Source organism: Panthera pardus, unplaced genomic scaffold (assembly GCF_024362965.1).
Source record: "Panthera pardus isolate Hobbes unplaced genomic scaffold, ASM2436296v1 HiC_scaffold_6, whole genome shotgun sequence".
In the NCBI taxonomy this organism is placed as follows: Eukaryota; Metazoa; Chordata; class Mammalia; order Carnivora; family Felidae; genus Panthera; species Panthera pardus.
Window position 1 is genome coordinate 1,132,698 of NW_026526991.1, and position 70,020 is coordinate 1,202,717.

Consider the following 70,020-nt stretch of genomic DNA (forward strand, 5'->3'; position numbering starts at 1 on the left):
AGAGCGTGAGCAGGGGAGGGGCAGAGAGAGAGGGAGACACAGAATCCCAGGCAGGCTCCAGGCTCCGAGCTGTCAGCACAGAGTCCGACGCGGGGCTCGAACTCACAACAATGAGATCATGACCTGAGCCAAAGTCCGATGCTTAACTGACAGAGCCACCCAGGCGCCCCAGGTGTCCTTCTAAGAAGAGAAGAGAAACCTAAGCTGTCCCTCCTTCTCCCTCTCCCTCCCTCCCTCTCTCTCTCCCTCTCCACCTGTCTCTGCCCTCAATCTGCCACATGAAGGCTGAGGGGATTTATGCAGAGGACCAACCACAGAATTAGGAACCCAAAGCCCATCTGTGCCTTTACTACTGTGGAGTCAAGAGAGAACACAGGAGTTCTGACATAAAGTACACACCACATCCTTACCTCCATTCTTTCAACAGGCTTGTGGAGAGCAACACCTGGGCCCAGATGTGGGGACATGGGAACGCAGAGGTGACTCAGAGAGGGCTCACCCTGAGTCCTCAGAGAGCCCGCCCCTCCCCAGGAGCCGGCTTCTGTCTTGCACTCTCCACCCAATCTGTTCCAACCCCCTCCGGTGTCCTCCTTCCTCTTTCCCTTTGCAATAACTCTGCCCAATGGGGCTGGTCTCCTTCTGAGGGAGGCTGTGCCCAGGGGAGAGGCTTCAGAGGAAAGGCGAGTCTGACCCGAGGCAGTGCAACCACCTGAGGGCTCCCCTGAGAACAAAGCAGGAAGGAGGTGGGGCTTCTGAAGAGGCAGCCTGGGAGGTCACTGTCACACTGGGGCTTTCCCAAACCAAGGCTGGAGAGAGGAATGGAGCCCTGGCGCCCCAGCCCAAGGTACCCCTGCTCTCTGCTCGCTCTGTCCTGCTGGGCCCCCTTCTGCAGCCCCTCCTTCTGGCGGCCCTGTAGCGCCAAACTCTGGGAACCAGAGATTGGTTGGAAATGCAGGTCTCTGTCCTTGGCCTCCTCCTCCCCGGGATCCCCCTTCCCTTCTCTCCTTCTCTGGGCTCCTTCTCTGCAGGACCCACTCCCAACTGGATCCTCACCCTGTTCCCGGGATGCTCCCGTGATTGCTTCTGAACGCACCCCTCCCGCCTCCCCCACCCAGCCCTGTGCCCCCCCAGGCCAGTCTCTTGGTCTGAAAGTCTGTTGGGCATGTCTGGCCCTGCCTGTGCCGGGTGATGCCCACTTTCAGAGGCTTCCGGAAGTTCCTGTGCTCTGTTAAACGCTTTGAATCTAACCACAGGGTGGTCAAAGCAGTTGGTGGATTTCCTTTCAAGCACTTGAATCGATTTTCTCTCATATTTATGATGTGGTTTGAAGTGTAGGGGTTCGGGACCCCCCAAGGAAGAATTCTTAAAACATCTCTGGTGCAAAAAAAAAAAAGGTGGTTTTATTAAAGCACGGGGACAGGACTCGTGGGCAGGAAGAGCTGCACTTGGGTTGCTAAGAGTGAATGATAAGGGAGTTAGGGACAACGTAAGACTCTAAGGCATTTTGGAAACAAGGTTTTCAGGATCTTGAGGGGCTAGCTGCTGTTAGGACAAGGTCATTTATTACTGTTCAGTAAAAACAAAGTCAGGAGGGGTGCCTGGGTGGTTCAGTCGGTTAAGCATCCGACTTCGGCTCAGGTCATGATCTGGTAGTTCTTGGGTTCCAGCCCCACATCGGGCTCTGTGCTGGCGGCTCGGAGCCTGGAGCCTGCTTCAGATTCTGTGTCTCCTGCTCTCTCTGCCCCTCTCCCACTCACATTCCGTCTCTCAAAAATAATTAAATTTTAAAAATTAAAAAAAAAAGAATTGAACTGAAGTCTTCACAGAGCTGTTCTTTTGGGATAGAGAAGTTTCTCTTTCTCTTTGTTATTTTTCTAATGGGTTGGGGGTAGGGCGGGCAGGAAAACATGAGTGCGTGTGCTACTGGAAGGAGCAGGGCCCAGGGGGCCCTAGAGGTGGGGTCCCTGTCCCTACTGTCCCTGGAGGCACGTCCCCCTTCCAGCCTGGAAAAGCAGCAGCACTGCGTAGGGCCCAGGAGGGCTGGAGGGAGCCACCGTGCCCAGGGCAGGCCACCCACCAGGGACAACTCCAGAGGGCACTTTCTGCATTTTCTGTTTTCTCTCCTTTACCCCCAGAAACCCAATGGACAGGATAGATCCTAAGACCTTCCATTTCCAGTTTCCAAACCTGCGCTACGCTTCTGGGCGGAAACTCTGTTATCTCTGCTTCCAAGTGGAGAGAGACTACTTCTATTATAATGACAGCGACTGGGGAGTTTTTCGGAACAAGGTACGCACCCCCCCCCCTCCCCGGACCCTATCAGGCAGGAGCAGAGTCAGGGGGCAGTGAGGAGAAGAATGTTATAAGTAAGATGCCAGATGGGGGTTCTTAGTGGTGGATGCTCCTTCCCACGACGTTGTCCTAAGTCATGGACCCAATGAGCTCCCTGCTTGACCCTCTGGGAACCTGATACAGGATGGCATTTGACCCATCCGATGAGCCTCGTTCAGAGAGTCTGCTGGCATTCCGGCCATCTTCAAATCTTGTCCTGGACCTTGGCCTCTGGCAGTCTTGGATGAAAGAGCATCTTTCGAAAGTCAGGGCCTGTTGGACACCATTGCCTTCTCTGCCCTGGTAATGGCTCCGTTGGTAGAGCCGTCCCCTGGCCACACGGCTGACTCCTCCGTTCCCAGGCCCTCTGATCTCTCAGAGGACAGCCCACACCCCTCGTCCTGCCTACCCCTGGCCTGCTCCCAGCCACAGCCTAGATGTCCCTGGAAGGAGGTCATGGCACCAGTGACCAGCATCAGCAGTTGCTACAGCCAAGCCACCACCCTGCAGCCCTGTCCCCTAACCACTGCCACTCCTGAGACAGGTCCCACCATACCCCTGCCCTCTCCCCTCCCCTGATACTGCAGACTTTGCAGAGCCTGTTTCCAGGAGAGAACCATGATGGGCTGGGTCGGGGGTATGCTTCAGCAGTACTAACAGGTGAAAGGTCGTTTCACCGGTTCTAGTACCCGGTGTTCAAAGAGCTGAAGGCAATTTATGAAATTAGTATTGATAATGTATTAGGCAATATATCTAAGAGATTCTTTCAAATTGTAATGAATATAAAAGTTCTTCATGAGGTCATTTACTTTCTTCTTTTTTACTATGTTGTTGGAACGGGATGTGTATTTACCCTTGCTCCCCCCCCCCCCCTCAGTTCACACCAGCCAGGTAAAGTGGTCTGAAGATGTGTGTGGCTAGTGGTTCCCCTGTTGGGCAGCATGGCTGCCGAGGTGCCATCACCCAGGAAGCCAGCCTAGACCCCAAAGGACATGGTTCAGGGCAGGATGGATGGATGGATGGATGGTTGGATGGATGGAAGGATGGATGGTTGGATAGTTGGATGGATGGATGGGTGGATGGATGGTTGGATGTATGGATGGTTGGATGGATGGATGGATGGATGGATGACTAGATGGATGGATGGAAGGATGGATGGATAGATGGTTGGTTCAATGGATGGATGGATGGTTGGATGGATGGATGGATGGATGGATGGATGGATAGATGGTTGGTTGAATGAATGGATGGATGGTTGGATGGTTGGATGGATGGATGGATAGATCGATGGTTGGATGGTTGGTTGAATGGATGGATGGAAGGATGGATGGTTGGATGGTTGGATGGATCGATGGATTGATGGTTGGTTGGTTGGATGGTTGGATGGATGGATGGATGGATGGATGGTTGGATGGTTGGATGGATCGATGGATGGATGGATGGATGGTTGGATGGTTGGATGGTTGGATGGATGGATGGATGGTTGGATGATTGGATGGTTGGATGGATGGATGGATGGATGGATGGTTGGATGGTTGGATGGATCGATGGATGGATGGATGGATGGTTGGATGGTTGGATGGTTGGATGGATGGATGGATGGTTGGATGATTGGATGGTTGGATGGATGGATGGATGGATGGTTGGATGATTGGATGGATGGACGGAGGGATGGATGGACAGATAGTTAGACTGATGGACAAATGGATGGATGGACGGTTGGACAGATGGACAGATGGTTAGATGGTTGGATGGATGGACAGATGGTTGGATTGTTGGATGGATGGTTGGATGGATAGCTGGATGGCTGGGCGGTTGGATGGACAGATGGACGGATGGACGGATGGACAGATGGACGGATGGATGGATGGATGTTTGGACTGATGGACGGATGGTTGGATGGTTGGATGGATGGATGGATGCATGGTTGGATGGACAGATGGACAGATGGATGGATGGATGGATGGATGGATGGATGGTTGCATGGATGGTTGGATGGTTGGATGGATGGATTGATGGATGGATGGTTGGATGGATGGATAGATGGATGGAAGGAGAATAGATGTTAGAATTGATGCATGGTGGATAACTATGGGAAGGAATGACTCAGTAAAAAAAGACAGGGCAGGGAGAGATGGAAAGGAGTGATAAATCAATGAACGACATACCCCTGAGGCTCCTGCCCCTTTACCCTTCCTTCCACGGCACCCAGTCCTGCCACACTGTCTGCTCTGTCAGCCAAGAGTGTCCCCTTCTCTTCTCTACTTCTCCCAGGTCCATCCCCGGGCTCCATGCCATGCAGAACAGAGCTTCCTCTTTTGGTTCCGTGACCAGTATCCATGCCGTGATGAATATTACAATGTCACCTGGTTCTTATCCTGGAGCCCCTGCCCCACCTGTGCAGAGGAGGTGGTCGAGTTCCTGGAGGAGTACAGGAACTTGACGCTGAGCATCTTCACCTCCCGCCTCTACTACTTCTGGCACCCAAATTACCAGCAGGGGCTTCGCAAGCTATGGGACGCAGGGGTCCAGCTGGACATCATGTCCTGTGATGGTGAGAGCAGAGGGGAGCTGGGGACCCAGACTGTGGGAGAGAGTAGTACCGAGACAGGGGTGGGGGAGGATCTAGAATGTCCCCAGGGCGAGTGAGTGGGAGGAAACTGAGGCAAGACTGGTGGCACTTGGCAGGGAAGAGACTAGGCCCTGAGGAGGGGGGCACAAAGGGTCAGAGGGCAAGACCTCCCAGGGCCCACATGACTGCTCTCTTCCCTCTTTATCTCAGAGTTTGAATACTGTTGGGACAACTTTGTGTACCACAAGGGAAAGCGCTTCCAGAGATGGAATCTGTTAAAAGATTATGGTTTCCTGGCTGCAGAGCTTCAGGAAATCCTTAGGTAAGTGCATGCTCAGCCTCCTGTGCCGCTGCTGTTCTTTGAGTCTCCCACCACCGCACCTCCCTCCCCAGTGCCTCAGGTCTCCACCCCCTCTGCCCCACCCCTGCTTCCTCCTGCGCATCCTCCCTCCTCCCTCAAGGCCTCCTTCTCCCCCATGAGGGAGCCCCCAGCCTGGTTCCTCCCATCTCACCACATTCACCTTCTTGTTAATAAACTGAATGCAAACGAGCTTGAGTATGTCTAGCTGTGAAAATTGGAAGATGTGAGTAACATCCTTACCGGGGATGTGACTTATCAGAGAACCAGGGTCCTTGAGGACAGTGACCGCATTCCTCTGCTAGGGCTTCCAGAACAAAACCCCACAGACTGAGGGACCTCACGGCAGGTGTTTGTTTCCTCACAGCGTGGACACTGGAAGCCCGAGATCAAGGTGTCCCTGGGTCAGGCTCCTCCTAGGGCCTCTCTCCTTGGCCAGCAGAGGGCCACCTTCTTGCTCCGCCCTCCCATGGTCTGTCCTCTGTGCTCACTGTGGGGAGCCCCTGGTGCCCCTCTGTGTGTCCCAGTTTCCCCTTCTCATAACAACATCAGGCAGATTGGATCAGGCCCATCCTAAGGGCCTCCTTTTAACAACCATCTCTTTAAAGCCTGTGCCTCAAATGTAGTCACATTCTGAGGCACCAGGGGTTGGGACTTTAGCACTTGGATTTGGGGGACACACGGTTCAGCCTCTTGGAGCTAAGAGGGTGGGAAAAAGCAGGATCCTTGTTCTGTGTACCTGTCTCCTGGGTTCTGCCTGACCTGCCACCTCCCCGCCCCGTCTCACCTGCTTCCATTCCAGCCCTTGCTGCCCTGGACCCCCCACCGCCTGTCACCGGGTCACCGCCACACTCATCCTGGCTCCCTTGTCCCTTCTCCCCTTTCCCACATGGCTGCCAGAGGGAAAGTTCTGGACAGGTTGCAGCCTGGGGATGAGGACAGAGAGTGAGCAAGAAATTAGTTATTAAGTAAACTTTTAAATAAGTGTGTTTTATTTTTTTTAACATAGGATTGGGAATGGGAGGACTTTTCCATAAAGCAGAATAAAAAGTGGTAGGTGGCCGAGAGTCAAGCTGGGGACACAGGGAAACAAGCAGAAGCATTCGAGACAATAAAGCAGAAACAGAAACAGAAACAGAAACAGAGGGAACACCTGGTCCTTCGACCGCCGAGCTGACTACCGCGTGAACTTTGGAAAGTCAGTGGCGGCGCCCCACGGGGTGGCCTGGACCAGGGCACGGTGAAAAGGAGAAGAGATCAGCCTGAGATGCTGGGATTCTGGGCAGACAAAAGCCAGGAAGGAAGAGCAGAAGGGCAGGTGTGCGGTTGGTCACATCCAGAAAATCACTGTGGAGAGCGTCTTGGGTCCCACACGGACCCGTTGTTTCTTCCTCTGACCTTGGCCCATTAGGTGTGCATAGCGGTGGCCCCCGACACCTGTCTCTTCACTCCCCTCCCCGTCTGCACTGCTGCCTGGGGCGGAGGGCACGGTGCAGAAGAGTTCTGGCTGTTCAGTCAGTCTGTCCCGCTGCTCTCCCTGTCCACGCGTCCTCCAAGCTGGGAGGCACCGAGGGGGACACCCGGGGACCACACGCCTCTCCCCTGTCCCGGTCATGCAAACGGGCCCCCGTGGCCAGCTCACAATATCTGCTCCCTCTGGAGAAAACAACAAGGCAGGAGGCCCATCTTAGAGATCCGCAGGGGCCTCCGGGAGGTCTCCTCCAAGAGTCACTGTCGTGCTCTGGCACACCCCTCTTCTCTGCCCATCTCCGAGGGCTAGCGGGGGTTCTCCAGGCCAGAGCTGCAGGAGTGCTGTCACGAGGGAAAGGCGAGAAGGGCTTTGAGCCTTGCTGCCCACCCTTAGTGCTTCTCGGGCCAGAGGCCGCGTAGCTGTCAACTTGAGCCACACCTGAGTGTGCACATCCGATCACTCTCTTGGAAGGGCCCGGCTCATTCTGGAATCTTCCATTGGCTGGAAACTCTGGACACTGAAACAGATGGGAGGGGATGCCATTCCCTCCAACTCTTGCCCACGCTCTTGTTACCCTCCCCCGTTGGGGCCATCCCAGGGCCGGTGGGCAGAATGAGGTGGTGTGGGGGCACCAGCCGGAAGAAGCTCTTTGGGGACTTGCATGCGCGTGCGGTCTGGCCTGGGGTGACAGGTGTCTGCTCCAAGGCCTCCTCTTCCTGTCTAGGAGTCAACTTTCCCGGTTGCTCTTTGTTTCTCCATCTGGGGTCCTGGTGGACACGTGACGAGGCAAGCACACAGCTCGCAGGATGCCCGCTTCAAGCCCAGATCCTGATCCCTGACCTGGGAGGCCTTGTAGAGGCAGCAAGGGCCCTCCCCTTGTGCCCCCACCCACTCCTATCCATGGAATAATGAGGAAGCAGGAGGAGCCAGGCCAGGCCCCCTGGAAGGCATTCCAGCTCGGCCATTGCTTTGCTGAGTGGCTCCAGAGAGTACCTTAGCCTCTCTGTGCTGGGACCTCATCTAAGATGGGAGGGCAGTGATCGGCCCGTCCCAAAGCTCTTGGGGGCTGTGGTAGAGGATGTGCTCAACACACCTGCCTTCTCCTGGAATGCGGATGAAGATCTGCAGGGCTGAGCCCTGGCCCTCCCTTTCCAGACACCCAGCGTCCTGCTGGGGGCCTGAATGGCTCCTAAGGGTCACACAGTGGTGGACAGGAGAGGGCTCATCCCACTCAGAGAGCCCGCCCCTCCCCAGCCACCGGCTTCTGTCCTGCTCTCCCCAGCCAGTGTCTGTCCCAACCCCCTCTGGCAAAGTACTTTCTCTTTCCCTTTTCCATAACCTGGGTCCTGCTGCCCAATGGGGCCCATCTCCTTCTGAGGGAGGCTGTGCCCAGGGCGGGGGGAAGGCCTTGGGAGAGGTGGCTCTGAGCCTGAGGAAGTGCAACCATCTGAGGGCCCTCCCACCCTTGGGGCAAAAGCAGGAAGGAGGTGGGGCTTCTGAAGAGGCAGCCTGGGAGGTCACTGTCACACTGGGGCTTTCCCAAACCAAGGCTGGAGAGAGGAATGGAGCCCTGGCGCCCCAGCCCAAGGTACCCCTGCTCTCTGCTCGCTCTGTCCTGCTGGGCCCCCTTCTGCAGCCCCTCCTTCTGGCGGCCCTGCAGTGTTTGCCTCTGTCCTTGGCCTCCTCCTCCCCGCGGTCCCCCTTCCCTTCTCTCCCTCTCTGGGCTCCTTCTCTGCAGGACCCACTCCCAACTGGATCCTCACCCTGTTCCCGGGATGCTCCCGTGATTGCTTCTGAACGCACCCCTCCCGCCTCCCCCACCACCCAGCCCTGTGCCCCCCCCCCCCAGCCTCTGGGTCTGAAAGTCTGTTGGGCATGTCTGGCCCTGCCTGTGCCGGGTGATGCCCACTTTCAGAGGCTTCCGGAAGTTCCTGTGCTCTGTTAAACGCTTTGAATCTAACCACAGGGTGGTCAAAGCAGTTGGTGGATTTCCTTTCAAGCACTTGAATCGATTTTCTCTCATATTTATGATGTGGTTTGAAGTGTAGGGGTTTGGAGTCGATGGCCGAGAAAACTCTTGAGACGTCTTGGGTGCAAAAACAGTGGTTTTATTATTTTTTTAATTTGTTTTCAGTAAAAAAAATTTTTTTAAATGTTTATTTATTTTTTGAGAGACAGAGACAGAAAGTGAACGGGGGAGGAGCAGAGAGTGAGCCACAGAATCTGAAGCAGGCTCCAGGCTCTGAGCTGTTAACACAGAGCCTTATGCAGGGCTCGAACCCATGGGCTGCGAGATCATAACCTGAGCCGAAGTCGGATGCTTAACTGAGTGAGCGATCCAGGTGCCCCCAAAAAGGTGGTTTTATTAAAGCATGGGGACAGGACTCATGGGCAGGAAGAGCCACACTGGGGTTCTGAAGAGTGAATGATTATATACATACAGGTTGGGAGGGGGTTAGGGACAGCATAAGTCTCTAAGTTATTTTGGAAACAAGGTTTCCAGGACTTTGAGGGTCTAGCTGCTGTTAGGACAAGGTCATTTATTACTGTTCAGTAAAACTCAGTCATGAGACCCTTCACATGTATATCGGTCGGCCATATGTCTGGAGGATGATTGCCAACATACGTCTTGGGGGGTAGAGATAAAGGAGGTTCCCCAAGGAATTTGTATATGTTAAAGTAGACTTAGCAGGTCCTAGGGGTTGGGATAATGTTTAGCTAAGATTCCCTTTGGCCTTTAGCAAAGTGTCATCATCGAGGCAGCTGAGCTCCTAGAGGAAGGTCACTCTGCCTGTGCGAAGGACTTCTAAATGGGCCATGGGCAGTAGGAAATTGAAATTTTTTCTTCTGCCTTTGTTTCCCACATCATTTACAATACAATAAGCACAGTGTGAGGATAGCTCTCAGAGGCAAGAAGAGAAGTCATCTATTGCAAAGCTCTCTCCACCACAGACAAGTACAGTAAAACCTTGGTTTGTGAGCATAATTTGTTCCAGGAACGTGCTTGTAATCCAAAGCACTTGTATGGCAAAGCGAATTTCCCCATAAGAAATGATGGAAACTCAGGGCGCCTAGGTGGCTCAGTCGGTTGAGCGTCCAACTTTGGCTCAGGTCATGATCTCGCAGTTTGTGGGTTCGGGCCCTGCGTCGGGCTCTGTGCTGATGGCTCAGAGCCTGGAGCCTGCTTTGGATTCTGTGTCTCACTCTCTCTCTGCCCCTCCCCTGCTCACGCTCTGTCTCTCTCTGTCTCAAAAATAAATAAACCATTTTAAAAATTTTGTTTAAAAAAGAAATGATGGAAACTCAGATGATTCATTCCACAACCCCAAATATTCATATAAAAATGATTACAAAGCTGTAATAGAATACAAAATAATAAGGAGAATACAAAAGAAAAAGAAAAAGAAACAAATTAACCTGCACTTACCTTTGAAAAGCTTCGTGGCTGGAGCGAGGGAGACAAGAAAGAGGAGGGTTATTGGTAGAACAACTTTCACTATTACTAATGGATGTTGACTATAGTACAGTATTAATAAACTCTTGTCATAGACTGTATTTAATGCAACTGGCGATAAGGCAGCAGAGGAAAGGGTCTATATCCGCAGGCAGCCTCACCTGGAATGAAGCAAAGCATTCCTAAGCTTACTCTTGTCTGGAAAAGCAAAGGACTGTCCATAGGAACTTTGAAGAGACAAAAAACACATTAGTGCCAGTTGTGGGCACCTTCCAACGTTCTGAAAAATCACCGATTTCTGCCAAACACACCTGCCTGAGACCGAGCATCCGAGCATGGGAGATGATCACCCACCATCCTGCAGCCAGAGAGAGAGAGACAGAGACAGAGACAGAGACAGAGAGACAGAGAGAAGAACCATTGGCTCAGTTGTGATCATGTGACCTTTGGCATCGCGAACTACTCATATTGAAAGACATCACTCCTTTATCAAGTTAAACTTGATGAAAAATGTTTGCTCGTCTCGCAGAACACTTGCAGAACAGGTTACTCGCCATCCAAGGTTTTAGTGTAAATGCAGACTGTTCTCAACCTTACCCACAACCTAGGGGAGAGAGCTTCATGCTTCACGTTTGTAACTACCACCGGCATGCATCCGGAAGGAAGATGCCTTGGCTGGAAGGAATGTGCCTATTTAAAAGGAAGTAGAAAAAAAGACACATTTAAGACCGCATATGCTGCTGCGGCAGCCATGTAAGGTCCCTGCTGGAAATAACCTGTCTGGACAGGTGCCCCAGCTCCATCACTTACTAGCCGTGGACTTGGCTAGGCTGCTTCACCTGCCAGAGCCCCTGCTCCTGTCCCTCTAAAGTGTGGGTGTGACTCCCCCAGGATCTGGGAAGGAGTCGGTGAGTTCAGATATTTGAGGCACTTAGCACAGTAGCCTGAGCCTCCGAATTTAAGCATTAACCTGATACTTAAAAAGAAAAAACAAACAGGTGGAAAATCAGGAATGAATTGAACTGAGGTCTTCAAAAAGCTGTTCTTTTGGGATAGAGAAGTTTCTCTTTCTCTTTGTTATTTTTCTAATGGGTTGGGGGTAGGGCGGGCAGGAAAACATGAGTGCGTGTGCTACTGGAAGGAGCAGGGCCCAGGGGGCCCTAGAGGTGGGGTCCCTGTCCCTACTGTCCCTGGAGGCACGTCCCCCTTCCAGCCTGGAAAAGCAGCAGCACTGCGTAGGGCCCAGGAGGGCTGGAGGGAGCCACCGTGCCCAGGGCAGGCCACCCACCAGGGACAACTCCAGAGGGCACTTTCTGCATTTTCTGTTTTCTCTCCTTTACCCCCAGAAACCCAATGGACAGGATAGATCCTAAGACCTTCCATTTCCAGTTTCCAAACCTGCGCTACGCTTCTGGGCGGAAACTCTGTTATCTCTGCTTCCAAGTGGAGAGAGACTACTTCTATTATAATGACAGCGACTGGGGAGTTTTTCGGAACAAGGTACGCACCCCCCCCCCCTCCCCGGACCCTATCAGGCAGGAGCAGAGTCAGGGGGCAGTGAGGAGAAGAATGTTATAAGTAAGATGCCAGATGGGGGTTCTTAGTGGTGGGTGCTCCTTCCCACGACGTTGTCCTAAGTCATGGACCCAATGAGCTCCCTGCTTGACCCTCTGGGAACCTGATACAGGATGGCATTTGACCCATCCGATGAGCCTCGTTCAGAGAGTCTGCTGGCATTCCGGCCATCTTCAAATCTTGTCCTGGACCTTGGCCTCTGGCAGTCTTGGATGAAAGAGCATCTTTCGAAAGTCAGGGCCTGTTGGACACCATTGCCTTCTCTGCCCTGGTAATGGCTCCGTTGGTAGAGCCGTCCCCTGGCCACACGGCTGACTCCTCCGTTCCCAGGCCCTCTGATCTCTCAGAGGACAGCCCACACCCCTCGTCCTGCCTACCCCTGGCCTGCTCCCAGCCACAGCCTAGATGTCCCTGGAAGGAGGTCATGGCACCAGTGACCAGCATCAGCAGTTGCTACAGCCAAGCCACCACGCTGCAGCCCTGTCCCCTAACCACTGCCACTCCTGAGACAGGTCCCACCATACCCCTGCCCTCTCCCCTCCCCTGATACTGCAGACTTTGCAGAGCCTGTTTCCAGGAGAGAACCATGATGGGCTGGGTCGGGGGTATGCTTCAGCAGTACTAACAGGTGAAAGGTCGTTTCACCTGTTCTAGTACCCGGTGTTCAAAGAGCTGAAGGCAATTTATGAAATTAGTATTGATAATGTATTAGGCAATATATCTAAGAGATTCTTTCAAATTGCAATGAATATAAAAGTTCTTCATGAGGTCGTTTACATTCTTCTTTTTTACTACGTTGTTGAAATGAGATGTGTATTTACACTTGCCCCCCATCTCAGTTCACACGAGCCACAGGTCAAGTGGTCTGAAGATGTGTGCAGCTAGCGGTTCCCCTGTGGGACAGCATGGCTGTGTGACGCTCTCCAGGTGCCATCACCCAGGGAACCAGCCTAGAGCCAAAAGGGCCTGGCTGAGGGCAGAATGGATGGATGGATGGATGGATGGATGGATGGTTGGATGGATGGATGGTTGGATGGATGGATGGTTGGATGGATGGTTGGATGGATGGATGGATGGATGGTTGGATGGTTGGATGGATGGATGGTTGGATGGTTGGATGGATGGATGGTTGGATGGTTGGATGGATGGATGGATGGGTGTTGGATGGATGGATGGATGGTTGGATGGATGGATGGATGGATGTTTGATGGTTGGATGGATGGATGGTTGGATGGATGGATAGATGGATGGATGGATAGATGGATGGATGGATGGTTGATTGGATGGATGGTTGGATGGATGGATGGTTGGATGGTTGGATCGATGGATAAATGGATGGAAGGAGAATAGATGTTAGAATTGATGCATGGTGGATAACTATGGGAAGGGATGGCTCAAAAAAAAAAGACAGGGCAGGGAGAGATGGAAAGCAGTGATAAATCAATGAACGACATACCCCTGAGGCTCCTGCCCCTTTACTCCTCCTCCCACGGCACCCAGTCCTGCCACTCTGTCTGCTCTGTCAGCCAAGAGTGTTCCCTTCTCTTCTCTACTTCTCCCAGGTCCATCCCTGGGCTCCATGCCATGCAGAACAGTGCTTCCTCTCTTGGTTCCGTGACCAGTATCCGTACCGTGATGAGGATTACAATGTCACCTGGTTCTTATCCTGGAGCCCCTGCCCCACCTGTGCAGAGGAGGTGGTCGAGTTCCTGGAGGAGTACAGGAACTTGACGCTGAGCATCTTCACCTCCCGCCTCTACTACTTCTGGCACCCAAGTTACCAGGAGGGGCTTTGCAAGCTATGGGACGCAGGGGTCCAGCTGGACATCATGTCCTGTGATGGTGAGAGCAGAGGGGAGCTGGGGACCCAGACTGTGGGAGAGAATAGTACTGAGACAGGGGTGGGGGAGGATCTAGAATGTCCCCAGGGCGAGTGAGTGGGAGGAAACTGAGGCAAGACTGGTGGCACTTGGCAGGGAAGAGACTAGGCCCTGAGGAGGGGGGCACAGAAGGGTCAGGAGGAGAAGACCTCCCAGGGCCCACATGACTGCTCTCTTCCCTCTTTATCTCAGAGTTTGAATACTGTTGGGACAACTTTGTGTACCACAAGAGAAAGCGCTTCCAGAGATGGAATCTGTTAAAAGATTATGATTTCCTGGCTGCAAAGCTTCAAGAAATCCTTAGGTGAGGGCGTCCTCAGCCCCCCTGCAGCTGCTGTTCCTTGCGTTTCACACCACCGCACCTCCCTCCCCAGCGCCTCAGGTCCCCGCCCCTCCCCACCCCCACTTCCTCCTGCGCATCCTCCCTCCTCCCTCAAGGCCTCCTTCTCCCCCATGAGGGAGCCCCCAGCCTGGTTCCTCCCATCTCACCACATTCACCTTCTTGTTAATAAACTGAATGCAAACGAGCTTGAGTATGTCTAGCTGTGAAAATTGGAAGATGTGAGTAACATCCTTACCGGGGATGTGACTTATCAGAGAACCAGGGTCCTTGAGGACAGTGACCGCATTCCTCTGCTAGGGCTTCCAGAACAAAACCCCACAGACTGAGGGACCTCACGGCAGGTGTTTGTTTCCTCACAGCGTGGACACTGGAAGCCCGAGATCAAGGTGTCCCTGGGTCAGGCTCCTCCTAGGGCCTCTCTCCTTGGCCAGCAGAGGGCCACCTTCTTGCTCCGCCCTCCCATGGTCTGTCCTCTGTGCTCACTGTGGGGAGCCCCTGGTGCCCCTCTGTGTGTCCCAGTTTCCCCTTCTCATAACAACATCAGGCAGATTGGATCAGGCCCATCCTAAGGGCCTCCTTTTAACAACCATCTCTTTAAAGCCTGTGCCTCAAATGTAGTCACATTCTGAGGCACCAGGGGTTGGGACTTTAGCACTTGGATTTGGGGGACACACGGTTCAGCCTCTTGGAGCTAAGAGGGTGGGAAAAAGCAGGATCCTTGTTCTGTGTACCTGTCTCCTGGGTTCTGCCTGACCTGCCACCTCCCCGCCCCGTCTCACCTGCTTCCATTCCAGCCCTTGCTGCCCTGGACCCCCCACCGCCTGTCACCGGGTCACCGCCACACTCATCCTGGCTCCCTTGTCCCTTCTCCCCTTTCCCACATGGCTGCCAGAGGGAAAGTTCTGGACAGGTTGCAGCCTGGGGATGAGGACAGAGAGTGAGCAAGAAATTAGTTATTAAGTAAACTTTTAAATAAGTGTGTTTTATTTTTTTTAACATAGGATTGGGAATGGGAGGACTTTTCCATAAAGCAGAATAAAAAGTGGTAGGTGGCCAAGAGTCAAGCTGGGGACACAGGGAAACAAGCAGAAGCATTAGAGACAATAAAGCAGAAACAGAAACAGAAACAGAAACAGAGGGAACACCTGGTCCTTCGACCGCCGAGCTGACTACCGCGTGAACTTTGGAAAGTCAGTGGCGGCGCCCCACGGGGTGGCCTGGACCAGGGCACGGTGAAAAGGAGAAGAGATCAGCCTGAGATGCTGGGATTCTGGGCAGACAAAAGCCAGGAAGGAAGAGCAGAAGGGCAGGTGTGCGGTTGGTCACATCCAGAAAATCACTGTGGAGAGCGTCTTGGGTCCCACACGGACCCGTTGTTTCTTCCTCTGACCTTGGCCCATTAGGTGTGCATAGCGGTGGCCCCCGACACCTGTCTCTTCACTCCCCTCCCTGTCTGCACTGCTGCCTGGGGCGGAGGGCACGGTGCAGAAGAGTTCTGGCTGTTCAGTCAGTCTGTCCCGCTGCTCTCCCTGTCCACCCGTCCTCCAAGCTGGGAGGCACCGAGGGGGACACCCGGGGACCACACGCCTCTCCCCTGTCCCGGTCATGCAAACGGGCCCCCGTGGCCAGCTCACAATATCTGCTCCCTCTGGAGAAAAGAACAAGGCAGGAGGCCCATCTTAGAGATCCGCAGGGGCCTCCGGGAGGTCTCCTCCAAGAGTCACTGTCGTGCTCTGGCACACCCCCCTTCTCTGCCCATCTCCGAGGGCTAGCGGGGGTTCTCCAGGCCAGAGCTGCAGGAGTGCTGTCACGAGGGAAAGGCGAGAAGGGCTTTGAGCCTTGCTGCCCACCCTTAGTGCTTCTCGGGCCAGAGGCCGCGTAGCTGTCAACTTGAGCCACACCTGAGTGTGCACATCCGATCACTCTCTTGGAAGGGCCCGGCTCATTCTGGAATCTTCCATTGGCTGGAAACTCTGGACACTGAAACAGATGGGAGGGGATGCCATTCCCTCCAACTCTTGCCCACGCTCTTGTTACCCTCCCCCGTTGGGGCCATCCCAGGGCCAGTGGGCAGAATGAGGTGGTGTGGGGGCACCAGCCGGAAGAAGCTCTTTGGGGACTCGCATGCGCGTGCGGTCTGGTCTGGGGTGACAGGTGTCTGCTCCAAGGCCTCCTCTTCCTGTCTAGGAGTCAACTTTCCCGGTTGCTCTTTGTTTCTCCATCTGGGGTCCTGGTGGACACGTGACGAGGCAAGCACACAGCTCGCAGGATGCCCGCTTCAAGCCCAGATCCCTGATCCCTGACCTGGGAGGCCTTGTAGAGGCAGCAAGGGCCCTCCCCTTGTGCCCCCACCCACTCCTATCCATGGAATAATGAGGAAGCAGGAGGAGCCAGGCCAGGCCCCCTGGAAGGCATTCCAGCTCGGCCATTGCTTTGCTGAGTGGCTCCAGAGAGTACCTTAGCCTCTCTGTGCTGGGACCTCATCTAAGATGGGAGGGCAGTGATCGGCCCGTCCCAAAGCTCTTGGGGGCTGTGGTAGAGGATGTGCTCAACACACCTGCCTTCTCCTGGAATGCGGATGAAGATCTGCAGGGCTGAGCCCTGGCCCTCCCTTTCCAGACACCCAGCGTCCTGCTGGGGGCCTGAATGGCTCCTAAGGGTCACACAGTGGTGGACAGGAGAGGGCTCATCCCACTCAGAGAGCCCGCCCCTCCCCAGCCACCGGCTTCTGTCCTGCTCTCCCCAGCCAGTGTCTGTCCCAACCCCCTCTGGCAAAGTACTTTCTCTTTCCCTTTTCCATAACCTGGGTCCTGCTGCCCAATGGGGCCCATCTCCTTCTGAGGGAGGCTGTGCCCAGGGCGGGGGGAAGGCCTTGGGAGAGGTGGCTCTGAGCCTGAGGAAGTGCAACCATCTGAGGGCCCTCCCACCCTTGGGGCAAAAGCAGGAAGGAGGTGGGGCTTCTGAGGAGGCAGCCTGGGAGGTCACTGTCACACTGGGGCTCTCCTAAAGCAAAGCCGGTGAGAGGAATGGAGCCCTGGTGCCCCAGATAAAGGCAGGACTGCGACAAATCAGCTGAGAAGGGACAGCTGCTCAGGGCCCATCAGGGGCAGGTAAGTCAGGAGCAAAGAAGGGGGGTGGGAGCCCAGAGAAGCAACACCAACCTGGGGCCTTCCATCCCTGCCTGTAAGGCAGGAAGGGGCTGGGTCCACCCTCAGACTAATCTGGGAGGACCCTCACAGATGAGGGGCTTTCCCAAGGCCAAGGGCAGCCTTGTGAGAGAGAACTGGTGCTGGAGAGCCCAAAGCCTAAGGCAGGATGGGACAAGCCTGCCCCCGAGTCTGGCACTCGACGGCAGGAAGCAGGTCCCACTGCTGGCTTTCCTCTCTGCCCTCGTCCTGCCCCAGCCCTCGGTCCTCTCCTTCTCTGACACCTCATCCGCAGGGTCTGCTCCTGCCTCTGGTCTGTGGGCACCGCCAGGGCCGATGTCCCACCACTACCACCCCCCTCCCCGCCTCCAGCAGCCCCTCTGCCTCCCATCCTATGGGGGTGGCCATGGGTCTCTCTAAAGTGCTTTGTTTAGGCTTCGTTACAGACTTTCCATTCAAGGATGATTGAGACAATTGTTGGAGTCAGCTATAAAAGCTTATTCATACATTTTATTCTAAAGACTTGCACAATTTGGCCAAGAATCCTCTCGTGTCTGTAACCACCCTGAGCAAGAGTTCATCTGCCGGATGCTCAGGAAACCAGTGAGACACTGACACTGGGCTTCTGCAGGGAAGAGAGGCTCGCTAAGAGTGTGGCGTCACCCAGGACAACAGGGGGCGCATGTTCCAGAGTCCTGAACTCCCCTAGGGTCTGCAAGCGCTTACGGGCAAAAATTAAGGGTCAGGGGTCCAGGGCCGTGGGTTCTTCTGATTGATCGGGGGTTAGGTAAACGTCAAGACTGATTAGCTTGGCTTTCTGGCACCCACCGGTCTGGTTTCATCCAGATTGCGGTCCAGGTCTGAGGACCATCTCGGCAACGTGCATCAGCGATGCTGTCTTTGTTGGCAGAAGCAGCCCAACGCCTCCTGACCGTGACGACCTTGCAGGCTATTTCACTGTTGTTCCCTGGGTAGCATTCATCATCTTAAGCAAAGCACAGTCTTAAGTTTCCTCTCGGTGTTTGTCCCCGTATCTCTAACCGTGGGCGTCGCGCCTTTCTGCAGACTTCATTCTGTGGATGGTTTCGTTTCTGTTCTGTGGATGCAACACTCATTTGCAAGACAAGAAGATAAACTGTTTCCCATGAACTCGCTACCAGCTGTGAAAAACTAAATTAGTCCTGAAATGTTTCTTACAAGTTGTTTCTCTCATCCCTGAATTTTAGCCGTTCAAGGTCAAGCTTCAACGTTTGTGCTGTTACGATAGTGCACTTGTCCAAAACGTAAAGTGTTTCTGCCTTGAGCGTCTGGGTTTGCCAGGGACTGGGGGAGTTTCCCAGAACGTGGGAACTTCAGTGCTAAAATCAGGAAGCGAAGCCCCGGGCCAGTCAGCTGTCCTAAGTGTGCTATGAATGGGGGTTTTCAACCTAATCCTCATGGTGAGGGCAGCTGGGGTCTCTACCTGAGAGTACCAAGCTTCCGGTGAGGTCGCCGAGGGGTGATCCAAAGCCACGAGGCAGACATGGCTTCTTCAATGACAGTCATCCAAATCCACCTGAAGCTTTACTAATGACCCTAAGAGACATCAGAGATGGGTTTCCATTGATGAAATTGGTGGCTCTGTTCATCAGCAGATCAGAGGACAGAAATGGCTTGGTTGGTGGAATCAGTGGTCTTTCAACGAGTTGGCCGGAAATCTGGGGAAGGCATTTCTGGCCTTGCAAGGAACACGGAACGGACCCCATAGTCTGTGCCCTGAGCAAGGACACCCGCGGCTTGATTCCTGTGTCCAGTTCCAAGTGTCTGTGGTCACCTGAGCCAGACCCCGTGGTCACCCGGGTCGCGTTGCCTTTGGCTGGAGTGTCCAGAAGGAAAGCGGCTGGGGCTCCATCAAGCTCCCCCAATTTCTTCAGACCGTTCGGTGTCTGCTTGGTCAGTAACGCCCACACGCAGTGGGGCCCCGCCAGACGGAGATTCGCGCACCTGTCCCGGGCAGGCAGGCAGGCTCCCAGGTCTGTCCACCTACCTCTATCTGTGCAGAGCCAACAGCATTTATCAAAAAGAATCTGTGCACGTACGCCCACATGAGCCACGTCACTTTGCGATGTAACATTAAACGAAAAAAACAAAAAGCAAGATACGGGACGGAACCGTCTATAGAGTGTAATCACCGCTGGGGGGAGGAAAAGCTGTGTGAGTCCTGTGGCCAAAGTCGCCATCACAGCTCTCCCTCGGTGACAGCAGGTTTTCCTGTTCACCAGCCTCTCTGGGCTTTGTACTGACAAAGCTGTGATGCCCACGCCTAGGCAAAGAGCACAGAGTTAGAATTACCAGTTCACCCCCTCGCACCCCAGAGAGAAGGGATCTGCACCGGACGTGTCAGGGTTGAGATGCCTGTGGGGCCTGAGCAGAGGGGTCTGGGGCACAGGACAAGATGGGTGAGCCAAAGAAGCACACGTGATGCTGGTTCTTGGGGCGGGGTCCCCCACCCAGCTCAAGGCGTCCTGCCTGCTAAGGCCTCCAGGGTGGGTGACGATGGGCGCTCCACCAGACTGGAGGTGGGGCCGTGTGTCGCCGCCGGGGCGGGAGGCGGGGAGGGCGGCGGGCACTCAATTCACCCTCTTCCTTTTCTCTCCCCAGTCCCGGCCAACAAAGAAAAAGAGACTGGCCCTTCCCTCCCCGCCCAGGGGCCCAAGTAGACCCAAGGAGTTGGGCTCAGGAGGTGACAGAGCCTGGGATAAACACCAGAAGACACCCTCTGCACCTTTTGGTTTCCTTCCTCTTGCCCAGACCCACAATGAATCCACTACAAGAAGACATATTCTACCGTCAGTTTGGCAACCAGCACCGGGTCCCAAAGCCCTACTACTACCGGAGGAAAACCTACTTGTGCTACCAGCTGAAGCTGCCCGAAGGCACCCTAATTGACAAAGACTGCCTTCGAAACAAGGTGCCGAGCGGGCTGTCTGGACACAGGGCAGGCTTAGCCGGGTCTCCGTTAGCCCCACTCCCCAGGAACTCTCCACAGTTTTCCTGTCCCCGGGCCTCTGCAGAAGCCGTTCCCTCCAGCAGAATGCTCTCCCTGCCCCTCTTTGAGAATTTAATATTTACTTGTCTTCTGGATCTCAGCTCAGTCGCCGTTTCTGAGAAGCCAAGAGGTCCTCCAAGGACGGAGCGCTCGACCCCACCTGCGAGAACCCCCTCATATCCCTGCCCTCTGCTTTGCTGCCCGCCTTCCCACCTGCCCTGTCCCGCCTCCCTCCCATTCTGACCCACTCCTCGCTCCTCTGGACCCCCCCCCCCCCCGCATTCAAACATCTCCAGATGTCCAAAAGGCGAGGTCTGCAGAGCATTTGAGACCGTGTTGTAGGGGTGTCTGTGGCCGAGGGGGGGGTGCTGCTGGGTCTGATTCAGATCAAGCTGTGGGTGCTTTGGGGGTACTCAATTAATGGGTGAGTAAGAGAAGGAAGGAGGGAAGGAAGGAAGGAAGGAAGGAAGGAAGGAAGGAAGGAAGGAAAGTTCTTTCCCTGTCCCAGGTGAGTTCACAGAGCAGAGCCTGTCATCCCCAATGGCACCCACAGTGTGTGACCTCTGGCCTCTGCCTTGTAACCAACCCTTCTCTCTGTCTGGGACACTCCCTAGAAAAAGCGCCATGCAGAAATATGCTTTATTGACAAGATCAAGTCACTGACGCGGGACACATCCCAGAGATTCGAAATCATCTGCTATATCACATGGAGCCCCTGCCCCTTCTGTGCCGAGGAACTGGTTGCGTTTGTCAAAGACAACCCCCACCTCAGCCTGCGGATCTTTGCCTCCCGCCTGTACGTCCACTGGCGCTGGAAGTATCAGCAGGGGCTGAGACACCTGCACGCATCCGGGATCCCAGTGGCTGTCATGAGCCTCCCAGGTGGGGAGAGGGCACAGCTGTCAGGGGATGGGAGGATGTGGGGTTCCAAGAGGGAAAAGCCACTGATGGGGGTGGGTGGGGAGGCTGGACCGAAGCGGGGTGCCCCAGCTGAGGCCCAAGATGTGATGCCACCCGGAAGGGAAAAGGAAGGAGGAGCCCCTGGCCCTGCAGGCTGCAGGCAGGCTGCTCCCCCGTCCTGGGACCTCACTGCCTTCTCCTCCTCCGTCTCAGAGTTTGAGGACTGCTGGAGGAATTTTGTGGACCACCAGGACAGGTTGTTCCAGCCCTGGCGCAACCTGGACCAATACAGTGAAAGCATAAAACGTAGGCTTGGGAAGATCCTGACGGTGAGAAGCTGTCCCTGCTGCAGGCACCTGGCCTCCCTCCCCCTGGGACTCCCCTTCCCAGCTCACCCCCCCCTTCTCTCTGTCCTTGCTCTCTGTCCTCAGTGCCCCTCCACGCCTTTCTCTTTTCTTGAGACACCCTTCCCCCCAGTAGGGGCTCCCAGGCTCCCACTTCCTTCCTTAGCTCCCTTTTCTCAGGATCTCGGGGCACCTGGGTGGCTCAGTCGGTTAAATGTCCGACTTTTGATTTGGGCTCAGGTCACGATCTCAGTTTGTGAGTTCCAGTCCCGCATCCGGCTCTGCACTGACAGCAAGGATCCTGCTTGAGAGTCTCTCTCTCTGCCCCTTCCCCCCACCCGCCTCCAATATAAAGAAACATTAAACTTTAAAAAAAAAAAAAAGGATCTCATCAGCTTTCCATTTCCCTCGAGGCCTCCCTGGCCTCTTTGACCAGGCTCCTCTGGTCCCCTCTCCCTCTCTTGCCCCCTGCACCGCTTGTTGCCAGTGACACTTTGAACTGTTCTCTTTCTCTCTCAACAGCCCCTGAATGATTTAAGGAATGATTTCAGAAATTTGAAACTTGAATGACCATCAGCCCTCCCCCCACCACCCACCCTGTTCCTGCAGCATCTCAATGCTTCATAAACTGCTGCCTCTTAGGAGCAAGTTGTGACCTCCATGTGCACCCCGGACCTTCCTCCCCGAGTCCAGGAAGCCTTTCTTTTCCCCTTCATTCTTCTGTTTTCTTTTATAAGTGGGTATATATTTTTGTAATTGAAAAAATAAAGATGATTTTCAAGTCTGTAAAACTTGGGTTACTTTCTGAAAGGGGAATCAGGGCTTTCCTTCGTAAAAAAATGAGCTTAAAGGGTTTTCATTTCACGGCACCAAGAAAAAAAAATGTGTTTGGGAATTTGCTCTTGTGGTCTAGAATAGCTGGATCATTTCGTCGCCCGAATATTCTCTGTTCTTTCTCAGTATCTACTACATATCTAAACAAATAGGGTAAAACTGTTGAACGCACACAGTTGCTCATAGACTTGATTGGGGAAGAAAACCACTTGGAACAGTGTTATTCGGTGTTCTGAGCTGAAGAAATAGGCACCGACTCTGGCTGATTAAAGCAGAAAAGAAAGATTTGTTAAAAAAGATGTTGGGTGATTCCTTGAAACTCTAGGAAAGAGGGAGAGCTAGATTTGGAGGCTCCCAAGCCAGGAAGGAGCCCCCACACTGTGCTGCAGAGCCGGTCTAATGAAGGTGGCGTTGCCAATGGCTGCGTGCTCCGCTCACCCCAGCCGTGCCTGAAAGCCGGATGCTGACACAGAACGGCCTGCCTTAGCTGCCTCCACTAGGGACAGCCCCACCCAGGATGGAGAGAAGGAAAGAAGAAACAAGTGACAATAAATAATGAACACAGCAGAAGATGAAAAAAGTAAAATCGAGTGTGTAACACTAAATACGAACAGAATAAATTCTTCCATGCTGCTCCCAAGAGGCACTCTTAAAAAAAAAAAAAAAAAAAGGAAACAGAGATTGAAAATAAAAGGAATGAACAAAGAGAGCAGGCAAATAAAAAAAAAAAAGCAATATTGGCAATATCACACAAGGTATACATTAATGGATCGAACAGGTTAAAGGACTTAATTAACATAATGATATAAAGGAACAATGAAAGAATAAAATAATAATCAAGAGGCGGAGTTAAGATGGCAGAGAAGTAGGGGGACCGGGATTTCCCTCCTCCTTCAAACAGAGCTGTATTGAGGTCAGATCACTTGGAACACCCAGGAAATCAATCTGCAGTGGCAGAAGGATCTCCACGGTTGGAAGGAGACAGCTTGGTGGGATCAAGGTGCAGTGCATGTATGTGAATTGGGGGAGATAAAATGGAGTAGGCACAGAGGAGAGGGAACCCGTTCCGTGGACAGACAAAAGGAAGAGAAAGGCAGAGAGGAACTGTGAAATTGAGGTACTGAGTTAGCAGAAGAGGAAAACCTCTCCGGACCATGGATGGGGAAAGAGAAATGCAGGGAGAACTGGTTTCTATTTTGCAAACAGCCTTAGGAGCTGAAACTTGGAGGTTCCAAAGTGTGGGACTTTCTTCAAAGTGATGCCGCTGCCGTGTGCATGCACTGTGGGGGAGCCAACCTCCAGCCGGTAGCGATCTGGGGGGCGCACTGGGAGACAACAGTCCCCTCCCTCGAGTACTGTGGGAAGAGGGTCTATTGCCTTCCCCCCCCCCCCCGGCCCCACAAGAGCAAAAGACTCTGCAGGCACCAGCCAAAGGCCCTTTGTCGGCTGGGCAGAGTGGCACTACCCCAGAACTGTCCACACAGTGCAGGATCCTTTAAGACAGAGGGTTTTGGATTCCAGCCGAGCACCTAGGAGGCACAGGACACCTTGCAGCAGGACAAATGGCCCCACCCGCTACTCTCTGAGGGCCGCTGGAACAGCATGGTTGGAGACACCCATCCTGGGGAGGGGAGATTGGGGTGTTTCCATTTTTCTCCCCATCACCAACACGGTGGGTCTTCCAGGAGCAAATCAGCAGCCCCCAGTGGAGGCAGGACCCATCTATACCAAACCCCGCCCCTCTGTGCCTGGTAACTGCTTATCTACACTGACCACACTCCAGACCAGCACAGCTACTGGTCCCCAGGCACCACCAGACAACTGTTCTTGTTTGTTTCTTTTCTGTTCTGTTCTTTTCTTTTTCTTTCTACCCTCTTCTTTTCTCCTTTTGCAATCAAGCTATAGTTTCTGATTTGTTTTTAGTCAATTCTTATTGTATATATATGACACACACATACACACACGTAATTGTTTGCTTGTTTGATCAGGCATTTTTATTCTATTCTTTTTACACCTTTTCTATTTCTTCTTCTTCTTTATTTTCCTTTCTCTTTCTCTGGATTTAGTCTTATAGTTTTTTGATTCTCTGTTTGGTCTTCAGGGGGAAAGCTCTCCATTTTTCCCCATTGAGGATGATATCATCTGTGGGCCTTTCATATATGGCTTTTATGATGTTAAGGTATGTTCTTTCTATCCCATCTTTCTTGAGGGTTTTTAACAAGAAAGGATGCTGTATTTTGTCCAATGCTGTTTCTACACCTATTGACAGGATCATATGGTTCTTATCTTTTCTTCTATTAATGTGGTGTATCACGTTGATTGATTTGTGAATAGTGAACCAGCCTTGCATTCCAGGAATGAATCCCACTTGATTATTGTGAATAATTCTTTTAATGTACTGTTGAATTCGATATGCTCGTATCTTTTTGAGAATTTTTGCATCCATGTTCATCAGGAATATTGGCCTGTAATTCTTTTAGTGGGGTCTTTGTCTGGTTTTGGAATCAAGGTAATGCTGGCTTCACTGAATGAGTTTGGAAGCTTTCCTTCCGTTTCCACTTTTTGTAACAGTTTGAGAAGAATAGGTATTAACTCTGCTTTAAATGTCTGATAGAATTCCTGCTAGGAAGCCATCTGGCCCAGAACTCATTTTTGGGGAGATTTTTGATAACCGATTCTATTTCTTTGCTGGTTATGAATCTGCTTACATTTTCTATTTCTTCCCATTTGAGTTTTGGGAGTGTGTGAGTGTCCAGGAATTTGTCCATCTCTTCCAGATTGTCCAGTTTGTTGGTATATAGTTTTTCTTAATATTGTCTTATAATTGTTTGTATTTCTGTGATGTTGGTTGTGATCTTCTTTCATTCATGATTTTATCTATTTGGGCCCTCTCTCTTTTCTTTTTGGGAAGTCTGGTTAGGGGTTATCAATTTTGTTTATCTTTCAAAAAAACACAGTACTTTCATTGATTTGTTCTACTGGGCTTTTTTGATTCTGTATCATTTATTTCTGCTCTAATCTTTATTATTTCCCTTCTTCTACTGGCGTTGGGCTTTATTTGCTGCCCAAACCTAGCTCCTTTAAGAGTAAGGTTCAGTTGTGTACTTGGGACTTTTCTTGCTTCTTGAGATAGGCCTGAATTAAAATGTATTTTCCCCTTGGGACTGCCTTTGCTGCATCCCAAAAAGTTCGGACTGTCGTGTTTTCATTTTCATTTGCTTTCATGTGTTTTCTAATTTCTTATTTAATTTTCTGTTTGACCCATTCATTCTTTAGTAGGATGTTCTTTAACCTCCATGTATTTGGGGGCTTTCCAAATTTTTTCTTGTGGTTGATTTCAAGTTTCATAGCGTTGTGATCCAAAAATATGCACGGTATGATCTCAATCCCTTTATATTTGTTGAGGGCTGTTTTGTGACCCAGTATGTGATCTATTTTGGAGAATATCCCATGTGCACTCAAGAAGAATGTGTATTCTGCTGCTTTAGGATGGAGTGTTTTAAATATATCTGGTAAGTCCACCTCATCCAATGTGTCATTCAGAGGCATTGTTTCCTTATTGGTTTACTGCCTAGATGATCTGTCCCTTACAGTTATGGCATTATTATCCAAAAGTATTAATTGATGTATATATTTGGGTTCTTTCATGTTGAGGGCATAAATATTTACAATTGTTAGCTCTTCTTGGTGGATAGACCCCTTAATTATGATATAATGCCCTTGTTCATCTCTTGTTACAGTCTTTGTTTTAAAGTCTAGTTTGTCTGATATAAGTATGGCTACTCCGGCTTTCTTTTGATGTCTATTAGCATAATAGATGGTTCTCCATCCCCTCACTTTCCATCTGCAGGAATCCTGTGGTCTATTTTTTTTTAATTTTTTAATTTTTATTTATTTATTTTTATTATTAACTTGTTTTATTTTTTATTTTTTTAAATTTACATCCAAATTAGTTAGCATCTAGTGCAACAATGATTTCAGGAGTAGATTCCTTAGTGCCCCTTACCCATTTAGCCCATCCCCCCTCCCACAACCCCTCCAGTAACCCTCAGTTTGTTCTCTGTATTTATGAGTCTCTTCTGTTTTGTCCCCCTCCCTGTTTTTGTATTAGTTTTGCTTCCCTTCCCTTATGTGCATCTGTTTTGTCTCTTAAAGTCCTCATATGAGTGAAGTCATATGATTTTTGTCTTTCTCTGACCAATTTCACTTAACATAATACCCTCCAGTTCCATCCATGTAGTTGCAAATGGCAAGATTTCATTTTGATTGCCAAGTAATACTCCATTGTATATATACATACACCACATTGTCTTTATCCATTCATCCATCGATGGACATTTGGGCTCTTCCCATACTTTGGCTATTGTTGATAGTGCTGCTATAAACATGGGGGTGCATGTGTCCCTTCGAAACAGCACACCTATATCCCTTGGATAAATGCCTAGTAGTGAAATTTCTGGGTCGTAGGGTAGTTCTATTTTTAGTTTTTTGAGGAACCTCCATACTGTTTCCCAGAGGGGCTGCACCAGTTTGCATTCCCACCAACAATGCAAAAGAGATCCTCTTTCTCCACATCCTCACCAACATCTTTTGTTGCCCGAGTTGTTAATGTTAGTCATTCTGAGAGGTGTAAGGTGATATCATTGTGGTTTTGACTTGTATTTCCCCAATGATGGGTGATATGGAGCATTTTTTCATGTGTCAGTTGGCCATCTGGATGTCTTCTTTGGAGAAGTGTCTATTCATGTGTTTTGCCCATTTCTTCAATGGATTATTTGTTTTTTGGGTGTTGGGTTTGATAAGTTCTTTATAGATTTTGGATACTAATCCTTTATCTGATATGTCATTTGCAAATATTTTCTCCCATTCCGTCGGTTGCCTTTTGTTTTGCTGATTGTTTCCTTCACTGTGCAGAAGCTTTTTATTTCGATGAGGTACCAGTAGTTCATTTTTGTTTTTGTTTCCGTTGCCTCCAGAGATGTGTTGAGTAAGAAGTGGCTGCGGCTAAGATCAAAGAGGTTTTTTTCCTGTGCAGGTATCCTGTGGTTTTAAAATGAGTCTCTTACAGGCAGCATATAGATGAATCTTGGTTTTTTTTTTTTTTTTTTTTTTTTAATCCATTCTGATGCCCTATGTCTTTTGACTGGGGCTTTTAGTCCATTTACATTCAGAGTGATTACTGAAAGATATGAATTTAGCGCCATTGTGTTATCTGTAGACTTCGTGTTTGTTGTGATGTCTCTGGTCCATTGTAGTCTTTGCTGCTTTCCACTGACAGAGTCCCCCTTAGGATCTCCTGCAGGTTTGGTTTTGTGGTCATAAACTCCTTTAGTTTCTGTCCTGTGCCTCCTAAGTGTTTGCATCATGACTGGCCTGCATCTGTCATGTAACCCTATTGCCCTTTGCCACATGTTAGCCTCTCTTGAAGCTAGGAGCGGCCTTGTGTCCCACTTATGACCAATCAAACATAAGAAAATGTCTACTAGGAGAGCTTTTTGGTTTTTTTTTTTTCTTTGGAAAGACATTTCAGGCAAGTAGGGTTTCACTGCACTGTCCCTCCCTTGTTTTTCCTGCCTATGAGTGGGAGAGAACACGTGATGACTGGAATTGTGGCGGTTATTTTGCAACCGTAAGATGATGATGCCCATGAGGACACAGAGCCAACATATTGAGGATGGTGAAGCAAAAAGCTAGAAAAAGTATGAGTTTTTGATAACATTGTTAAGCCACTGGAGGTAGAAACTTCTACCTCTAATCTCCCTTTAAGTAAGATAATAAATGTCTGCATTATTCAAGTGATTGTGAGTCAGATATTTTGTTATTTGTAGCTGAATGTGCCCTAACTGATGTAACTTCAAACCCAAATCTAGAGAACACAGCAAAAGTTATACTCAGAGGGGCACCTGGCTGGCTCAGTCCATAGGTAGAGCATGAGTTTTGATCTTAGGGTCATGAGTTTGAGAACCACATTGGGGGATAGAGTTTACCTAAAAAAAAAAAATGATTTAGGGGCTTGGCTTAGGGGCTGTTTATAAAACATGGCTTAAAAAAAAGTTAGGGGCGCCTGGGTGGTTCAGTCAGTTGGACATCTGACTTAGGCTCAGGTCATGATCTCATGGTTCTTGAGTTCGAGCCCCATGTTGGGCTCTGTGCACAGCTCAGAGCCTGGAGCCTGTTTCGGATTCTGTGTGTGTCTCTCCTTCTCTGCCCCTCCCCCACTAATGCTGGATCTCTCTCTGTCTCTCAAAAATGAATAAATGTTAAGAAAAAATTTTGTAAAGGTATACTCAGAAAAAAAAATGAATAAGCTAAATGTTTTAATTGACACAAAAGAGATAAATATAGTAATTCAGCACCCATTTTAAGAAATTAGAAAAAGCAGGGGCACTTGGGTGGCTCAGTTGGTTGAGCATCTGACTTTGGCTCAGATCATGATCTTGCAGCTTGTTGGTTCAAGCCCTGCATTGGGCTCTGTGCTGGCAGCTCAGAGCCTGGAGCCTCCTTCAGATTCTGTGCTCTCTCTCTGCCCCTTCCTTGCTCATGCTCCGTCTCTCTCGCCCTCTCAAAAATAAACATTAAAAAAATTTTTTAATTAAGAAAAATTTTTAAAAAAGAAATTAGAAAAATGAAAGAAACCAAAAATAAGAAATTAATAAAGATCAAAGTTGAAATTAATTAGAAAATTTTAGATGGTAAGAAGAACAAATAAATTTAAAAATCTCTTCCTTGAAAAGATTAGTGAAGTAAATAAATCCAGCAAGAGCCTGAAAGAAGAAAAAAGACAGCAAAATATACAAAAATAAAGTATGAGAAAGAAAATATAACCTTGATACAGAAAATACTAGAAGAATTACATAAGAATATTTCATGTGAATTGATAGAAATGACTTTGAAAACCTTGAGGAAATGAATAATTTCCTGGCAAAACATAAATTAACAAAACTGACCCAAGAAGAAATCGAAGACTTGGATAAACCTATTCTCATGGAGGAAATTGGAAACATAATTAAAGGTCTACCACTAAGAAAGAAAGAAAGAAAGAAAGAAAGAAAGAAAGAACAAAAAAAACCCACCAGGACCAATTGTATTCACAAATCTTTTTTTAAATTTTTTTAATGTTTTTATTTATTTTTGAGACAGAGAGAGACAGAGCATGAGCTGGGGAGGGGTAGAGAGAGAGGGAGACACAGAATCCGAAGCAAGCTCCAGGCTCTGAGCTGTCAGCACAGACCCTGACGCGGGGCTTGAACTCATGGAGTGTGAGATCATGACCTGAGCTGAAGTCGGACACTCAACTGACTGAGCCACCCAGGTGCCCCAGAAATCTTTTTATCATACATCTAAAGAATATATAATTTCAGAGTTACTAAGAGATTATAAGCAGGCATGAGGCCTAGACATGGCCAGTTTTAAAACACTGCTGAAAGACATTTAAAAAGACACAAATACATTCAAAGATGCCTCATGTTCATGGACTAGAAAACTTAATATGTTAAAATGTTGAAACTACCCAAGGCAACTGACAAATTCAGTGCAGTAACTATCAAAAGCTTAAGCTCATTTTTTGCTGGAACAGGAAAAAGTATCCTAAAATTCCAGTGAAATCTTAAGAGACCCCAAATTGCCATGCAAACTTAGAAAATGCAGAAATTCTAAGAAAGACGCCAAGTTTCAAAAATAAAGTCTCGATGACAAAGGGAAACGTAACAGTCCTTGATGATGCCACAAATAAATATCACAAATTCATTGTTAAAAAGACCAAGCCTAACAATCGAAGATTTCCGTATAAGTTTCCTTCGTGTGTGCATCTCAGTAAAGAATCAATCTAGATTCCTCAGTCCTGAAATCTCAATCAGCCTGAAATAATGTTTGACCTGTTATTTAAGACCCCAAAGGGTTGGGCGTGTGGGTGGCTCGGTTGGCTAAGCGTCCGACTTTGGCTCAGGTCATGATCTCACGGTTCATGAGTTTGAGCCCCGTGTCGGGCTCTGTGGTGACAGCTCCGAGCCCGCGGCCAGCTTCCAGTTCTGTGTCTCCCCCTCTCTCTGCCCCTCCCCTGCTTGTGCTGTGTCTCTCAAAAATAAAGAAACATCAAAATCTTTTTCAAATGTCTAAAGGGTCTAAAAAAATCAATCATACTGGATTTATAATTGCCATTTAAGCTTTAAGGAAGTGTAATTAATCACATTAATAATAATGTTTAAATGTTCAAGGAAAATTGATTTCCAGAGTTCTATTACTTTCATAAATTGTCCAATACACTAAGTACCAATACAATTGAGTGCTCCCCTCCGGGCACAAAAACCTACTGGATATTAAAGAACTGTCAAAAACGTACTCGTGAAATCAAGACTGCCTGTAAGTAACTGAAAGCCCCCAACTGGAGGCTGAAACCAGCCGGGAGCAGGGGCCTCTGAGGATGGTCTGTTCACCTCAAAGCTCCAAGGTCTCCCTTCTGTGTTCTACCGTGTGAATGCACCCCCTAGGTTTGTGCAGTATGGGACAGTATATGCAGTATGGGACGCCCTGGGCGGAGGTTTATCTCAAACAGAAAAGTCCAGATATAAGCTGCAGAGGTAGGACGATCTGTCAGCCCGGCTGGGGAAGCAGAGGAGAAAGGGGCAAAGGACCAAGCTGGCTGTCTCTTAGGAAGGGTCCCAGAAGCTGCCATTTGGCCTTTATTGTCACATCCCATTGACCAAGACTTAGTCATTCGGCTACATCCGGCAGCAAAGGAGTCTGGGAAATGTAGCCTTTATTATGTATGGAGGGCCATGTAACTTGCAAAAACTCAGGGGTTATATAGTGACAAAAAGGAGAATAAATAGAGTGAAACAATTAGTAGTCTGTGCCACATACATGAGAAAGTATCTAATAAATGTGAAATGTGTATGTGTTGAGTTGGATCGTATTCCCTCCAAAATGCATATCCTTTCCAGAACCTCCGAATGGGACCTTATTTGGAAACGGGGTCTTTGCAGACGTAATCATTTAAGATAAGGTCTCCACTGAAGCAGCATGGGCCTTTAATATGACCGGTGTCCTTATAGGAATTGGAGAGGGGCCTCCTGGGTGGCTCGCTTGGTTAAGCGCCCAACTTCAGCTCAGGTCATGATCTCATGGTTCAGTTCATGAGTTCAAGCTCCCCCGTGAGTTCAAGCTCCCGATGAGTTCAGGCTCCCCATGAGTTCAAGCTCCTCGCTGAGAGCAGAGAGCCCACTTTGGATCCTCTGTCCCCCACCCCTGTCCCTCCCCCACTCGTGCTTTTTCTCTCTCTCTCTCTCTCTCTCAAAAGTAAATGAACATAAAAAAGAAGAAGAAGACGAAGACGAAGACGAAGAAGGAGAAGAATTGGAGAGACTCAGGGGCACCTGGGTGGCTCAGTCCTTAAGTTTCTGACTTCGGCTCAGGTCATGATCTCACCACTTGTGAGTTCAAGTCCCATGGCAGGTAAGCTCGAGCTCCCCATCCCGGGTGAGCCCCGGTTCTCTCTCTCTCTCTCCCTCCCTCTTTCTCTCTCTCTCCCCTCCCCCCTCTGCCCCTCACTCACTTGCACCCTCTATCTCTAAAAAACAAAACAAAAACAAAAAAAGAGAAGAGACGCAGACAGACTTTCAGGGAGAAGGCCATCAGAAGGGCCCCATGTATAGAAGATGCGAGAAAGATCCTCCCCTAGAGCCTTCAGAGAAAGCACAGCCTGCCTTGATGACAGAATTCCAGCCTCCAGACCGTGAGAGAATTGATTTCTGCTGCTTAAAGCCGCCCAGTTTGTGATCATTTGTCACGGCGCCCTGGAAATGAGTGCAATGTATACATGAATAGGGGTCCTATGAACTAACAATCTCCAACTTAAAAATATTCATGTGTGGTTAGTGGGGGGATACTATTCACAACTGTCACGAAAATTGTGACATGCAGAGGAAAAGCCCTAAGAAGAAATAGGTACACTTTATGAACATAATTTAAAAACTTGAATAAAGGGCATAAAAATAGAAGCTACGCGAAGGGAGGAAAAATGCAATGTCCTTACAGAAAATATTTTACTTCTTTTTTTCTTTTTCTTCCATAAAGTCACAGGAATCTTAACCAAAATTTCCCTTTGAATTTTTTTCCCCCCATAATTGGCCATATCAGTTTTCATCTCAGTATGAGAAGAGAAAATCTTCAAGAATAGCCAAGAGAATTCTGGAAAAGAATAACAATGTGGGGGGGCGGGGGAAGGAGAGGAATTGCCCTGCAAAGTATTTTTAAAACCTTAAAAATATTGAAGATTAAACATACCTTAAAGCTAGAGTAGCTAAACGAGTTACAAGGGCTCCCACCAGCCAAATCTGAGAAATTTTGAGCATTCAGGTAAATAACGGTACAGCGAACTATAGCCCTTTGAATGAAATAGGAAGCCATGAATCCATACTCATAAATACATAACTACTTTGCAAATGTGGGGAGGGATCTTAACCGAATGATCCAAGCGGATGCCGGGAGCGGTGGGACAAACGGACACCAGGTGCTCTGTGCCAGGGTACCCTGAGAAGAACACAGCATCACTTTGGTCATGTCCCAGTGGAAGATGCATGAGGACCGGAACCTAATCATGAGGACGCATCCGATGAGCCCCAGTCCGGGCGCAGACTCTACAGAGAGCTCACCTGTTATCATCTGTCGGTCGTATAGCACCCCTAGCGGTGGGGAGCTGGGGAGGGAGGTTGGGTAAGTCGTGGCTTCCACTCCTCCCAATTGAATGAAGCTTCTGTCAGCAGCAAGATGAGTAGGGTGTTGGTGGGCAGGTGCGATGGGCTGGAATGTGTCCCCTGCAATATTCCCGTGCTCAAGTCTAAACCGCCCGGACCTCAGGACGTGACTGCATTTGGAGACAGAGCCTTTAAAGAGATTAGGTTAGGGGCACCTGGGTGGCCCAGTCGGTTACGCTTCTGCCTCTTGATTTGGGCTCAGGTCGTGATCTCACGGTTCGTGAGATCGAACCCACGTCAGGCTCCATGTTGACAGCGAGGCGTCTGTTTGGGACTCTCTCTCTCAAAATAAATAAATAAACTTTAAAAAAATAAAATAAAGAAATTCAGTGATGTCATATGGGTGAATCCTAATCCAGTATGACTGGTGTCCTTATAAGAGGAGGAGATTAGGGCACAGACACGCACAGAAGGAAGGAGAGGGCAGGAGAGATCAGACTTCCAGGAAAGCGCTTCAGAGCTCAGGGCTATTAGGATCACACCAGGCTCAGACACCATCAGTCGGATGCCACCCAAGCAGGGGGGCCCGGGAAAAGACCGAAGGCCCTGTCGTGCAGTGTGGGGAGGGGGCGGGGAGGTGGGGCTTGCAGCCCCCAGTCCGGGGACCTGGCTGTCTCTTCCCCTTTCCAAAGTTGGGAGCCTTTGCAAAGCCAGGGCGGCCTCCGTCTCCTTTCCCCCACCGTCAGCTGGCCCTCCCCGAAGCCTCCCCTGGGCCAGACCCTCCCTTCCTCCGGACCAGGGTCCAGCCTCTGCCCCTTCCTACCCCCCAGCTCCACTGCGCCCCCCTTTCCTCCCACTGGCCTTAAATCCTCCCTCTCTTGCCTCGCTTTTCTTTCCCACCTCTTTCTTCCTCCTCCCTCCCTTCAAACTTCTTCCTAGGCCTTCAGCTTTCCCCTCGCAGAGCGAAGGGGGTGGCGGGGACTTGACAGATGGCAGGGAGCTCTCTCAAGGCCACACCCGGGAGAAGCCGGCAAGGGCCTTCTAGGAGGGCGGAGGGCATCAGGCCCAGAGCCCCGCCAGCCTCCATCCCAGAGTGGCAAGGGGAAAAGTGGCGACTCTCAAGTGTGGCCCGGGAACCCTCTCAGGGATCTGCAAGGTCCAGAGGTTTTCCTAATGTTGCTTGAGATCAAGTCTGGCTGAGGCGGCCCGTGGGCGCTCTTTACACCGTGGCCTCTGCTTTGGGATAGGTTGGAGCTTTTTCACCTTAAAAAGTTTTAAAACTGGGGCGCCTGGGTGGCTCAGTCGGTTAAGCGTCTGACTCTTGATTTCGGCTCAGGTCAGGATCTCACCGGAGTTTGTGAGTTCGAGCCCCGCATCGGGCTCTGTGCCGACAGCAAGGAGCCTGCTTGGGATTCGCTCTCTATCTTCTCTCTCTCTCAATAAATACGTAATCATTTTTTTAAAAGTTTTAAAACTAAGAGACTCCTTCAAACATGTTTTTTCTCCCCAAGCTTCAGCGCAGCATGTGGACTGCTTTCGGGACCTCTCTACACGCAGACACCTTCAACTCAGAATGAAAAACGTGCCTCTCTCTTCTACTGCACACGTTTCTGGGCTCAACTCGGTCCTCTCGCCCGCATTTCTGATTTTAGTTCCAGCTGGGTGGACGCCCCCCACCTTCACCCCCTGCCTGGGGGGGGGGGGGCTCCTCTGACCCTGGGTGGGAACTCCCTTGCCCTCTGCACAGCTCGGAAGTGCAAAGGAGTCGACGCCCCTTGACATTGAGGGATAGAGGCCTGTGAGTGAGCAGGCATGTGTGGGTCCTTCCGGGGGAGAACTGGAGGGACATCTGGAGGCTTCTCAGAAAGTTCAGGCGGAATCAAGCCCTCGTTTCCTACAGCATCAACCTCAATGACCCCCTGTCCTCACTCTTGCTTCCTAGGACCACCTCCCAAATACGGTGCCTGCACACTAGCCTCGTCTCAGACTCCATTCTCGCGGACGCAGTAGCGGTTCCCTGGGGCCTCCGTCACAAAGGGAGACCAGGCGGCTCAAACACCAGAAATTTATTTGCTCAACGTTCTGGAGGCTGAAGTCTGAGGCCAAGGTGTTTGGCAAGGTTGGTTCCCTGAGGCTGGGAGGGAAGGGTCTGTGCCAGGTCTCTGTCATTGGCTTGTAGACGGCCTTCCCCTCGGCGTGTCCTTCACATCGTCTTCCCTCTGTCTCTGGGCCCCACATTTCCCCTTTGCCTAAGGCCATCAGTCACATCAGACTAGGGCCCATCCTGTGGCCTCATTTTCACTTACCTATCTCTGTAAAGAACCTGTCTCCAAATTAAGTCGTATCCTGAAGTGCCTGAGGTTAGGGCTCTAATACATGAATTTAGGGAGGCAGGGGGAGGCGGGGACACAAGTGAACCCGTAACAGGTGAGGGTGCAGGGATAGCGAGGGCTCTAGTCTTTGAATGGTGGCGTTGGACAAAGAAAATGGCGGCCTCAGACCAGCCACCGTCAACTCTGGTTATGCTGTGAAAGTTCTTGTAAGTTTTTTGTTTGGGAAAATAGTTATTTTTCATATATATATATATATATATATGTCATATAAAAATATGATATATATAGAGACATATATATATAGACATATATATAGAGATGGTCTATATGTCTATATATATATGTCTCTATATATATCATATTTTTTCATGTTTTATGACATATATTCATATGCATGACAGCGTTTAACGGCCCCTGATCTCCCAAAGCCCTGGGGTACGTCTTGCTGGTCATCAGGCCCGATATTTAGCTACAGGAGGTGCAGACAAGGCTGGGCACATTGCCTTGGCAGGCCTCTTATTGGGGACCCTGACAGGGAAGGAACAGAACCCTAAGTCCCGGGACGGAAACATTTGGGATAAGGTGTCTGAGAAACTTGACCGCCAGAGTCTCCTGACCCCTCGGGCTGGCATCGGAAGCCCGTCACCCTGACTGGGGAAGGGCAGACCCCTCGCTTGGTGACCGCGTGAAGGCCTCACCTGAGGCAGACACCCCTCCAGATTATACTCTTCCTTCTCAAGCTTCCCTTCCGCCTCCTTTCCTTATCCCGGCGTGGCCCAAGCAGGGAAACACGCTCCCTCCCCACGAGGAAATTGTCAATTAGCTCCCAGGAGCCGGGGCAGCCACGGACACAGCGGAGCAGGAACGCGCAGCTCGCAACGCGGGGCTGGACTGGAGGGTTTGAGACCTAGTGGCGCGAATAAACCGTACAGGAGAAGATGTCGGCGTTGAGAGCGTCCCCATGCCGCAGGATCTCCCCAGCTGACGAGGACACCTGGTGACAGCGCCGGGGCACGGCCAAGGTGGCCCCGCGAAGCCTGGCCCTGACGGCCTACTGTGGGATGGAGATGCTGTCGGGAGGGACCTGAATCCCCATCTTGGTGTTTAACTGCTGCCAGCTTTTAAGCCTACATCTGGGCAAACTGATGAGAAAGCCTGGTGCGTCTTCTTTGGTGCCAGAAGATTCAAACCCGGCCGGTACCGGGGAGCTTGGCCCCGGCCCGCCCTCCCAACAGCGAGAAAACCCGGGCCACTCTCCTCTCAGGTCATTCTGGGCCCGCCTGAGAGACACCCCGCCCCCACTCTCCCCAGAGATCTCAATTAGGCATGTAATCGGTATTTCCACGCCCTTCTGGTGTGTGTGTGTGTGTGTGTGTGTGTGTGGCATGAATCTCAACATCTGAACCAAATTTGGGAGGGAGGGGTGGGTGGGGCTCATTTGCCTCTACAGGTGACCGCAACAGGTGCTAAAACCCGCCTGGGCATAGTTGCCAGGGAGGGGCCGGAAGGCTCGGGTTGGTGGAAATTTGGGGATGGATTTCTGACGTCTGACCCTGCTCTCCCCTGAAGGGGGCACATTGTGACGGCCCGTCACCACAACGCGATGGTTGGATAAAAACACCACGCAGAGCTATGCCAGAAATAATAGAGCCTTGAGAAAATGTATATTGGAAGGTCTCTCTGGAGAGGCGGCCGACGTACGTCGCGAAGCCGAGCAGCTGGGAGACCCGCTCAAGGTGGACCCGCCGCCTGCCTCTTTGGTCTGTACCTCTCCACTTCCTCAGAGACCACAACCACCTGCCACGGATCCGATCGGGGTCTTTGATTGTGCTCGCTCGACCCTAGATGACTCCCGCCACGCGCTTAAGCGAGTTCTGTCCTTCTCCGGAGAAGGCTCTTTGAACGCTGTAGTGAATCTTGAAGTCTTTTTGTTGATGGTTCGCACTTTCCCGATAAATATGGGAATGAGGAGCCGTGCGGGGCGACTGTCCTTCCAACTGTCGACCCCTGCTCCCTTCCTCTTGCCCCTGACTTGTTCGTGCCTCGTTCTTCTCTCGTGCGCCGCTGGATTTGTGCCCATCGGAGAGCACTCGCCGCAGAGAAGATCTCACAAGGAGGACAGGGCGAGCCATCTATCCATCTGACAGGGGACAACAGCCAGCCTCTGCCCTTGACAGCCGGTGCCTACACAGTAAGCCCGCCAGTGGAATGACCATAGTGGGTGTGACACAGAGGGTGCGCGTGGCCTGGCCGCCCGGGCTTCCTTTCACAAAGTTGTCCCGAGGCTAGTTCCCATCGCTGATGAATGGCCAACCCGTCAGAGGCAGGTGCTGAGGGTTCGCCCTCGATATGGCATCATTCTTCAAGGAGATCGGCCGGACCCTTCGTGGCAAGGGTCGATGACCCTTCGATTACACTGGCTTCCTTCCCTGCTGGAGAAGTCGGCAGTTCGCGCTTAGCAGATCGGACACCAACGCGCGATGAGGGTTTGCCTTCTCTGCCCACACCACCCATCCATCCCATCACTGCCACCATCGCCCTGCAGAGCTGGGCCATTGCCCGCCAGGACCTAGTGTAGACACCAACAGTGCTGTGTCCAGGGAGAGCCGAGGGGGCAGACGCTACACTGGTCCTCCTCACCGCGGCAGTGTAGACCCTGGTCAATCAGAGGTCGACCTGGTTTCCGGCACAGGGTAAGGAATTCCTCGGAAGCTACAAGTACCAACCGGTCACTTTGGCGAAAAGCGTGGTTACTTAACTGATGTGGCGAACTGACCTTGCTTACCCGACATGCCAGGGTCACCGCCACATGCTGCGGGTAGAGAGGTCACTGAGGCATCTCTCGGTGCCCGGTGGCGACTTTAAACGGGCACTTGCGGCAAACTCAGCTGATCTGACAAAGACGAGTCGACAAGGACTCAGACTCTTCGTGGACAAGAGGCTGGGTCACCCCACCGGGCAGACAGCCTGGACCAATGGGAACTCGGGCTGAGTGAGGGAGATGGTGAGGGTCAGACACAGGCTTGGGGTTGGCTATGGCACCGAGGACTCTCGCTGCTAAGTCTTTGTTTAGAGAGTGTAACTGGCCACCGCCTGGAAGACTCCACGAGAGTGAATTTGTGTGGCGAACGCACAGAGGAGCGGTGTGAGGCGTGGGCCGTGTCAGACGCCTTTAGTGGCCCCCCGGGCACACTTGGCCTCGGCTCTGGGTCAGCTGTGGAAGGGGACGGTCCCGTGTGCAATTAGACTGGCAGCGCGTCTCCATTTTCTGCCCCAGGCTCTTCCAATAAGACAGATGGGGTAATGGACGGTGGCCGCCGACATGTGCAAATCTTGGAAGTTGGGGGCTGGGTTCGCAAACCCTGGGGCAACCCTTGACCAGCGCTCAGGGAATAATGCTCCCGGCCCTCATCCTTCGGGAATGGGCGACTCTGGGCGACACGTGTGTCCTTCTGGGGTGACCTCAGGTGGAATGACACGGTAGTTGCCATAATGGCGACCTCAATAGCCCACCTCATTGCGGCTTCTCCTCCTTCCCTGACCCATTCTACCCCCCTCACCCCTACTCCTTGGATCACTTCCCAAATAAAGCCCCTGTCTTGGGCTCTGCTTCTGGGGTGACCAAGGCACCTCCAAACCTGCTTCTCCTCCTCTAGCCTCCACCCACATGAAGAACCACCATCTACCCAGTTGTCCAAACCAGAAACCGGGGCATCATCGTGATGCCTCCCTCGCCCTCACACCAAATCGTTTCCCAAGTCTTGGTAATTCTACCACCTAAGTCTATCGCCAGCCGATCCGTTCTCCCTCTTTCCCTGACACATCCGTGGCTGTGGGCACCACCACTCCCCATGGGCGGCCACTGGGAGGGTTGGGACACAAGTTGACTCTTACCTGTTCTCTGTTACCAGTCCTGCATGCTCCTGCTCGGTCTCTACCCTGAGCCCAGCATGAGCCTAAATGCAGAGGAGGGTAGCGGACTCTCCCAGCCCCCACTCATGTTTGCTCTGACCGCCACTTTCTGGGCCCAGACAGGTGTGCCGAGCTTAGCTGAACGGTAGGTGAGCATTAGCCCATGAGAGTCCAGGGTTCCAGAACCTGCAACTGCAGAGACTCGGGATATGGACCACCCCTGGGTTCTAGAAGAGAACACTCTTGGCAGGAAGCAGGGAAAAGGTGAAGGGATCCCGGCCTCTGATGACACCCTGCAGGGACCCTAATGGTGGGCGCCTGCCCATCTATGCTCCAGCCTCCAGTCCCCAACCACTTTCCCACCCCCACCCAAAGTAATCCTGCTGTACATCTGGAGGGCTCAGAAAATGTCCAAGATCACGGTCAGCAAATGGCAGACCTGGGACCTAAATCCCTGGGGGCTGGAGCTCCTTCCTCGGCCCAGCTGTGACTCCGCCGAAAACGAAGGCTCGAATGCAAGAGCTTTTTTTTTTTTTTTTTTTTTTCAAAATCATCTTTAATGTATTTTTAATAATTTTTTTTGCCTCATTTACCAGATAAATCATCTAAATAAATAGATGCTATACAGTCTCTTACCAATATCAGTACAAAAATAAACCGCGCTCTGCGTCCGCTCTAGCCCTCCCAGCACACACTCACTCGGAAAAGGCATGTGCTTGGAATCAACTCACACCCCCAACCCTCCCAAATACATTCACGTTGTCTGAACAAAGCTCGACGCTCATTCCGCGCAAAGGCAGCGTTCCTGTGCTGAGACGTGGAGGCCGGGCTGGCCACTTACAAAGCAAAGCTAAGCCACCTTACACGGGCATAGCGGCCCCCGCAGGAGGGGAGTCAGCAAGGGGATCATCACCCCGGAGGGATGACAGGGCTCGGCTGGGCATCACAAGTGGCCGTGCGGGGGTGGAGGAATCCTCTCCTCGCCCCATCCCACAGCAAGAGGAAAGTACCGACCGGGCTCTCTACATTCAAAATGGGTGGGGGCTGGAGGGGGGGAAGACAGGGGGTCCAACTCTTTCTAAGGACCCCCACCCCTGCAAGTACTGGCCTTCTGGGGAGGGGTGGGGTGGGAGCTCAGTGTCCCAGGCCCCACTGGGACGCTCAGGGCTGGGGAGAGGCCTGCAAGGCCGCACCCAGCCCCTCATAGAGGTCTCCATCCCAGGGAGCCGCGGGGAGCCCCGGCTCCCAGGGTTCTGCCCTCTCTGAGACGCGGGATGCTGAGGAAGGGGCAAGAAGCGTTCTGCTGCAGCAGACAGAACATCAGCCGTCTCACTCCACAAAGAGCCCCCCAAATCTCCAGGCCTGCTAATTGCACAAACAGCTCTTTCAAAGTGCCCATGAGGCAGGAAGAGGTCCCATGTCCCCTGGAGGAGGGGGGTTCCTTCTATTGCAAGCCGCCAGCTCGGTCCCAAAGCCACGGGTGACGGCATTCAATCAGACAGACCCCCACCCCCGGCCACCCTCCCCACCACCCTCACATCTGTTGGGAGCCCCTGTCCTGGGAGACACCCCCCCAATTCCAAACTGCCCTTCCCCGACCCAGGGTCTCCCAGCTGGGCAGGGTGGAGGTGTCCAGGTGCCCCTCCTTCCCTGGTCCACCCCCACATACTCCTCTAGAGTCAACTTCCCAGGCTGGGAGGAACCACCAGAGGGGACCACCCCCCAATGGAAGCACTGAATTGACCCTGGACAACGAAGGATTAAGGAGGGAGGAGAGAGAGAGACTCAGGGATTTAGGAATCTTGCCAGCAGGGCACCCCAAACAAAAATGGGGTACAGGCTGTCTTTGGTTTGGGAACTTGGGGAGAAGGGGTCTGGGGGAAGAACCGCCCTATCCTTGCCTCAGCAGGGTTCTGCTGACTTCCTCAGGACAAAGCAGAGTGGGGAGAGAGCCCTGGGAGAGGGCGGGCAGGCCCCCCCCAAGCGCCCCCACTCTGATGATGGGGGAAAGGGAGAGGGAGCCAGCCTTTTACTTTTGCTCCCCTGGCACCCCCCACCCCCTGCCCCTGCCATCTGGCTTTTTCTCCCTTACAGGGCTGGGGCAGGGGAGAGGGGGAGAGGACGCTCCTCATTGCCAGGGAAGCCACTTGCCCGCGGGGCACATTTGCACAAACCAGGAACCGAGGGCCCCTCCTCCTGGCAGCCACAGCCCCTTGCCGGGTGGGCCCGGGGCTTACACACAGCCTGACCCACCGTCCCCCGCAGCCAGACAGCAGAGAGACACGGCAGAGGTCCCCCCACAGGAAAACTAGGTCGCTCCCGGCTGTGGCATTTCGGACGAATGGGAAGGGGACACGGAATGCGAGGAGGGAGAGTTTCGGGAGTTGAAGGCTGCCCTGAGAAGGTGACGGGACGCTCCCTCCCTCTCTGGGAGGGCAGAAAAAGAGAGGAGTGGGTAGGGTTGAAAAGTCACCTGAGTCAGAGAAAACAAGAGCCCCTCGGGGGAAGAAGGACAGGGCCCAAGTGCCTCAGAGCCAGTGCTGACCCACGGCGCACCTGCACAGACACGTGCACACCTGTGGCCGGCCAGGTGAAGCCACAAAACCCCCCTGCGTGCTGGGAGCATCGGAGGCCATCCTGCCCTCTGCTGACAGCTGTGAGCAAACGAGTTGGGACAGAGCCCGTCACATGATGTGCTGTACAAGGGTGGTTAAGGGTGGGGTGCCCCCGACAAGTTCTCAGGTGCTGCGAATCGCCCCGCATTCCCCGGGTCAGGGTTTCCGAACAGGAGATTTGCAAGGCCCACGGCCCACGGCTGCAGGCAGCGCGCGTGGTCGCGAGGGCACGGGGCCGGGTGCGCCCACCTCACGGGTCAGGCGATGCGGGTGGGGGAGCTCCCCGGAGAAGGGGCTCGGCGGGCAGCCTCCCCCAGGGGAAGACCTCTCTGAAGGGTCTGGAACGCACCCCAGCAACCTCAAAGCCTTCCTCCTGCCCCCTCATTTTGACCCAGTCCTTTTTGGCCAAAGCCAGCCTCCGTATCCCACCGCAAAGCTGGGGTGGAAAGTGACACACAGCGACCCACCCCCACCCGCCGCCCCCAAAACGGAAAAGGGAAACCAACCAAAAAGGCGGGAGGGGGTGGCTCAAGGGAGAGGGTCTGGGCCTTCCCGTTCTCCTTTGGTTCCTGGACCAGCTGCTGCGTCTCTAGAGAACACTGGTGGTGGAGGCATCCGGGGGTGGGGGGCCCAGAGACGGCACCCTGACCGACAGAGCGATGCCGGGCCTCCCCAGCCCCCCAGACAGACCACCGAGCCTTTCTGTAAACATCACACGCAGAGAAAGGGGCGAGGTGGCGGGAAAGTGTCAGGATCTTCCCCCCCTTCTCCTGTTCCATATATTTTTAAATAAAATAATTACCCCGCCCCCAACCCCTCCCCATCTCTGGAAGTCCCCACCCCAAGCCCAAAAGCAAACAGTTTACGAAGAGTAAAAACGGTGACTCAGAACTTCCCGCCGCGGTCCCGGAAGAAACCTTCAGCCGCCTGGGCCTCGCGGAAGGTGACGGTGACGGAATTGGCGGTGATATCGGTCACTGTCACTTCGCTCGGGGGGAGCACGGGAGTCCAAGGAGGGGGCCCCTCGGCCAGGTCTGCATCTGCGGCAGCCACGGGAGAGAAAGGCAGAGAGATGGGGGACGGCGTTGACGACAGCGTAGGAAAGGTGGGAGCGGGAGGCGGCATGCAGACCCCCGCCAGCCCAGCACCGGGTCCCCCTCCACGTCCGCGGCCAGGTCGGGGCCTAGCTCAAGGCTGGACACACGGGAGGACGCCACTACATTTATCTTCCCTGCCTGGACCAGTTCACCCACAGTGGGACCACGGGAGGAGGGGGACCAGGCTGAGCCGGGGGCCCCTGCGGGCTGTGCAGCCTCAGGAGCCCGCCGGGCCCTCTCTGGGCCTTACGGCAGCTGAGCCTGATGACTCGTGGGGACTTTCCAGCTCTGAGGGGCTCTGGGACTGGGCCTCGGGGCCTGGTCACCTTACCCTCCTCCTCGGGGGGCTGCTCAGCAGGCTCCCACTCGCTGGCCGCCTGCAGGACGTCCGGGGCTGCTGGCTCCTGCAGGAAGAGCTCCCGTGGATGGCTGTGACTCTCCAGGTCGGGCCCGCGGGGCGGGAACTTCTTGCGTGAGAGCCGCAGGTACTTGTGGGCCTTGCGCGGCTTGCGGAGCGGGAAGGGCAGGGTGGGCACCAAGGGGCCCTTGTCCACCAGCTCGGGCGCCCCTGCCTTGACCACCCCCTCAGGGCTCCCGCTGCCGAGTGGGCGCGTCAGGGAGAAGCACAGCTTCTCCTTGCCCTTGGCCTTGTGGGAGCTCCGCAGGTCCATGCTGTACAGCCGCTGCGGGGGCAAGCCAGGGCACGGCGGGTCAGCCCTGCCCTCCCCGCCACTGCCGCGCCTTTGCTCATGCCGTTCCCCCCCCCCCGCCTGGAGTGCCCTTCCCTGCGTTCCGTGGCCCGGAGCCGGCCATCACCCCGACCCCCACCCCGGCCCAGAAAGCCAGCCCCGAGCAGCCCAGCCCCAGCCCCGGCCGGGTACAGCCACTCGTCCTGGCCCCACAGGGCAGCCTCATCTCCCCAGGGGGTTGTAGGTGGCGCCGGGATGGGGCTGCAGGGAATATTACTCTGGTGCACAGCAGAGGAACGTACAAGAGGTACAGACTGAACATCGACCAAGAAAAACCAAATCTCGGTTCGTGAAGCAGACAAGTGAAGGAGTTCTTCCTCATCCCAGGAAAGGCACTTCTGCTTACTAAAGGACCCCCAAAGCCGAAACAGCCAGGCCGTTGAGGAGATGGTGTGAGATGGAGGCCCTAAGGCTCCCGGGGCAAGTAACCAGGGGCGCACGTGGCACTGGGCGCACGGTCACGCGGCCACAGGGACAGTGCTCTGCCAGCAGCCTACAGGCGCTCCAGGTGCTCCTCCCCCTGAGCGGCGCGGGCCCAGCCCCCTGCCGATGCCCCGTCTCACTCTCGTGAAAATGGGGCCGGAGGGCACGTTCTCCCGCCACGCAAGGGCTGGGTTTTTGTACTCCGGGGATTTGACTAATTGACTTTGGCAGAAATTTAGACAAATCCACGAGAGATCCCTGGTGCTAAGGCGTCGGGAAGGCGTGGATCACGCTGGGACGGTACCTTCTGCTGCCACCTGTCACCAGGGGCCAAGAGTCTCCACGGAGAGCGAGGCCCTCAGATGGGGCCTGCCGGTCAAACATCTCCCAGTTGGGAGCAAAGCCCACATGCGCAGGCTGCATTCGCCAGTGCTGCCCACTAATGCCCGTCACACGGCATGGGGCATGGGTGGTTATGGGACAGGAGGAGGGCCGACCAGGCGGAGATCGGGACAACACTGCCATGCCGGGAGGGCTTATCCGATGGCAGCTTTACCAAAACCTGCTCCTTCGGCCCGGCTCACAGGCCATCACGAGCCCAGTAAGCTCCTCCCTCCTGCCGTCCACAGAGCGAGAACCTGCGGCTGCCCACAGCCGTCCAGGAGCACCCAGGGCCAGACCTGGGTTTGAATCCAGCTCTGGGTAAACTACCGGCCTCCCTGAGCCTCGGTTTCTTCGTCAGTGAGACGATGAAGAAAAGAGTGGCCAGCCTCTGAGACCGCCCCAACGATGCGCGCCTCGGGGAATTCACAGCCATGGGCAGTCCCCTGGAACCCTGGGTACTGTGGGTTGGGACCTCCAAGGCTAAGTCAGTAAAGACCCTGTGCTCCCACCTTCCTCGTGCTCTCTCTCTCTCACATCATCCACTCTGGGGGAAGCTAGTGGCCACGCTGCAAGGCCACCCGGGAGCCCTTGGAAAGTACCAGGCCTCTTGACAACATCCCGTGCTGACCTGCTGGCACGCGAGCAGCCGGCCGACGGTCCAGCCCCGGTCAAACCTCCAGATGAGTGCGCCCTGGCTGACATCGTGACCGTAACCTGAACTAGAAATCACTAAGGAACCAGCTACAGGACCCCTGAATTCCTGACCCACCGGGACTGGGTGAGGTACTAAGTGTTTATTGCTCTAAGTTGCTAAGTTCGGGGCTAGTTTGCTACTTTCCTTCCTGGGACCCAATTCACACCAAACCCTGTGAAAATACCCATCGCATGAAGGGAATCCCACCTTATCTGGCAAAAGTCCCAGGTGATCTCTAATCAAGGGTGGGCAGGAGACTGGACATGTCTCCTCACCCTGCGTGGGGACCAAGAAGCCTTATTTTTGGCTTCAAATACCCGGGTGAACCTTATTCACTTAAGGAGAGCAGGTACGCTGATCACCCCAATTTTACAGAGAACGCTCGAGCTCAGAGAGGCAGAGAGACCTGCCTCAAATCACACAGCCACGTCACTTCAAACTTCACCCGCGTTCCAAGCAGACCAGTGATGTCAGCAAAGTGGCCCCAAGACCTGGGTAACTTGGGGTGTCCCAGAGTCTAGACACAACCCCCCTGCCTGTGGCAGAGGATTGGAAAAGGGGGCCCCATAGGTTTCTTCTCGCTCAAAAACGACACATTTCTAGGGCATTTCAAGACTACGGTCTCAGAATTCTGAGTGTCCTTTTCTTGGATTCTAAAATCCCAGGCTCCCACGTTTCCTCAGTTCTAACGTGTATGTGTCTGAGGTTCTCCAATGTTACAATCTTGTGTTCTGGTGACTTTGAGCGTGATGAAGGCTAATTTACAAGATTCTAAGCTTTCAAAAGTCTAGGCTCCCACCAGCCATAGACCCATCTTCCCCCATACCCACAGCACCTCCCGCCCAGGCTGTTTTCCTTCCCCACCTCCCCCTGTGGAGACGGACCCACTAAGTCCCCCCCACCACCACCCCGTGCCCTGGGCAGAGCAAAGAGGTTAAGTAGTTCGACTCCACTGGCTGGTGCAAATGCGTGGGGTGGGGGAGGCTGGTAGGAGGAGCAAGGGGGGGACTGTGGGTGGGCACCAAGGCTGGTGGCGTTACCTGCAGCAGAAGCCGCTTGGGTTTCGGACCTCTCTTCCTATACCCCGACGCTCGGTCTCTCTCCTCCCTGGGGTGCAAAGCAGATGGCAGAAGAAAAGCAAACACTGGTGACATTTAAGGGAAAGGAAAGCATCCGCTCCGCCCAGGCCTCCGCTGTCTATGGGGAAAGGGGGCACCCACCACAGGCCACCCCCCGACCCCGGAGTAGGGACTCCTCCCCATTGCCCTCGTTAGACCGTAACAGTGGGGTCCCATGTTCATGTCCCAGGGTCTCGGTCTTCCCCTCTGACAAAAGGGGAGGGCACAGCCACCGGTCCTAATGCTGAGGAGGGACGCGGGCGACATCTCCAAAAGCGGGTGTGTCTTTACCGGGCTCCAGGGTCACGCCAGAGCCCCGCTCTGCACGCCACTGGGAACAGCCTCCAAAACAAAACAGTTTCCACCCTCAGGAGAGTTGTATAGAAACCTGCCAATCAAATTTGCCTCAGACGTCCCAGGGGGGCTGATGAGCATGGGCACGGTCCTTCTGTAAGCGAAGCCCTGCCCAGATTTCCCCCCATTTGGGATCTGCATGAACCTGGTGGAGAGGACAGGCCCTCACTGTATCATCTGGTTGGGGAAAGGGAGGAAAGCTCGCCTTTTCGGAGTCCCTGGTGGATGCCAGGTTCTCTGCTCGGTGCCCTCCCCACAACCCACCTGCACAAACACACACACAACCCAAGGATGTGTACAAAGTCACACGGGACACATGCGAGACATCGCAACAGAGACTCCAGCAACAGCTTCAAAGCCATTTTCATTCCACCTTTTCATCTCATTCCATCCCACTCTCCATAGCTAGCCCCCACTGCAGAGGCCATGTGGGCAGGAGAGAGAATGCGGGGGCCGGGAGCGTGCCCCTTCCCGCTGGGGGCTGTGTGACTCGGGGCGGTCTCTCCATCTGAGCTCGGCAAAACCGGACAGTCCCAGGCAGCTGGTCCACCGCCAGCCCTCCTCGGGGCGGCAGCTGTCTGCCGTCTCCAGGGGTGCTGGGGAGACGCACCTCGCGTGGGGCCCTCCCTCCCTGCCTGCGCGCTTGGCCGCAGCAGGTCTGACCCGGGGCCCCGGAGCCGGCGTCTGAAAGCAGCAGCCAAGGCGCTGTGATAGCAGCCGCTCGGCTGCCAGGAGGGACCTGCCAGCCTTTAAGGGTGAGAATCTTCCCTCGGAAGCTGGTGCCGGGCACCAGGACACCCTGTTCCAGGCCCAGCTCTCCCCTGATCCACGGGAGACCCTGGCCGGTCGCTTCCCCTCTGGACCTCAGTGCCCTTGTCTGGAGCGAGCGGTCGCTTCTCAGCCGGCCACCAGGGCTCCTGGGAGAAGCAAGAGGGGTCCCTGGGATTTATCGAAATAGGGGGGAGAAAAAGCTAAAATGATAAAGTGAGGTGGAGGAGGAAGGGAAAAAAAGAAGAGAGGAAGAGGAGGAGGAAGTAGACGGGGGAAAGGGAAGGGCCTTAGGGGAAAAGAATAATGATGGGAGCGTGTTTGTGACGTTTAGGTAAGTGTGGCGTATATCATCACATACCGGACGCTCTGCACAAGGCACTGCTCTACCTAAGGCCCCCCTGTGAGGGAGCCACTATTACTATCCTCATTTTATAGTTGTGGAAACTGAGGCACAAAGACGCTAAATGACTTGCCCCATGCCAAAATTCTGACAACTTCTGCCACTGAGCTCCGGGCTCCAGGCCTAGTGAGGGTCAGGCCCAGGGTCCAATCAGGGCCCCCAGGGCAGGCCTGGAGCCCAGGCCACATGATCCGGGTTTCCGATCTACAGCGTGCATGCGTGCGTGTGTGTGAGTGTGTGCACGTGCATGTGTGAAGGGGGAGAGGTCCATTCTATCCAGTCCTTACCACCCAGGGCCTGGTTTCTGCCAGCCTTGGGTCCTACCCATCAATGGCCAGTGCTGTGGGGCTGTGGCGACTTAGGAGTCGTACCCTCTCGGCCTCTCCCTGCGGGCGGGACTCCCCAAAAGAGCCCCCTTGCCAGACTCCCTCTGAGTCTCTTTAAAACCCTGCAGAGCAGGTGTTAAATGGACATCATCCCTCTTTCACCTCCTTTTCACCAAGACTGAGAGAGAAGAAGTCGGCTGAAAGTCACACAGTGGGTCTGTACAAGCTCTTCGTTTGTTCCTTAACTGTTGACTTTCCTGACTCCTTCAAAATAACATCCGGATCTTGCACCAGGACCTACACGGCACTCCCTGAGCTGCACCCCCCATTCCCTCAGCTGCCCCATTCCTGCCTCATCTCCCACACCTTACCCGGCTCACATCACCCCAGCCAGCCACACTCACAGCCACGCTGGCCTCCGTGCTGTTCCTTAAACACCGGCTCTCACCCCGGGGTCTTTGTACTGATTGTTCTCTTTACCTGGGATGTCCTCTAAAATACTCACTGGGCTCAATCCCTCGCTTAATCCAGGTCTCTGGTCACACCCCCCACCTGACCACCCACTGACCCCTGCACCCCTACCTATCCCCTCTCTCTGCCCCCAACCCTGTCTTTGCAGCAGTTATGACCATCTGATACCGTATACGGGGTTTTTTTTTTATGTTTTTTTATTGCCGGTCTCTGCACTGGAGCCCCATGAAAATAGGGTTGTCTGTTGGTTTGGTTCCTTGCTGTGTCCCCAGACACCTGGAATAGTGTCTGGCACACAGCGGAACCTCAATACCTGTTGCGCAAATGAACGAACGACCCTTAGTTACCATCGGGAAGATAATTCACACACGTGTGCCCACACTTACTGGCCTACAAAGTGCTTTCGGAAACCTTGGTCCCCATGAGAGCCCCATGAGATCAGCACTCTTATCCCCACTTCACAGATGGGGAAGATGAGGCTCCAAGAGGAAAAGGCCTTGCCCATCGCCACACAGCTGGCGAGTAGCAGAGCTAGGGTGCTAACCCAGGACTTTGGCACCTGCCCGGCACTCTCCTCGCTACAGTCCGGGACATTCCACAGGATTTTCCCAAGCACCCGGGGGCAAGAAAGAAGCTGAGGGACAGGGACACCCTGATTTTTAAAGGAAAGAACCACGGAAGGTCCTTGGAATCGGCAACAGGAAACTTCCTGGGGGAGAAGCCATGGGAAGAGGGCAAGGAGGGCCAGAGGAAGGGCATCTGACTTGGAGTCAGAAGCCCTGGGTTAAGTCCTAGGCTGGCTGCTTCCCAGCTGCAAGACACCCGGACAAGCTCCTTAGCTCCTCAGAGCCTCAGTTTCCCCGTCCATCCAATGAGACCCTCATCCCTGTCTCAGGAGGCTACCGCGAAGGGCCAAATGAAAACAATTTTATGAAAAGATCCCGCCCTGCAGGGTCTCCAGGGAAGAGGCAGGAGGGTTTGGGCTGCCTGCCGACAGGGAGGTCGGTCAAGCTGGAGCTCATGCGGCAGACGGGGATGGCGAGACTCAAAAGGCTCCCACATCAGGAGAAACAACATTCTGTCAAAGGCTCCCCCCTGAGATGCGCCCTCACTGCCCACCGGTGGAGCTGCCGATCGCGAACCGACCTTCGGAATCGGAGCAGAGCACTGGCAGGTAAGGGAGACTGAGGTAAGGGAGCTTTGCCCAGGGCCACTGAGCTGGGAGGCGGCCAGGTGGGATGGACCAGAACTCAGATGTCCTTGCTCCAAAGCCATGGTCCCCGGCCTTTCTTCAGCTTCACCGGACCTCCCTTCGCTTGGTGGGAGAATCTCTCTCTGATCTGTCCCCAGGGCTGTGACGGCGCATTATTGATACTGTGCCCCTCACACAGGGCATCTGTGAAAAGCATTTTTACACTCTTCGCAGCAACTGAAACCCCAACTTTAGGGAAACCGGGGCCGGTGTTATTACAGACGGCCCATTTTACAGCAGACAGACCGAGGCCTGGGGAGGTTAGAGACGTGGCCAGCGTCACTCAGCGACAGGAATGGGACCCAGGACCCCCAGCTGCAGACTAGACCAGGCTGTCCCCACCAAGTCCCCGACCCCCACGCCCATGACCCTCATCCGGAGCCAAGCCAGCGGCAGGCTGAGGCCCCCTTACTTCTCCTCATAGGCCATGACCAGGCGGGGGTCCAGGATGTGCTCTTCTGGCTCCCATGTGCTGTACCTGGGGAGAGAGAGGAGAGGTCAGACGCGGCCCTGCTCCCCACTGGCATTCACGGAAGCTAGGGTAGTTCCACCTGGGCCCACTGGGGGCAGGGGCGGGGCAGGCTTCTGGCCCTTCCCCGGTCCGGCGGAATTGTCACCAACTCCCGAGAGCTGTTCCTGGCTGCCCAGGCTGGGTCGGGAGGCTCCCACGACACTAGGACTGCCCTCGTTCTGAGCACCGATCACATCAGCCTCTAAACAAGTGTGTCTAACTCCCAGTTAGACCTCGTGTTCACCTCAGGAGCACAGGGTCCTTCTCCCAGGATTCCCTTCCCATGAGAGGCATGAGCATGTGGTCAAGAGCGGAGGCTCTAGAGCCAGACCAGCTGGGGTCAAATCCCAGCCCTGCCCTTGCTCGCCACACAACCTTGAAGGATTTCCTCAACACTTCTGTGCCTCCATTTCCCCAACCATAAAGAGCTCCCGTGCTGTTTAATGCATTCACCTAAGGGCTCCGTGCCTATTCCTCTTGCTGTCCCCAGCCATCCTCAAGCCCTGGCCCCAGCATGGCCCTCTCTGCCTGGGCCGAGCTACTCCCTCCCTCCTCGGTACACATCTGCACCTTCACGGCCAGGTCTGAAGTTCCCTTGTCGGGCCCGGCACGCAGCAGGAATTTGGTAGATGTCTAGTGACTGACTGGTACAGAGATGCCACGGCAGGCCCCTTGGTATTTCCACCACCCCCCCCACCAGAGACCATCCCCTGTTGGGACAGATCTGGAAGTCAGAGCTCAGCAGTTCCACAGCTCAAGCCACCTTTGTTCCACATGCACTATCATTTACTTAATATCTGCCTTTCAAATAGATCACTTTTTTTTTAAGTGTATTTATTTATTCTTTTTGAGACAGAGTGTGAGACGGGGAGGAGCAGAGAAAGAGAGAAGGAAAAAGAATCCCAAGCAAGCTCTGCGCTGTCAGCTCAGAGCCCCAAGCGGGGCTCGAACTCACGAACCACGAGATCATGACCTGAGCCGAAATCAAGAGTCGGACGATTAACTGACTGAGCCGCCCAGGTGGCCCTAAAGCAGGTCATTTTTTTTTTAGTTTAATAATTTTATTTTAAAATCAAACTTTAGGGGTGCCTGGCTGGCTCGGTCAGAGGAACATGCCACTCTTGGTCTCGGGGTCGTGACTTTGAGTCCCATGTTGGGTGTAGAGATTACTTAAAAACATAGATAAAAAAAACAACTTTATATCACTTCATGAATGGAAAAACTAGTACAGTTCACCATAAACAGATGCCAGTGCATAAAAAACTAAAAGTTTTAAAACACAAATCTAAATGTGTGTATGCATACACATACTCAAACATACAATACACACACAAACATATAAATACACATGTGTGTTCATGTGTGCGCACGTATGCATACAAACAACACCAGAGCCACGGACTATGATTCTGACCCAGGTGGCCCCCAGCTGCGCTGGGTAAGAAGGGAGGTGAGAAGTGTCACGGAGGTGTTAGGAGGCAGAAAGAGGCTGGGGCCAGCCCCTCCTCGGGCTGCCTCCTAATCAGCCGAGCTAAAACCTTCACCTTCAACTGTCCTGGGACACTGATACCCACCAGCAGTCCAATCCGGATTCGAACAACAAGCTACCCAAGGACAGAATCCTTTCCTCCTTCCTTCCATGGACGCTTCTGCGCACCTACTGTGCGTTGGGCCCCGTGTCAGGCTCTGTGGACTCAGTGACAAAGGTCTGTGCCCTGAGGACCTTATAGCCCTTACCCAAGTGCCACAGGCCCAGCCTGATCGGGCACAATGACACCTTCCTTGTACGTGCTGTGCTCTCCTCCTGACGGCCAGTCCCTCGGTGACTACCTCCTCATCCTTTAGGAGCCAGGCCCTTGTAGCTTCCCCTGACATCCTCTCCAAGCTGTCCCACTCCCAGCCTCCTCTCTGCTGCTCGCCACAGCCTGGGCACTTGGTACTTCCAAAATTATTGATGAACCCAGCTGGTATCTTGGTTGGCAGGCTGTAAGCCCTCCCCAGGGTGCCCAGCCCAGCCCCAGTCCCTCGGTGCTCTAGGAAAGGTGACAGAAGCCACTGTAGAGTTTTGCTCACCCTGAAGAAATGCTAAAAGTGAAACTTTTTTTTTTTTTTTAGTAGTTGGAGTAATGCCCAAAGTGTAAGCAACCAGAGACTGGCAAAGACTCCCAACCTTCCTCTCCCAAAACAAAGGCTGACTTTCCCCAACTGTAACTAGAAACAAGAAAAGAGGAATTTTGCTTTCCTCCTGTGTCCTCTGTCCTCTGCCTCGCCCTCTCTGCTCTGTTAAAATATCCCTACAGTGTTCTAGTCCTCTCTGTCCTGCCCACTTCTCCACTGCCCTGCCCATTTCTTTGTTGATGGAGGTGCTGTGTGGTTCCTGGCAAGTCCCCAACCTCCTCTGGACCTCAGTTTCCTCATCTTAAGAATCACCACCATCATGGTAACAGCACGACTGCCAGGGACTCCTCTCAATTCCTCACAAAACCCCTATGAGGTAGGTTACCCCACTTAAAGACGAAGAAACGGAGGCACAGAGGGTAAGCATCTTGCCAAGGTCACTGAGACAGCACGTGACCAGTCTGTGGTTGGAACTGTTGAATCTTGGCCACCCTCTACCTTTGGGTGTCTCACATGTCACTGCATCTGTCTCCCCGCCGGACTGTAATGTCTTCGGGAGACGGGCAGTGCCCGACTGACCATGCCCTGTGTCTGACGGGGGCCTCGTACACAGTACGTGCACAGAAAGGGTCAGTGGATTCAGGGGACATTGTTACTGGGCTGGGGCTGCTGGGGGTCTGAAACAATGGGAGAGGGTCAGACCAGGCAGCAGGAGGCCAGGTCCTGCTCCGTGCTGCGCGAGAGAAAAAGGAGGGGGACTGCGCTACGTCTCACTCTCCCCGACATCCCTGTCCCATGAAGTGGAGGCCATTAGCCCCGCTCCGCAATGTGGAGAGAGAGACCACGTCGAGGGCAAACCCGCTTTGCGAAGAACTGGGCGCGGGCAGAAGAGCACCCAGCCGGCGGGGCTCACAGCCTAGATACCACGGAGCTGAGTCTGCGGGTCGCAGGGCGGAATGGGGCGGGGCGTGCAGGGGGGCGGACGCGGGCTGGGCGGGAACGGAGCGCTCCACGGGGCGGGGCGGAGAGCCCCACTTGGCCCCGCCCCGCCCCCTGCAGCGGGTCCGCCGTGAGCGCGCACGCACGAGGGGCGCGCCCCGGATTACCAGGCCAGCCAATGAGGGGCGGGGGCGGGGACGGCGCGCGCCGGCTCCGAGGTAAACACGGCCACGTGACCGACCGCCCCGCCCCCTCCCCCCGCCCGAGTCCGGGTAAACAGGCTCGCGGCCGCCCCGCCTGGGCTCCGCTGCGCAGGCTCCCGCCGTGCAGGGGGCGGGGCCCCCCAGAGCCAGGCCCGCCCTAGTACCCCCACCCTCCCATTTAAAGCCCTCCAAAATACGAAGCAGCGAGGCGGACTCGGGTGCGCCGGTAAGTCCGCCGCTGGGGCCTCCAGTTACTCATCCGTGAAGTGGGACTAATGTGAGAATTAGTTGTGCGAAGCCACGTGAAGCACTTAGTTCAGCGTGACACATAATAAAAGCAAATGCTCGTTAAGAAATCAGTTCCAAGCAAGTGCAAAAACCTCCCAGGCCCCAATCCTGGACTCTGCTGCGGCTGCCCAAACCCTGCGCTGGAAGGAGATGACGCCCTTCCTCTGCCCCTGGCATTGCTGTGAAACTTTTCGGGTCTCAGGCAGCCTTGCCAGGGTCCTGTGAGGCTAGGGCTCCATTTTACAGGTGGAGAAATGGAGGTGCAGAGGTTGAGGGCTTTGCCCTGGGTCACACAGCTTGTAAATCTACAGAACGAGGGTTCAAAGGCAGCCTGGTCTGCCTAGGCACTCCAAAGCCTAGGCACTTCTTACTGAATAGTCAAAAGACCAAAGGACAAAAGATCCTCAGTCACCTTTGGCAGAGCTGACTGTGTATCACAGGGGCTAGGTCCCCAAATTCTGGGGTCAGGCAAACCATAGTTCAAATGATCCCAGCTGTAGATGACCCTGGGCATGGCCTCCTCTGCTGTGGATTTGTTTCCCCATCTGTAAAATCGGTTGCCATGAGGCACTTAAAAATGGGCCAATACCTGACTCAGACAAGGTGCTTACTGACCAGCAGCCTGATTATTGCTGTACCCACTGACAATATCATTACCAAAGCTCCATGGAGGCAGTCCTCCCTAAAAGATGGGGTAGTATTCACAAGTGGTAAAGGAAGGAAGGAAGGGAGGAATGCATTCCCAAAAGGGGAACAGCAGTCCTGGGCAGGCTGAAATAAGTGGGGTATCTGACAGTCTCCGTGGGGCAGAGGGCCTGTACCTGGTGACTTAACATCCATCACCCTGTTCCCCTGGCCCCTCCCTGGGCAATTTGCAGTACCTTCCAGAACAAACAAGATAGCTCCTCTGCCCCATCTGCTGGGGATGAAGGGCAGTCATTTGTCTGCAGTTGGGGAGAGAAAATGGGCAAAGCATGTAATGGCCTAAAAGGGGCCTGGCACAGAGTGTTTGTTTAAATCATGGTTTCTGTTACTAACATAAGCCTCCTTGGCCACGGCGAGGAAGGTGCTGCTGAGCAGGAGAATCAGACTCTCCCCCAGCCAAGGCTCCCAGGCCTGCCCAACTACCCACTCCCCAGCCTCTCTCTCAGCCTCTTCTCCAAGCAAGGCCCCCTGAGAAGAGGAGACTAAGCCCCAGTGGATTATAAAAGGGCCTGGGTTCTCCTGCTCTCCCCCTGACTGAACCTGTCTTCCCCCAAGTCAAGTGGGGTGATACAGCAGGTAGCATGGGGTTGGAAGTTATACTCTTGTAATGATCCCCCCTTTGGGCCTCAGTTTCCCCATCTGAGGGCTGACCCAAATCATTTCTAAGGCTATGTTGAGTTTTTATGGCGAATGGGATTTCCCAGATCCCTCTCCTGGTTGCAGGGAAACCTAGAAGCTGAGCTGTCTGACTTTGTGTTAACGACAAACATTTCCTAAGTGCCTGGTCACCTGAGAAAGCACCAGTACTTTATCTCCATCATCTAATCCTCACAACAATGTTGTGACACAGGCCTCATCATTCCAACCTGGAGATGAGGGACCACAGGCCCCACCATGTTGGGGACCTGGACGGCTGTGAACCAGGCCAGGAACCCAGGACCAATGTGCAGGAGAGTCAGGGGTGCCCCAGGTCATCTGGTCAAACAGGACTCCCAGAACCTTTGCGGAGTCACCAAAGGCAGGCATTAGGGCCCCCCTGGTGGTCTCAGCATGTTAAGAAACAAGTGGCATCAGGGTGAGGGGCTCAGGCCAGCAGAAGCACGAGGGACTGGACTGCCTTTGGAGTGCCAGGCCCTTCTCTCCTGGCTGAAGCTCTGGTAGGCAGACATATCCGTTTGGGATTTAAAAAGTGGAAGAAGGAAAAAAAATTAAAAAAAATAATAATAATAAAATTAAATTAAATTAAAAAGTGGAAGAAGGAACTTTTCATTGAGAGGTACCTCTGTTTAGAGAAGGAAATCTTTCAAAAGATGGGAGTCTACAGAGGAGGAAAAATAGCCAACAGTGCTGTGAAGGCCAACAGGCTGGTGACCACACCCCAGTGCAGTGCCTTCTGGCGCACAAGCTGAGTGGGGAGCGTGCACCCAGGGAGTCAGCGCTCCTGTGGCCGATCCTAGGCATCTTCCTTTTCTAGCTCTCCCTCAACTCTTAACTGCTTCTTCACCCCGATGAGTCCACCTCTCATCTGCCGTGAGGAGCAGGGGATCCCCCTCCAGTTCTGGGGTGTTGGGGAGGGGGCAGCAGGGGCAGCGGGAGCCAACCGGCGCATTATCTGGTGGGCCAGCCACCGACCCCAATCCTCAGGACGCCTGCAGGGTGCCCTGAACACACGGGCCCAGGACTTTCACCCGCAAGGTGAAGGAGCCTGGGAGAGGGGAGCAGGGCCTGGCCTAATGAGCCTGTTTTGTAGAAAGGGAAGCTCAGGTGACATAGGCTGTATTCCCCTCTGCTCTGTTTCCCCACCAGGCTCCCATGATGCTCCTAGATTCCAATACCAGCTCAGCCCTCAACGTAAACACAGCAGAAAGCCCCCTGCACAGAGAGCAGAGGCTCTGGGCCAAGGGGGTTTCCAGGAGGGCAAGGAGGCAGGGCACCCACAGACCAATGAAGAGGCCCCACGACTTGCTCAGTCCCTCCCACTCCCACCGCCCTGTAGGGTGGTGATTGGTTACTAGGAAGGTTCCTGATTGGACCTTAGCAGGAGAGGTGGAGCCACTGAGAGAAGTCCTGGATCCAGCACCCTGTCCCCCAACTCCAAGATGGAAGAGGCACAGAGGAGACTTCCGCAAGCAGGGAGGCCCAGTTCAAGTCCCACCTCTGCCTCCACTTGCTGTGGGACCTAAGGCAAGGCGCTTACCTTCTCTGAGCAAGCTTTCTCATCTTTAGAGATCACCACCATACCTGTTTCACAAGGCTGTATGGAAACCTGCTTGGTAGACTGGAGAATGCTGTCCAAAGGCATAGGGGGCTCAGGCTCTGCCCCTAGCTCTATGGCACTGAGGACTCATGCTGCACTGGCTAGACGTGTCTAATCCAGCCCCACAAACCCGCACTCGGCCTGTATTTGTTCTGCCTCCACCTGGCGAGCAGCCATCTCTGAAGCCAAGACGCTGGGCCTTCACCTCCCAGGTGCCAGGAAAGGCCAGAAGGAGGGGAGGGGAGGCTGCAATCAGGAGATGAAGCTCAACCCAGAGAAGAGCAGGAGAGAAGAGGAGCTGGGGCCCACCTTGGCCCTCATGTCCTTCTAGCCCCTCAGCTGGCAGAGGGGACACTGAGACCCAGAGAAGAAGATGATTTAGTCAAGGTCCAATGGCCAATTACTAAAGCAGCTGGAGCTAAGAGCTAAAAGCTAAAAGCAGCTGGAGAGGCAAGAGGCATAGAGAAGGGTGAACAGGTAGGCAGACACACAGACACACGGACAGACACACACACACACACACACACACACACACACACACACACACAGGAGCCTTACTTTGGAGGCCATCCTTTCCATTTCACCAGATATTCGACTTTACCCTGGGAAGAAAGAAGAGCAGAAACAGTGAGATACACGGCTGCCCCAAAAACCACTCCCGGGACAGTAAGGCCCAACCCCTACTGTGCACTGATGTTCCCCCAACACATACACAGCCCAGGGACACGCCCCCTCCCACAAGATCCCCCACCAACCCAGAGACACCCAAACTTTGGCTGCTGCGTGATCACCCCTGGATCGCTTTCGCTTCCTGCGAAAGCACAGGCGCACATCTGGCCCCAAACATTTCTGGGGCTCCTGCGGCAGAAGCTCAGAGCTCGTGTCACACACACGGGGAAACTAAGACCAAATGGGGCAGGTTATCGCCAAAGATCCAGTGTCCAGAGTCCCAGTGCTAAGACCGTAAGTCTTAACTTTTTAGAACAGAAGACTCTCCAGGTCCTAGAAAAATTCCTCACTGGTGTGTTTCCCGTGGTGCTAGTCCCACCAGCCAGCCCCCTCTCTGGGAGGGGATGCCTCCGGCCCAGAGGTGACCCCCGGCTCAAAAGACCCTGGTGGGACCCCAGAGAAGACTAACAAAGTCTCGCCCTTCAGAAGTGGTGGTCACATCTCTAGTAGTTACAATATAGAGCCTGACCCCTCCCTTCCTCACTGACCGGGCCTGGCTTTCCAGTCCAAACCCGTCCCCACCACGTCTTAAGACCAAGACGTGTCACCTCCTCCAAGAGGCCTGCCCTGACCAACCTTGCTAAGGCCATCTCTCCCACCTTCCACCTCTCTTTCTGCATAGCACAGGGCCCCACTTGAGGACACCTGCATTTATTTCCTCGTTCGTTATGTGTCTCCTCTGCCAGAATGCCAGCTCCATGAAGGAAGGGATGTAGTCTTCCCTGGGGCTGAGAATGCTGCCTGGTACATAACAGGCCCTCGAAAAATATGTTTTGAATGAAGGCTGAAGGAACGATGTTCCTCACCCTCCACGAAGAAGGAAGGTAACCGCTGTATCTGCTTAGGCTGCAGTGCATGGAAAACACTGGGCTTTGTGGAATAAATTAAAATCGAGGAAACCTTGGAAGAAGGGAGAAGGAGGAGGAAGGGCAGCCCCAAGAGTTCAACCCCATCAGAGCTGGGGGAAAGAAAATCCCCACCTCAAACTTCACCCTTGGCCCAAGATGCCAGGACTGAGTTTTCTCTCTCCAAAGAAGATGAGCTAGCAATGAGCCAACTCGAGCTCCCGCTCTACCCCCATCACTAGCTTGCTGTGTGACCTTGACCAGGTCATTTCCTCCGCCTGGGTCTGAGTCTCTGCCTCTGTCAAACGGGAGGGAGAAGGCGATCTCTAAGACCCCTCCCAGCCCTGCCACTGAAGCCTCCCAAGGGGCTGCAGAGAGGAGACGAGGGGACAGGATGGTGGTGACTGCCAGAGGATGAACTTTCCCCAAGGGCTTCCATCCCCAACCTCCAGCGCGAGGCGACCACTCCGCAAACAGGTGCACAGGACGTACGGACCGCCAAAGCCAAGCCCCGAGGCGCGGGTACCCGAACCCAGTGGAACAGATGCCTCCTTAAATTGCAGGGCGTCTGTTTGGGAGGCGAAGGGAAGGGGGAGGAGCTTAGAGGATGCCCCAGCGCCGTAGGCGGCTTCACTGAGCCTGGCCGGGCGGGGCTGAGAGTTGGGGTGGGGAAGACAGAGAGGTGTGCGCTGGAAGACCGGGAAAAAGACCGAGGTGGGGGTAGAAGGGATCCGAAAAGGTCGAAGTCCAGAGCTAGTCTTCGGAGGCGGGAGGCTGAAGCTCCGCCTCCAACTTCAAAGGTCTCGGTACCGAATCGAGAGTCTTGAGTTCGAGACCCAGCTCCGACGCTAACACACCAGGCAAGCCTTTTCCTCAACTTGGGCCTCAATCTCCCCTTATTTAGAATGAGGGGAGGTTGAGGAAGGATGGCGTTCAGGATCCCTACAGTCTGATCCTAATCTCCAGCTCTGGCGGGCTCAGCTGCCCCCAGGATGCTGGGGCGACAACTTTTATTCTACTCCGTCCTACAAGGCGGCGGGGGAAACTGAGGCACGGACTGGGGAGACGAGCCCAGCAGCGCGGAGCTGCCTGGGCCCCCCGCCCCACTTTTCCCCCTCGCCGCCAGCGTGGAGGGGACGGTGCTGGGGACAACAGGGGACCCCACAGGGGTCCTGGGAGCCGCCCCCAGGCAGCCTCACCTTCCGCACGCGCTTCTTCCGGATGCTCTCCACCGCGAACACCTGCTCGCCGATGGCTGACAGCTCCATGCGGGGCGGCGGGCGAGCGGGCCCGGGGCCGGGCCGGGCCGGGCCGGGGGCGGAGCTGCGGGGCCGCGGCTGAGGCGCGCGATGCTCGGGCCGGCGGGGACCCCGTCACCCTCGCCCGGGCGCGCACGCGCACGCGCACGCGCGCACACCCCCTCGCGCTCCCTCACGCCGCCGACGTTCCATTTTTGAACCTGCGCAACGTTTTCCTCTGCGCGAGCGAGCGAGCGAGCGAGCGCGCGAGGAGGGGGCGGGGCGGGGGCTCGGCTCGCGCCCGGCAGGTCACGCCCCTCCCTCCCGGGCCTCCCTCGCCCCGCCGGCCCCGCCCCCTGGCCCCGCCCCACGATGGAGCCCCGCCCCACCCGCCGCCGCGCCGCGGGGCCGCGAGCTGCTGTTCTGCGGAGCCGGCCCGCGGGACTTATTTGGCGCCGGTGTTGCTTGGCACTGGGGCGGAGCGAGATCTTAATACCGAGACGCGTTTCTTTAAATGCTCCCGGCGACCCTGAGAGGCCGGAAACGACACGCCCCGGTTGGGCAGATGAGGAGCGGGCCGACCTCGGAGGCCAAGCGGCCCACCTCCTACGGGGGACGGGCGGGGCCGGGGAGCGAACCCCAGAGCGGCGGGAGGGCGGGGCCAGCCGAAATTTCCTTCTGAAGACCGAGGGCTCTAGATCCGGGCTCCGCGGCGGCGTGGTTTGGCCAGTCCTAAGCCGGCGCCTGCCTGTTCGTCAGTCTGTCCGTCCGTTGGGGGCTGTGCGGAGGGCCCGGGCTAGGCGATAATTCGCGGCAGGTGTGGCCGGGGCGGATGGAACGTGCACACCGGGACCGGTTTTGCTGCCACGCGCTTGGCGCTGGGCATCCAGTAGCCGCTCCACTGTTTGTGGAATGAATGGATCTCGAGGTCCCAGCCTCACCCACCCCAACCCGCTTCCGTTTTCGCTCCCGCGCCACCATTCATCCCCGCCCGGAAGCGCGCCCCTCCGGCTCCCACCGCCTACCTGCATCGATCCCAAGTCCTGCCTCTCTGCCCTCTCCCCTCCACACCCCTCGTCCTTTCCTCTGGGCTGCAGCCCTTTCCGAGCCCGCGTCCACACAGTGCCAGAGAGCGCTTTCTAAAATGCAGATGTGACTGGGTCACCTTAGTGCTTAAAAACCTCCCATAGCTCCTTATTCCGCTCAGAATAAAGTCCAAAAGCCTCAGTCTGGAGCACAGAAGAAAGAAATGATAGATTTACACTTGTTTTTTTTTTTTTTTTTTTTTTTTAATCAGAAGCCAGCCAGAAGGCGCTGGAATGATTTATCTAATGTCCCGGGAAAAAATAACCATCATCTTAGAATTATATACCCAGTGAAAATTTATTCCAAGAATCATGTGCCCAGTGAAAATATCTTTCCAGGAGGAGGTGGAATAAGATTTACAAATGCTAAGACTAAGTCTTTGCCACTAGCAGACCCTCCCTAAAGGAAATTCCAACGGAAGAACTTGAGACAGGAAAAGATGATCACAGACAGGTCTGATGCAATAGGGAATAAAGAACAATGAAGAACATTGATAATATAAAACAATAACAATGCCTTCCGGATAAAAATAGAATTAAAATACACAAGAACAATAGCATATAACTTGGATGAGTGGAGTTAAAGGGTTCTAAAATCCTTTTTTTTTACTCAGGAGGACAATGGAGATATGAAATAACGCAGACTTGTTAAGAATGTAAGTTGTCATTACCAAGGTACACTAAAAGAATGGAACTGCAGTTTATAATCTTTATTCAAATTCTTACAGGAGGAAAATAGAATGAGAAAATCAACCCTCTCAATCCTAAGCCAAGTGAGAATGGAGAGAAAAATAAATACAAGACAGGTGGGACAAATGACAGATATAAATTCAAATGTGCTGTAATTCCATAAATGCAAGCGGACTAGATGTCGTTAAAATACAAAGATGGGGCGCCTGGGTGGCTCAGTCGGTTGAGCATCCGGCTTCAGCTCAAGTCATAATCTCTGGGTTCATGAGTTCGACCTCCGTATGGGGCTCTGTGCTGACAGCTCGGAGCCTGGAGCCTGCTTCGGATTCTGGGTCTCCTTCTCTCTCTGCTCCTCCCCTGCTTGTGCTCTCTCTCTCTCTCTCTCTCTCTCTCTCAAAAATAAACAAACAAACATTAAAATAAATTTAAAAAAATAAAATACAAAGACTATCAGACTGGGTAAAAATCCTACTACATGCAATTTGGAGAAGACATCCGCAGGAGACACTTCCCAAAACAAGGGTAGAGAGAGGATCAAAGTGAATGCATGGGAAAGGACATCACACAAAGGCTAATGAAAAGAAGGCTGATTTATTCCCTTTAATTCCGGTGGGGGGGGGGGGGGGACCCTCACTAGAGATCAAGAGAGTTGCTTCAAAATGAAAATGATCCAATTTGCCAGAAAGAGAGAACAATTTCATATCTGTGTGCAAATTCCATAATCTTAACATATAAGAAACATGAAGAAAGCTACACAGAAAAATAAACCCACAATTATGGTGGGAGATCTAAAAACACACCCCTCTAATTGGTAGAACAAACAGAAATATATTCAATAAGAATATGATGAAAACATTTGACTAATGGACTTTCATAGAACACTGTGGCTACCACGGCAGAATACTTTCCAAGACTTGTGGGATATTTATAAAAACAGTAAATCTCAAGAAATTGCTAAAGTTTGAAATCATACAGAGTACATCCTCTGACCACAACGCAAATAAGCCAGAGATCAATAATGAAAAGATTTACGATTTCTTCTTTGGTCCATCAGTTATTTAGAAATTAAGATGTGTGTTTCTAAGTAACTGATGGACCAAAGAAGAACTCATAATAGAAATTATAAAATACTTTTAACTGAATGGAATGGAAATATTACATATTAAAAACTGCGTGGGTGCCTGGCCGGCTCGGCACGCACAACCCCTGATCTTGGGGTTGTGAGTTTGAGCCCCATGTTGGATGTAGAGATTACTTAAAAATAAACTCTTTTTTAAAAAGTTTTTTAATGTTTATTTTTGAGAGACACACACTCAGAGTGCAAGTGGGGGAGGGGCAGAGAGGGAGACACAGAATCCGAAGCAGGATCCAGGCTCCGGGCTGTCAGCACAGAGCCCAGCACGGGGTTCCAACTCACCAACCGCGAGATCATGACCTGGGCTGAAGTCGGACGCTTAACTAACTGAGTCACCCAGGCGCCCTTAAAAATAAAGTCTTAAAAAAAATTTAGCAGGATACAGCTAGAGCATGACTCAAAGAGAAGTTTATGGCTTTTAATGCTTATATTAGAAAAGAGAAAAGGCTGAAAGTAGTAAGTGCCCATCTCAAGAAGCTGGGAAAAGGACAGTAAAGTAAAAGAAAACAAAAGGAAGGACAGAGTAACAGCAAGAGCAGAAGGTGATGGAAAAGATCAGCAAAAAACAAAAATTACTTCTAGAAAAACACTAATTATAACTGACAACCGCTGGTGAAATTGATCAAGAAAAAAGAGCGAGGGCGCAATTAACCAATATCGGGAATAAAGAGCGAGAGAGTCTGCTGAGGTTGAGAAAAAGAAGATAAAAGATAATTATGAATAACTATTGCAGTAACTTCAACATTTTAATGAACTGGGAACATTTTTAGAAAACTGTAACCTACCAAAACTTATTTGAGAGAAACCATGAATGAGCACCCCTGGTCACAGTACCAAAGTATCTAACAACGGGGCACTGGAACATTCATAACAGGTGCCTGCCTTAGCATTGAGCAGAGTCCAAGAGACCCCTGGCTATGCCAGGCATTAACTCTTTTATCTATGTGTCATCAGAAGGTCTGGGGGATCTGGGGCAGCCATGGGGTGGCTGTGGCACTTGGCGGGTTGGGAGTGGTGGCTCTGTACCAACGGATATGAAATTATCTTGGTGCTATAGCAACCTGATGTCCCACGGCACCAACCGAACATCAGATCTCCCCATAAGCGTTGAAAGAATTGACTTGACCATCGGTAATGTTCCCACAAAGAAAACTCAGGCCCAGAGGGCTTCACCTAGGAGTTATTAAAAGAAGAAATCATTCTAGTCTCACCCCAACTATTCTGCATGCCACAAGTACAGCGCCAAAAAAAAAAAAAAAAAATTATAGACCAGTGTCACTCAGGAATATAGATACAAAATTCTTAGTCAAAACATCAGCAAACCAAATGTGGCAGTGTAGAAAAATGATACTACCTCATGACAAAACTGGGTCTCATCCGGAAATGCAAGGTTGGCTTACCATTTGAAAATCAGTCAATGTAATTCACCACATTGAAAGTTCAAGGAGAAAGACATAGGGTCATCTCCAGAGATGCAGGGAAAGCTCAACATTCATTTATGTCTTAAAATGTGTAGCAAACTAGAAATACAAAGAGAATGCCTTTATCCTGGTAAAGGTATTTCCAAAAAGCCTACGGCAAATATCCTAATTAAGGGAGAAATATTGAAAGCATTCCCCTTGAGATTGGTAAGAAAGGCAAGGGTGGTTGCAATCTCCGTTTCTATGACACGTGACACCAGATATCCTAGACCTGTGTTGCCCAATATGGTAGCCACTGGCCACCTGTGATTATGAGAACATCACCTGTGACTAGACCCAACTGAGTTGTAAGGGTAAAGCTCAATACTTATTGGACTTTTAACGACTTAGTACAGAAAAAAAAAAACTTCACGCCATAAAATGTTTCATTAGTAGTTCTATATTGGGGCACCTGGGTGGCTCAGTCGCTTAGGCGTCGGACTTCGGCTCAGGTCATGATCTCATGGTTCATGAGTTCAAGCCCCGCGTCGGGCTCTGGGCTGACAGCGCGGAGCCTGGAGCCTGCTTCGGATTCTGTGTCTCCCTCTCTCTCTGCCTCTTCCCTGTCCGCGCTGTCTTTCTCTCTCTCTTTCTCAAAAAGAAATAAAGGTTAAAAAAAAATCATTCTACATGGGTTACATGTTGAAACAATATTTTTTATATAGTGGGTTATATGAAATATAAAAATGAATTTCACCTACTTCTTTTGATTTTTTTTAATGTGCTAGCGAAAGATTTCACATTATGCATGTGGCCTGCATAAATGACCCACATTAGGTTTCTCTTGGACAGTGCTGTCCTAGACAGCAAGACAACAAAATGAAAACAAAGGTAAGAGGATTATTTTACCTTTGTAGAAGTGTCAGTGTTTTCAGATTCCATGTAGAAAATCCAAAAAAATTCTTCAGATTATTTTTTCAGGTTAATAAAAGCATTTAGCAAAATGGTCGGATTTAAAAAAACAAAAACAATATACAAAAATCTGTTGTTCTGTGCTTCTCTATGCCGGTAATAAATGATTAGAAAATGAAATACAATAAGCTATCATTTATAGCATAATACAAATATGTAAAGTGCCTAGGAATAAATCGAGTGAAAATATGCAAAGTCATTATGGAATAAAATTTTATACTGAGAGGGGTGTCTAGGTGACTCAGTCAGTTGAGCATCTGACTCTTGATTTTTGCTCGGGTCATGATCTCACGGTTCATGAGATCCAGCCCAGGGTTGGGCTCTGCACTGACAGCCCAGAGCCTACTTGGGATTTTCTCTCTCTCTCTCTCTCTCTCTCTCTCTCTCTCTGCCCCTCCCCCACATGCACACATGCTCTCTCTCTCTCTCCAAATATAAATAAAGAAACATTTAAAAAAATTCTATACTGAGAAACATTAAAGACTAGATCAAAATGGCTGGCTGGCTCAGTCCGCAGAGCACGGGGCTCTTGATCTTGGGGTCGTGAGTTTGAGCCCCATGTTGGGTGCAGAGATTACTTAAGAATAAAACCTTTCATAAACAAACAAACAGGCGGTTACCAGAGGGGAGGTGCGTGGGTCGGGGGTGGAGGAAATAGGTGAAGGCTTACGAAGAGTATACACTTAACCACGATGAGCACTGAATAATACATACACAGAATTGTTGAATCACTGTATTGTACACCCCAAACTACTCTAACACTGTGTGTTAACTACATGGGAATTAAAATGCTTTAAAATGGAGAGTTAAGCCGTGTTCACAGATTGAAAGACTCCGGACTGGAACCATGTCAATTCTCTCCAAATGGATCTGTAGAGTCAAAGCAATCCTAATCAAGATCATCCAATTTGGGGGAACTGGAGAGGCTGTATGGAACATTTATTGGGAAGTACAAAGGACCGGACTAGCCAGGGCACCCTTAAGGGAGGAGATGGTGGAGAAGAAATTGTCCCTAGCCGCTAACAAGACATTACCAAAACACTCAACAAACACATACAGAGATTTGGAGGGAGGGAAAGAGACGGAGATCGCTCAGTTGAGCATGTACTTTGTTATAAATGGTGCTGAATAATTAGTGATTCACATGGGGGAAAATGCCATCATTTCTCTTACATCACGGAAAATTTACTCCATATGACTTTCAAGCCTAAATGTGAAAAGCAAAACGCTGAAACTTTTAGAAGATGATATTTGGAAATATCTTTATTCACGTGAGGTAGAGAATAACGTCTTGCATGAGACACAAAGAATATGTCACACAGGAAACAAATCAATAACTCCGACAACATCCACATTATTAACTCTATCAGAGACTAGATAGTTACAAGAGGAAGAAAACAGGGTGTCTGGGTGGCTCGGTGGTTAAGCACCTGACTTCGGCTCAGGTCATGATCTCACGGTTCGTGAGCTCGAGCCCTGCTTCGGGTGAGTCCCGCTTCTCTCTGTCTGTCTCTCTCTCCGTCTCCCTCCTCCCATTGTGGGACTCTCTCTCTCTACCCCTCTCTCACTTGCGCCCCCTCCTTTCAAAAAACAAAAAAGAGAGAAAAGAAAAAGGAAGAAAACATTTAAAATACTCATTAATTGACAAAGGAGACTATGTAAGGAATTCCTATGAATTGATAAGGAGGATAAAAAAAACTGGGGCACCTGGGTGGCCCAGGGCTTGATCTCAGGATCTGAGTTCAAGCCCTGAGCTGGGCTCCACACTGAGCGAGGAGCCTATTAGAAAAAAAAAAAAAAAGGCTAGGCAAGATCCTCTCCTAGGGACACACCTCAGAGCGACCACGCTTGTACACATGCACCCGAATCCCTGTTTTGTTTTGTTAAATGTTTATTTATTCTTGTGAGGTGGGGGGGGGGGGGGAGTAGGGAGAGACAGAGAGAGAGGGAGACAGAGGACCCCAAGCAGGCTCTGCCCTGACAGCAGAAAGCCCCGATGCGAGGGCTCGAACTCACAAACCCTGAGATCATGACCTGAGCTGAACTGGGGAACTGGGACGTTTAACCTGCTTGAACCACCCAGGCGCCCCCAAAAAACCTGTTTTTAAATGTCCGTACCAACAATACTCGTGAACCAGCTTCGAAATCCAGTAGGCTGAGCAAGGAAAGCCTGGACTATTCACACACTGGGTTATTATCCGGCATTGAGATTTAAGGAACCACCGTGATAACATCAACTTGGATGGATCTTTCAAAATAATGCTTAGTGGAAGAACTAAGAATACAAATTACTTGGTACCACTTCCATACAGTTAAAAACCAGGCAAAGCTGACATTATTTTGTGTACGCATGGTAAAACTAATGAGAAACAAGGAAATTATTATTGCAGAGATCAAAATAGTGATTCCTCCTTGGGGAGCGACGTGTGTATGAACACAGAGGAACACACAGTCCTGGGGATGTGCCCTTTCTTAATTTGGAAGTTGTTTATGTGTTATTATTATTCTTTGAATTTCTGTATGCTTTCTGCACTCTTACATATATTATGTGTCGCAACCCAAACATTAAATTATATTAAATTTTTTTAATGTTTATTTATATTTGAAAGAATGGAGACAGAGTGTGAGCAGGGTAGGGGCAGAGAGAGAGAGGGGGACACAGAATCCCAAGCAGACTCCAGGCTCCAAGCCGTCAGCACAGAGCCCGGCTCGGGGCTCGAACTTACGAACTGTGAGATCGTGACCTGAGCCGGAGTTGGATGCTTAACCGACTGAACCACCCAGGCGTCCCCCAAAATTAAATTTAATTTAAAAGAAATGTTTCTGAAACTGTAGTCAGGGGGCCACACTCTACAGGGTAGTATTTTAGGCTATGTTGAGGATTTTTAACTTTATCCTAAAAGTAGCAGACAGTTCGGGGGCAGATTGCAGCTGCAGGAGAAATACAAAGAGTGATAGAAAAAAATCACTCAAAAGAAAATAAAAATAAGTCAGGATATTTGCGATGAAAGCTCCTCAGAGATATTTTAGGAGACACCCCATGAGCAAAACAAGAACGGGCTGCTTTGAGAAAGGAGCAATCAGAAAATGAGAACGAATTCTTGGGTGTGGAAAACATCGCTGAAATTTTCAAACTGGGTGAAGAGTTAGTGGATCCCAGCACATGGCACGAAGATGTAGAATACGAAAGAAAAAACAAGAGCTATAAAGGATCCGTCCGGGTCCAACATTTGCTATCAGGAGTTTCAGTAAGGGAAGGTAGGGAGGCCACAGGGAACCAACTAGAAAAGAATTTCCCAGCGCCGAGCAGATACCACCCTGATCTGAAAAGCTTGTCAGCTGACGGGCAGGATGGATTTTCAAAAGGCTAACACTTCTACACGCTAAGAAATGTCTGAACACCAAGGATTTAAAAAATTAAAAGCTTTCCATTTAAAACAAAATCACAAAGAAAGGAGTACGAATCAGTCTGGCATCACCAATAACAGAGGCCAGAAGGCAGCAGAGACAGAAATCCAAATTCTAAGGGGAGATTACTTTGAACCAAAAATTATATACCTTCTGGGCCCGTTACAAATGGTCTGCAGAGGGGCGCCTGAGTGGCTCAGTTGCTTCAGCGTCTGACTCTTGGTTTCGGCTCAGGTCATGATTTCACGGTTTGTGAGATCGAGCCCCACGTCAGGCTCCGCGTTGACGGCATGGAGCCCGCTTGGGATTCTCTCTCTCCCTGTCTATCTGCCTCTCTCTCTCCCTCTTTCTCAAAATAAAAATAAACTTAAAATAAAAATGTAAAAAAAAAATGGTCTATGTAACAAAAAATAGTGGCTGACTGCACCACAAACTACTAGGAGGCCACTTTTCGCATCTAATAAGACGCATGCAGGAAGTCTTGCTTTCTTGTTCCACGGATCAGCGACATTAGGAATATTCAGCTGATAGACAAGGGGAGAGAGAAAGCAAAGAAGGCATGTCACTTCCTCTCTCTCTCTCTCTCTCTCTCTCAAAAATAAACCTTAAAGAAATATTTTTAAGTCTGGCTGTTGGTCTTATTTCTGAGTTATAAGAATTTATAAATTTATTCATACATTTCAAGTCCTTTACCAGGTAAACGTTTTGCAAATGTTTTCTCCCAGACTGTGGTTGTCTTTTAATTTTTTAAGGTGCCTTTCAAAGAATGAAAGCTCTTACATTTAGGTATATGATCCATTATGAGTTAATTTTGGTATAGGATGTGAGACGAGAATCAAGTTTCATTTTTTTCCATGTAGTTACCCAGCTGGCCAATTTCTACACCCCTCCGTCCCCCCCAGGAAAGGCCTGATCAAATTTCTATTGAGATTATGCTGAATTTGTAGCTCTGTTTTGAAATCACTGACACCTCAATAATATTCAATTTTCCAATCCATGAAACGTTATAACTCTCCCTTTAACAACATTTAATATTCAGTTCTTTCAACAATGTTGAAATTTTTAGCAATGTTCTGTGGTTTGGGGGATACTGTTGCTACACCTTTTTTATCAGAGTTATCCCTAAGTGTTTTGTGGCTGTTGTGACATTTTTTCAATGTCAGTTTTCAATTGTTCACCACTAGCAGACAGAACTAAACTTGATTTTTTTAATATTGACCTTGTATCCTACAACATTGCCAAACTCGCTTATTAGCTCTATTAGCTTTTATGTAAATTTCACCCACTTTTCTACATAGATGACCATGTCTGAGATTAAAGACAGTTTTCTTTCATTTCGAGTCTGTATGCCTTTCTTTTTCTTGCCTTATTGCACTGGCTAAGACCTTTAGTATGATGTTGACTAGAAATATTGAGATTGGACATCTCTGCCTTTTTCCTGATCTTAGGGAGAAAGCACTCAAAGTTTTACCAGTATTGATGATATCAGCTACAGATTTTTTTAAAAGCACCCTTTATTAGATTCAGAGAATTTCCTTCTTTTCCTAGTTTGCTCAGAGTTTTCATTATAACAGAGTGTTGAATTTTGTCGAACGCTTTTCTGCACCTGTTGAGATGAGCATATTGTTTTTCTTGTCTAGTTAATTAATATGGCAAATTAACATGTGATTT

At 52.0% G+C, this 70,020-nt stretch overlaps 2 protein-coding genes across 3 annotated transcripts; one reads left to right on the forward strand and one right to left on the reverse strand.

The window, feature by feature from the left end:
• Positions 1-734: 734 nt before the first annotated feature.
• On the forward strand, positions 735-22,193 carry LOC109265241 (DNA dC->dU-editing enzyme APOBEC-3F). The gene is made up of 12 exons (XM_053894750.1): positions 735-844; positions 2,136-2,289; positions 4,606-4,885; positions 5,114-5,225; positions 11,533-11,686; positions 13,324-13,603; positions 13,834-13,945; positions 18,919-19,062; positions 19,771-20,080; positions 20,773-21,040; positions 21,272-21,387; positions 21,925-22,193. The coding sequence occupies exons 1-12, from the start codon at positions 819-821 to the stop codon at positions 21,970-21,972; spliced, it is 2,004 nt and encodes a 667-aa protein (XP_053750725.1). The 5' UTR covers positions 735-818; the 3' UTR covers positions 21,973-22,193.
• Positions 22,194-36,891: 14,698 nt separating this feature from the next.
• CBX7 (chromobox 7) lies at positions 36,892-59,917 on the reverse strand. 2 transcript variants are annotated; one of them, XM_019446913.2, is made up of 6 exons: positions 59,621-59,917; positions 57,406-57,449; positions 50,239-50,304; positions 46,175-46,241; positions 43,216-43,567; positions 36,892-42,827 (listed from the first exon to the last, which is right to left on the reverse strand). In XM_019446913.2, exons 1-6 carry the CDS (start codon positions 59,687-59,689, stop codon positions 42,673-42,675), a joined length of 753 nt encoding a protein of 250 aa, XP_019302458.1. In that variant the 5' UTR covers positions 59,690-59,917; the 3' UTR covers positions 36,892-42,672. The 2 variants fall into 2 exon arrangements, with proteins under 2 accessions (XP_019302458.1, XP_019302459.1); XM_019446914.2 differs by having other exon boundaries at positions 43,216-43,288; positions 59,621-59,915.
• Between the last annotated feature and the right edge of the window lie 10,103 nt (positions 59,918-70,020).

Coding starts and splice junctions, on each gene's coding strand:
- LOC109265241 (XM_053894750.1), top strand. CDS start 819: ATGGAGCCCTGGCGCCCCAGCCCAAG. Junction 13,946..18,918: donor AAGCTTCAAGAAATCCTTAG/GTGAGGGCGTCC, acceptor TTGATTCCTGTG/TCCAGTTCCAAGTGTCTGTG. Junction 19,063..19,770: donor GACCGTTCGGTGTCTGCTTG/GTCAGTAACGCC, acceptor TTCTCTCCCCAG/TCCCGGCCAACAAAGAAAAA.
- CBX7 (XM_019446913.2), bottom strand. CDS start 59,689: ATGGAGCTGTCAGCCATCGGCGAGCAGGTGTTCGCGGTGGAGAGCATC. Junction 57,450..59,620: donor GGAAGAAGCGCGTGCGGAAG/GTGAGGCTGCCT, acceptor CTTTCTTCCCAG/GGTAAAGTCGAATATCTGGT. Junction 50,305..57,405: donor TGGAAAGGATGGCCTCCAAA/GTAAGGCTCCTG, acceptor CTCTCTCCCCAG/GTACAGCACATGGGAGCCAG.